We start from the raw sequence: 66756 nt of genomic DNA on the forward strand, positions 1-66756 counted from the left end.
CTGCAACTTCAAGATCCCTATGCCCACTGCTAGGTAGTGTCCCTCCTTCTCCAGCTCAGGGCCTCATTGTTTTGCTTTTGAACTTCATATGAATGAACCCCTCCGGCACGTGATTTTCATGGCTTCTACTAAACCATTAAGTCTGGACAATTTTACTGTGCTTTTGCACATAGCAGCTATGGTTTATTGCCATATCATATCACTATATACAAATATATACCACAATTGCTCTTTTGCTGGGATTAGGGAATTGGGTCACATGCCGTCCAGGCTGTCCTGGAGCTTGCTATATAGCCGAGGGTGAGACTGAACCTCTGAATTTCCTGTCTCCATTTCCCAAGTGCTAGGATTAACAGCTAAGTACCACCGCCCCTGGCTTACTCAGGATTGTGAATTGGACCCAGTGCTTCATGCCTGCTGGAGAACATTTCACCAACTAAGCCATACAACCCCGGCCACTCATTCTATTATTGACTGGCAGTGAGGTTTGGGCAACCTTGAATAGGGCTAGCTGTGAAGTGGGATGACCATTGATGCTCTATGTACCTGTACAGGAAGGGAGGGGCTGGGTCAGAAGGGAGATGCCTGTTTTTTTCTCAGAAAGAAACTGCCAAAAAACTCCCCACCATGTGCCAAGTACGCTTCTGCCAGCAGAGCATGACAAGCCCTGGTGTCTCAATCATGGCAAACACTTGGTCTTTTGAGCTAGTCTGAGACAGGGGAAGGAGTATGTGGATGGTGGAGCATCCCTTGTATCTCATTGGTGAAACTGCCTGCCACTCATGCCATTCTTGAACCAATCACAGGAAGGGATGCAGACAGACACTGCTATACGCTCTGAGGGGGTCCTGGGTCTTCCCCTGAACACACCAGAGATATTCACAGTGCGATTCCTCCTGCTGATGGCTCTGCTTGGAAGGCCCTTCTTGAGTTTTCCATTTGGGAAAACTGACCTTGAAGCTGCTCTCACGCTGGCAGCAAGCCGAGCTGGTGTCTCCTGTGGGATTCCAGTCTCCTGGGACTCAACCCAATGTGGTTTCTGTATCTTGGGAAAGTGACCATGGGTACAGCCTGCCATGATGGTCGCATCCACTGTTCCCACTCCTGCTTCCAACCAGGGGTGGAGAATCTCTGGGCATAATCTCGGCCCAGCGCAGGGAATAGCAAAAAAACACCCATTTTCATTAACTTTTTTTTTTTTTTTCTCGAGATAGGGTTTCTCTGTGTTGCCCTGGCTGTCCTGGAACTCACTATGTAGACCAGGCTGGCCTCGAACTCAGAAATCTGCCTGCCTCTGCCTCCCAAGTGCTGGGATTAAAGGTGTGCGCCACCACTGCCTGGCGAAAACACCCATTTTCTGGAGAGGCAAACTGAGGTGCGGGGGAGGAGGTTGGGGAGGGCAGACACAGCTCTAGCCCTCTCTGCAGCTCCTCAGCCAATGAGTTGATGATTTGAATGAGTCTGAGGTGGAGCCACTGGATTCACCAAGGGAACCAGGTCAGAGTGCGATTTTTGATGGTTGTGAGGGTAGAGACTGGGCTCTGCGGCCGCTGCTGCTACAGCTGCTAACCTTCAAATCACTCAAATGTCTAAGTCCCTGGCCCAGGGGGTGAACTGGCCTCAGCGTGGCCCTCGGGAGCCCACAGACCCTGCTTCGGCTGAGGTGGGACACAGAAAGGCACTTTAACAACCCGATTCCCACTTCCTACCCTGGAAGCCCAGCATCCACAAAGCCAGAGTTGCCGGAAGGTTTTATTAAGTTAGGGTGACTCATGGAACAGAAGAGAAGCGTCTTCATGGGTGGCGCTGGTGGTCCACACCCAGCGCCCCTCAGAGGAGTGGCTATGGGGCCAGCCACTGGCTCCTCCCCCTGCCCACTGGCTCCTCCCCCTGCCCAGAGGCCAGGGCAGGGAAGTGAGGGCTGCCTTTTCCCTCTGGTTGACTCACCCTGGCCCTGCTTGGGCTTTTGTGAGACACCCAGGTAGGAAGGAGGGCCAAGTAGGGGACGAGAGGGAGAGGAGCCAGTGCTTGAGGCACACGCCACCAAGAAATTGCCTTTTTAAAAAGTTTAAATGTTTTAGAAAAAAAAAGGCAAAAAAAAAAATCTATATAAAAATCTCTTCACATATAAAATCCTGAAGAAGGTGCAAGGTAAAGACCCTGTGCAAGGGATGAGCTCAGATCCGCAGTGTCTGTGCATGTGTGTGCATGTGCGTGTGTGTGCGTGTGTATGTGTGTGCATGTGTGTGTGTGTGTGTGTGTGTGTGTGTGTATGTGGTGTGAATACACATGTGACCCAGGGTGGGGAGAAAGCTTGGCTTCTGACTTCTGCCAGAGAAGGAGGGTCGCTGGTCCCCTGGGGCTGGAGGGTCCTCAGCTGATTGGAACCACAGGGACCTGGAAAGGAAGGGTGAGCATTGGCAAGGCCCGGCCTCAGGCTTGTGTGGGCCAGGTCGAAGTACACAGCAAGGCTGTCCATGACTGCTGGCCTCAAGGCTGGGCCAAAACCATTCTTCTGGGCTGTGCATGTGACCTGGAGTGGCCTGACTCATGTGGCTTAGTATTGAGCCACATGAGAAGGTAGACAGGCCGTGTTATATTGGATCATATCATATCATATCGAGCCCTCTGCAGGAAGGGCCTCTGTGCTCTATGCTGGCTGCAGCATGAAGCTTGGCGGCTGGGAGAAGACTGAAAGCAAGTTTGGACTGTTCCAGGGGCCACCACCAGCCTGTGGAGGGTCAGACTACTAGGGAAGTGGCCATGACAGTGGCTAAGATGCAGGCCTTGGCGGTTCTGATCCAGCCACGTGTCATCACCTGGGGACAAACATGCACAGGTTGACAGAACAGACTTGGACTGTCCTATGGCCATAACAACCCTTTGTAGCTAGCACAACGATGCCACTGACAGACAGAGAGAGAAATGAGCCAGGGCAAGGATGTGCTGGCTCAGCTATCAATGTGCCCTGCAGAGTCCTCACCCACCTCTACTCAGCCAAGCTGTTCCTCACAGCCTCCTTCTCCTGCAGGGCAGCCATGGCCAGGCGCAGGTGCTCCTTCAGCTGCTCGATCTCACGCTCCGACCGAGTCTTGATGTGGTTCAGCTCCACGTACACATCCTGGTACTTCCCCGTGAAGCGTTTGTCCTAGGGCCACAGAGGGACACTGAGGGCTGGAGCCCGCCACACCCACTCCCTGCCTGCCACACACCCACTTTGCCCCCTGCTTGTAGCCCAGAAGACCAGGTTCCCCCAGTGATGGGGATTTCATTGTCCTTCCTTGTCCCATTAGAGGAGTGGCAGCTCGGGCCTGAGGAGGTGAAGCCTTTGCCAGGGTCACAAGGAGTGGTAGGATGAGCGGGGGAGGGCATGGTCACAGGCTCCGGTCCTATATTGAGTTCTCTGCCCATCTTCCAAGCACAGTCAGGGCAGCGCTGGCTCACACTCTCAGAGCGCCACAAAGGCAGGAACAAGCCAATGGTGGCTAGACACCCTGTACAGAACTGGGTGGCTTTCCCAATTCCCAGCTACACTTGGAATCAACCCACTGCCAGGATGGGGTAGCGGTCTGTTCTGTTTTCAGGTATATCCATAGCACCTAGTAGGTGCTCAATAGTAACAAAGTCAAATGACCTTGAATGACTGAAAACAGGCAGGGCCTTGGGTGAGTCACACCCCTCTCTCTTCTCATGCTGTTACCTTGTCTGTACTGTGGCAGTGGGAGGCCTAAGGCGAGGCTATGCCAATGGCAGCTGGCTCAGGCCAGCACCCGGAGCACACCCGACCCTGTGCTGGCACAGCCTACCTTCTGCATCACCTGGAGCTCATCCCGGAGACACTGCACCTCCTTCTTCAGGTACTGGAGTTCATTCTCCTTCACTCGCAGTAGCACCTAGGGATGCGTGGGCTGGGCTAAGGCAGGACTGGAAGCCGAGGCTACCCAGATTCAGTTCCCCGAAGCCTGGGACCTCCCAGACTCAAGCCCCTGTGCACAAACACAACCTGCACGGAAAGTCCCCGCATGGCACAGCCTGCTCCCCCAGGCCACTACTTCTGCATTCCTCTTCTCTTGCCCCTCCTAGACAGTCAGGCACTAACATCAAGGGGGCTAGCACAGGCTGTATTGTGGCTCTACCGTGAACTGTAGCTCTACCACTGTGGTGGGCCTCCTCCCACTGAGCTCACTGAACTCTAAGGAGCAGTGCAGTTTGTGTGTGGCAGACATAAACTCAGGCTGGCAGGAAAGCCCTGAAACTTCAGACTAGCAATCTACTGCCTGGTTCCAGCCCCAGCTCCCACACAGATAGCTGTGTGACCTTTAAAAAGGCCGTGAACTTCTTTCTCAGTTTCTCCACTGGTTCAAAGCAGACAGGAACACAGGAACAGTGCTTGACTAATGGGCTTGATGGAAGATAAGGGAACAAAAGGCTTAGAGCCTCTGGGCACAGAAGCAAGGCATGTCGGTGTGGTTCTCAACCTGTGGGTCGTGACCCCTTTGGGGCGTTGGATGACCTTTCACAGGGTTGTCTAGGACCGTCCAGCATATCAGATATTTACATTATGATTCATAACAGTAGCAAAATTACAGTTATGAAGTAGCAACAAAAATAATTCTATGTTGGGGGTCACCACACCATGAAGAACTGTATTAGGAAGACTGAGACCCACTGCCTTCTATCTTTGCTAATGAATGAAACAAAAAGCTGGGTGGCCCTGGAATGACTCACATGTTCTACTTTCAACCCCCCTCCTCCCATAAGCAGGGCGATAGCAGCCCCTTAATTTTATCTATTTATTTATTCCTTGAGACAAAAGTTTCTCTATGGAGTCTGGCTATCCTGGAACTTAGTATACAGGTCAGACTATCCTGGAACTCAGAGATCTGCCTGCCTCTGCCTCTGGAGTCTGGGATTACAGCTGTGCACACCATGCCCAGCAATGCTAGCTGTTTTATATACATTTCATATTCGTTTTATATACATTACTATTCACAGAGGCAGACACTGAGCACGACACTCCACAAGCAGATGACAGAGCTGGATCAAAGGCTAGAAGGCTAAGCCTGGAAGACCTCAGGGTTTTGAGTGGCACCTTCAGGTGACAGCCAGCCTTCTAGAGAGCTGCCTCACAGGTCTTCAAGCCAGGGGTCACCTGGCATGAGGGAGGAGGGGGAGGGAGGACGTTTACCTCCAGCTCACAGGAGCTCCTCTCATTGCTGCGCCCGCAGCTGTTGCCTGTGCCCTGTGAGGCGATGAAGCTGCGCAAACGGTCGATCTCCTCGGACAGGTGGGAGTGCAGCTCCTGAGAGGATAGGCCGGTCAGGGTGACTGACACCAGGCCAGTCCCACCCACTCACTGCCTGCCGGGGCCCCGCCTACCTGGTTGTGGCGCAGCAGCTCCTGGCCCTCTTGCTGGCAGCGCCGCAGGGTGTGCTCGCGCTCTTCTGCCTGCCTTGTCAGGGCCCCGATCTCCAGGCACTTCTGCGAGTACCTCTCAGACAGCACCTGCAGCTCCTGCTTCAGCGCCTCCATGTCCAGCCTAGCCAGCCAGGGACAGGGCAGAGATAGCCATGGGGGCGCTCATGCCACGGCTTGGCCCAGAGTCCCATCACAACATTACTGGGTTTAGATACATGGTGGTTTTGAATCCAGCCTACAGTGGCTGTGGGTTGGTGACACTCTCTGGCCTGCCAGGGTATCCTGACAGGGTGAGCTTAGGGGCTACCTCTTACACCACCACAGCCCCAGCACCCAGAACTGTGTCAGGGCAGGGAGGCTCTTCTAGCGGTCAAGAGCAACACTGCCACCCAGCTCTGGGAGACACTAAAGGGGCACAGAGGCCAGGCCTTGGGCACTGTTGACTCATGTGATCTCTGCCAAGGCCCTCAGCAAAGCCCCAGGCACATCTATCAGGGTGAGTGGTGTCCCTGGCTCTGGAGCCACACCCACCCCAGACCCTGACACCATCTTACTGGTGTTGCTTCCGAAGGCTCTCTGGGCCCTGCTGGAGACTCCGGGTTTTGCTCAGCTCCCGGCTTAGCTCTTCTTGATATGCCTTCTTCATGGCTTCAATGGCTAGGAGCAGGACAGACAGGCAGAGGACAAGTTGTAAGAGGGTTCATCACAATCCCGCTTGAACTGGTGCAGATAGGGCAGAGGTGCACAAAGAACACAGTCAAAGCTGTGTCCTGAACCCAGTGGCTTTGTGAGAGCTGGTCAACCTCTCTGGGTCCCCTTTGAGGCAATCCTGTGTGGCGGACTCCCATGCGGAGATACGTCAGTATCTTCTCTTAGTGGCTTCTGGCTAGCCTCGCCCAGTGCCTCACACCATCTCTGCAGTGCCTGGAGGACTGTCCATCACAGCCTGTCTGCCCTGACTGGCCTGTGGTCCAGATGGCAAACTCTGCAGTCACTACAAACCCCAGTGATGCTGTGTGCGGGTGACTCAATGCCTCAGCCACAGGACCCTTCCTGGAGGTGCTAAACACAGCTTCTCCTCCTGACACAGAGAAGAAGGCCCAAACACTGGCTCCTGCTGGCGGTTTCCTACAGTGAGCTCCCAAGAACCCAGTATTTTTCCCATACTGCACAGGGCAGTCTAAGGATTGCAAAGACTTATTGTTAGCCTTAGATCTAGCCACGATTCCAAAATGTAACACTTCTGAACACTAGGTGGATCTTATCCCTCCTGGGTGGCAGACACTGACATGCAGGGACACAGGCTGCTGCTGGTCTGTTATTTAACACAGTGTCACTTCCATCAAGTTCAAGTTCACTGGAGAGACTTTGATGCTGGACCACTGGGCGAAGCCTGCATCCTGCCGGGGAGGAGCAGCTGCTCTAGGCTGCCTGCTGGGTGGGCCTGCCCTAAAATGTGAACACAGCCAAGGCTTGGCAGGACCACGGGGACTTGAGCCCAGGGAATACTTAGCCTGTATCAGCAGGATGCAAGCCCCGGGTCATACAACCCCATTCATGACCAGAGGGGCTGCCCAGGATGTTCCAGGCACACACAGCAGGTGTGCACCGGACAGAGGAGGAAGAGGAAGTAGTTTGTCTGTCTCAGGTGTTTCCTGTCTCTGGCTTGGGGAGAGTGAGGCAGTTCAGAACCCAGCTTTGCAATCAGAGTGTCTGCTCTGGGCTTAAAGCCCAGCTCTGCCATTCCCAACCTATGCTATCTGGGACAGCTCGCTAGTCTCTCTGAGGTCCAGCTTCCTCCCTCGCTGGATACTGTAAACACTCGGGTTGCCCCATATGTGCGGGGCACAGAGAGGCACACACACTACCAAGCTACAGCGAGGTTCACAACCGTCCCTTGAGCATCTCAGGGTCTGACCCTAGTACCTAGGCAGGTGACATTCTACCAGAACAGCGTGTGGCTGATGGGTGTCTCTCCCCTAGCATGGAGGTAACATGGTAACATTGTGGGTAGCCCTGCCCCCACAATGTCTACAGAACCAAAGGAAGAGCAGTCACAACCCATGGGAGGAAGGGCGGTCTCTTACTGCTTCACTTTCCCCTTGGCAAGCTGGACCACAGATTAGTTCTGGGGCTTCCAACCAATACTGGTTCCTTCCCCCACGTCCTTACTTAAGGAGTTTCCCAGTTCAAAAGTGGAGGCAGCAGGCGCTGCCCGTGGCTCATCCTTGGTCCTCACCTGAGGCCGTGGCGGCCGTCTCCTCAGCCAGCAGCCACTCCTTCTCCTGCTGCAGCCGCTGCAGCTCTCGCTCGTGGTGCCTCTGCAGCTGCTCCATCACCTGTTGGTGTGAGGACTCCATCTCCGCCAGGCTGCGCTCACAGGCTTCCTGTGGGCCAGAGGGTGGGAGGTCATGAGGCTGCACCCCCCTTGTAGGCTTGTCTGGAGCCGGGCTCATGACCACACTCTGAAATGCTGCACTAGGATTCCATACCTGCTCCCTCCTCCACCCACCTCTCCCCACTCACGGACTTCACCAGCCCCTCTTCAGCTTTACGCCCTGCAGTGACTCCCCATTTGCAGGACTAAGTCTGGCTCCCGCAGCCCCATGTCTGCCTGGCCTGGCACTGCCAAGCAACCTCACAGTTATGAAACCAGCTCTTGGGATGGTGAAAGAGCTCATCAGGTATAAGCCTGCAGTTCAATCCCCAGAGCATGCTCAAGAACGGAAGGAGAGCACCGACTCCTCAAAGCTGTCTTCCGAGGTCCATGTGCGTGCTCTGACATGCGTGTGCCCACCCACCCCCTGCATAACAGTTTAGAAACCAAGGCAATTCCTCTGCCTGCAGTGGGAACGCTCTCCTGGGTTGCTTTCTTTCCCCCACAGCCCATCTTAAATACCTTTCCTGTTCTGCCTCTGCCCTCCCTCCCCAGGTCCTGCTTCTTCAGGAACATAATAGCCTGGTGACACCATACACCTGACCCAGCCTAGGCCTGGGGTAGAGGCCAGGGTAAGTCACGTGGCAGGGGCTTAGTCAATGAGCTGGAACAGTTGACAGCACACAAATGGTTTTGTAGGTAAGATAGCAGTTCCACCCACGTCTACTGTGACAAATGTGTATGGGCAGCTTGATGTTGTCACTCTCATTTATTTATTATTGATTGATTGATTGATGGGTTTTTTTCGAGGTGGAGTTTCTCTGTCTAGCCCAGGTTGTCCAGGAAATCACAGATCCACCTGTCTCTGCCTCCTGAGTGGTGTGATTAAAAATGTGTGCCACTACCGCCAGGCCATCATAATCTTTTTGAGACAGTGTCTGGCTATATAGCCAATCTGGCCTTGAACTCTCAGCATTCCTGCCTCAGGCTCCTGAGTGCTTGGGATTTCAGGCATCGATGCCTTTTTGCAACTCTCGCCCTTGCTTGGGCAGGTTCACTCCTAGGAACATCTCACAGGATGGGGACAAGAGGGTTCCCACAGCAACGCTAAGGATACGAAAACTGAAGGTGACCTACATGATCACTCGGAGGCCCCTGATGCAGCGATGGGGTCTAAACCCGGAAAGCACAATAGGCAGCTGTTGGAGGACAGGGATGCCACGTGGACTGCTATGGAATAAAAGCTGACTCCTGACAATATTCACGGGGGCAAAACAGGCCGCTGCCTGCCCTAATCTAGGTATGCAGAAAGAAAGAAAACACTGGAAGGCTATTGTGGCCTGCAGAACAGCAGCCCTCCAAAGATATCCATATATGATCTGGGACCCAACAAAGGAACTAGGGCTTCCAACCAGCTGTCCCTAGAAGCAGAAGGCTGTCCTAGAGAGTCTGGAAGCCTGAGGGATGAGGAGGGCACAAGACAAGAATCTAGAAATTTGACCAAGATGGAAGGGCAGAGGATGAGAGCGAGTGAAAGGCCTTGAAAGGAAGGAAGGGACCATGAGCCAGGAAAGCAAGCATGGTGGAAAGACACAGATCCCACGGCCCCACCTGCAGCCTGCCAAGAAAGGGTTGTCCAGCCCCCTCCTCAGCCTGTACTGGCCTTGAGCAAGTGTGTCAACTAATCAGCTGTGGGTGGTGACTTGTCACCTTGGCCTGGACGCTGATCCAGACAAAGCAAGGGTGGGAGAGGAAGGCACAGGACTTGGGGCAAACGTCAGGGGCTTACTGCCTTTTACATTGACTTTAGGGGTGGGGTGCATGCATGCCACAGGCACATATGGAAGTCAAAGGTTCTCTCTTTACTAAGGGGGTTTCTGGGATGGAACTCAGGCCACCAAGCTTGGAGACAAGTAACTTTACCCACTGAGCCACCTCGGTGGCCCTCGTGGGCTCATTTCTCACTTTTTTTTTTTTTTTTGGTTTTTCGAGACAGGGTTTCTCTGTATAGCCCTGGCTGTCCTGGAACTCACTTTGTAGACCAGGCTGGCCTCGAACTCAGAAATCCGCCTGCCTCTGCCTCCCGAGTGCTGGGATTAAAGGCGTGCGCCACCACGCCCGGCTCTCATTTCTAACTTTTAATTTAGATACATTTTTGCAGTGGAACCCAGAGATTTGAGCATTCGAGATGAGTGCTCTACTTACTACTGAACTATAGCTCCAGCCCATCCCGTGATTTTGTTTGTGTTTTTTAAAGACAGAGATTTTAAAGGCCTTAGCCTCTAGCTAGGCTGGTCTTGGATTTAGGAGCCTGCTTCAGCTTCCCAAGGGCTGGTATTATACACCACCATGCCTATAATCCCAGGACTCAGGCAAAGGCAGGTAGATCTCTGTGAATTCAAGGCCAGCCTGGTCCACAGAGAGCTAGATGCTAGATCCAGGACAGCCAGAGCTACACACACCCAAAATCCCTGCCTCGAAAAAACCAAAAACAACAAAAAAGTAAATGTGGTTCTTATAGAATTTATTTATTTATTTTTTAATTTCTTGTTTGTTTTTCTAATCAAGGTCTCACACTGTGTATCTCTGGCTGCCCTATGTAGACCAGGCTGGCCTCGAACTCATAGAGGTCTGCCTGCCTCTGCCTCTGCCTCCCAAAAGCTGGGATTAAAGGCCAGCCATCATTAAAGTGCCATCAGGCTGGGCTGTTTCTTGTTTGATTAAAAAATGGTGTGGCTGCTGGGCAGTGGTGGCACATGCCTTTGATCCCAGCACTTGGGAGGCAGAGGCAGGTGGATTTCTGAGTTTGAAGCCAGCCTGGTCTACAAAGTGAGTTCCAAAAGAGAGCTACACAGAGAAACCCTGTCAAAAAACAAAAACAAAAACAACAAAAAAGGCCAGGTGAGGGCCAGTCAGGTGCCACCTGTGACCCACCTTCCTTAGTGACACTGGTGGCCACCTCTCTGTCATGACATCAAGACAGAGGAGGAAGCTCTGGTAGCCCACTGCCTCAGCTACACAGCCCTCCTCCTTTAGCTCCCTCAGGGCCACAATAGGCCCCGTGCCTAAGGCCCTGCTTCCTGCACAGCTGTTCTGCAGGTTGAGCCCTTCATGCCTGCGAGAGGGCCACCTCTCCAGGATCAGCTGAGTTCCCAACCACCTCCTCCAGGGCCCGAGGAGCATGTGACTTACAAGGTTCCTCTTCTCTCTAGTGCCTGCTGTCCCAGGTGTCATTGTTTCCCAAGCACTTCCCCCTCACCTCTTAGCACCCTAGTCCCACCTGCCCTGAGCCTGCACCAACTTCCTAAGATGGAGCGCTGGCAGCTTTTGAAGTGCCCTGTGGGGCAGAAGAGGACCAGGAAGCAAGGGCTCTGGGGCTGCCTAGAGTTCAAAGGTCACACCGAACTTCTGGGCCTCCATTTTCTTATGGTGGCTTTGGAGCTTACTGTAGTGCCTCTAAAAGTTCAGTTGAGTAAAACAAGCTTTTTCTTCAATGAACTCTCAAGCTGGTTCCAATAGAAACGCGAACACATACAGTAGCTCCGACCCCAGTGAACGGACCCTTCCAGAGAGGATCTCTGAGTTGCACTCAGTGACCCCAGGCCGGAGCCCACCCTGCATGGACAGGACCCAACAACACTGGGCCACTTCCACCCTCCCTTAGCCCAGGTAACCCCAGGATAGCCTCCTCACCTTTTGTTCCTTTGGCTCCCCTCCCCTCCCCACAACTCAACAGTAGCCAGCCCTGGCTAACGCGGTAGCCCAGCCCCAGAACCACCAGGGCTCCCCTGCCCTCCCGGGCCCCAGTTACCAGGGCCCAAAAATCTCCCTTCAGCCAATCTGTTCCCAGTCAGCCTTGTCCTAGCTCCCCAAGCTTGGGCCCTGTCCTCTTATCCACTGCACTCCAAGATCTCCTTGTGTGTCACTGGAGAACTTGCAACATCTGCGGGAGACTAACTCCAGCTTGTTCTTGGAGGTCCTACTTTTGGCACCAACTGGCCTTCTACCGTCTGCATAGCAGGATCCCCACCCACTGGCCACCAGGAGCTCAGAGTGTGGCCCTCAGGGGACTTTCCACCCCACCCCCACCCCGTCCCAGCATACTTTGCTCTTCTTGGCACTGGCATGCATGGTATAGTCTATGGGCAGCTGACTCTCCAATTACTCAGAACTGTGACTCTGATGTTAAGCAAAACTATGTTTTAAACATTAAATGCATCAGTGTGAATTATCAACTAGATAGACTATGGAGTCACCTAGGCAAGAAACCTCCGGCCACAGCTGTGAGAAATTACCTATGGCTAGCCTCGGGCCATGCCTGTGAGGACCTGTCTTCTGTAGTTTAACTGAGGGGGAGAGACCACCATACAGGAGAGACGTACCGTCATAGGCCCCCCACCCCCTGCTAGGTCCCATTCTTCACAGAGGGGTGAAGAGTCAGTGGACACATTCATCTCTATCTCCTGGCTATGGGTGCCTCAAGCTCCTGGTGCCAGCCAGGTCTTCCCCCTACCAAATAAACCCTCTCTCCCTTAAGGCACCTGTATCAGGATACTTTATCATGGCAATACAAAAGCAACAATGACAGAGACATCATGGCTGATGCTCAAAACTTGTCCGTCCCACCGCTACAAAGCCTTTCTATCGAGTGTGGCCCTGGGCTTGCTTATGGCTACTGCACCCGGACGGACAGACGGATGGATGGCAGAAACCCTACGCAGCAGTGCTGGTCCATCGCGCCGAGGAGGCTCACACCACGGAAACTGTTCCATGTCACACACTGGGACTCGGCTTATTATCTTCCATGCTGTCTGGAAGCGGCGAGCACACTAGCAATGCAGACGCCGCCTCTCACTGTGTCACGTGTGTTACACTGTGTCACGTCTAGAACTGCACTTGTGCAGAACAACAAAGAGGTGAACTACTCTGGCCAGAATGTTCTCCGTCTCCACAGAAAGCTGTCCTTCAGCCCAGCGAAGAATTTGCTTACAGCGTTGATCTTGAGAAGTTACTCATTAGTATAAAAATATCGGCCAATATGCATATGAGAACTGCCCGTGTTGGTTAATCAGCTGTGGCCACAAGAATATGGAGAACTCTTTAAGCAGTCTGAGAGGAGTCCATTTCTGTATGGAGTTCACAATGAGAAGGGCTGTATGCTTTATTTATACATTATATACTGAACAACCTTTTATAAGTTATAATAAATATAAGCACACACACAGTTTTCTTCTGGTGAGCTAGTTATCCAGTTGTGAGAATCAAAATCATTCCCAGACATAGACAGATGTCCCCAGGGGACAAAGTCATTTTCCAGGGGCAGACAAGGTTGCCCTAGAGGGAGAAAGTCACCCTCCCTTGTGGAGAACTGCTGTCTCAAGCAAACTCCTGAGGGTAAACTGGAGGCCCCCAAGTCCCCAGGACCTCCTTGAGAGGCAGGGAAAGCCTCTCCCTGGATTAGGAGAGGGACTCCCAGGACCACTGGGTCCCCCACTTCCCCACAGGGATGCAAGGAAGAGGTCCAAGTGCAGACTAGTCACACGGGGACTCACACACAGGCTCTGCAGTCAGCTGGACCCATTCTCAAATCCCACCTCTGACACCTGCAGGCTGGGGAACCTCGGGCGGGTCACATACCCTCTCAGAGCTCAGTGGCCTTGTCTGTAAAATGGGCACAGTGATCATGCCCACCAGCTGTGGGGAGATTAGACAACATGATGTGTAGCAAATGCCTGGCAATGAGTCTCACACACAGAGAGGGCTCCCCAAACATGGGTGCTCTCTGACAACACAGCAACCAGGAGCTTGTTCCCCGCCCACAGAGCAGTTCTTCAGCCTTACCTGCGAGATGTAGCCTGGGGGGATATGGCTGTCCTCCTGGAGTCTTGGTGCATTCTGAGGAGCTTCCCCTCGGAGACGCCAAGCCTCCAGCTGGGCACGGAGAGACTGGACCTAGGACACAAGAAGCCCAGATCACTGGGTGTCCTGAAATGGGGAAGGGGGCTGGGGGGAGGAGCCCACAGCTCCATACGCCACAAGCCCAGCTTCCCCAGGTTGTGTAGTAACAGCTCTGGTTTGGAGAAGGGCAGTAGTCCTGAGAGGGACCGACAAAGAACTTTGTGTCTGGATTCAGGATGGCTAGGTCAATGACCTAGGTGAGCTTTGGCCCAGAGAGAAAAGACCAGGTTGCGAAGAGTACACTGTAGTCACTGTATCTATCATCCTGTGAAGGGAATGGGGCGACATCCCTGTGCCTTACTTCCCACTGGTAAAAACTGCTAGTGGGACCTAGCAGATCAGATGACAAGGAGGGCAAAGAGGCACCTAACATGGCTCAGGATGTCACAGTACCACAGCCAATGGGTCTGTTCTTCACCGTTCCTCAGGTTTCTTCCCTGTGGTTAAGGGCAGAACAAAGCCATACAAAACAGAGGCAGTGCAAAGCGTCAGTCCCTGTGAGGAGCCTGAGGTGCCAGTTGGCAGGTCAAATAAGGGGTGAGCTCTTCATCACTCTAGGGCTGTAGGACCAATGTCAGGCCTTGCCCACTGATACAGACAGGAGCTGGGGAGAGAACCCTACCTCCTTCTCCAGGGCCTCATGGCTGTCACTTGTAGGTCCCCGAGAGCTCTTCATCACTCTAGGGCTGTAGGACCAATGTCAGGCCTTGCCCACTGATACAGACAGAAGCTGGGGAGAGAACCCTACCTCCTTCTCCAGGGCCTCATGGCTGTCACTTGTAGGTCCCCGACGCTCGTTGTGGGCTTGGTTGAGGAGGGCAGTGAGTGGCACTCGCTTGTTCTCCCGAAGGGGCAGCTTTTCCAATTCCTGCCACTTCTTCTCAATCTCCTCACTGAGCCTGCTCTGCTGGTCATCAGTCAGGGGGGCACCCAGGCCCCTGCGAGACCCATCGCCACTGGGCGTCTCTGGGGTCCTGCCGTCCGTGGACTCGAACCACTTGCGTCTTTCCTCAGAGCGTTGGGCCAAGTCCCGCTCCAGATCCTCCTGCTTGGTGGGGCGCTCGGGAGTGGAGCGGGACAGAGTGCGCATACGCTGTGGGGAGCTTGGCGTTAATGGAGAGAGCTCCACGTAGTCCAGTGACGGCCGTGGTCCGTCCGCCTTGCGAGGACCACCCCGGCCGATAACCTCAGAGCCTGTCCGCTGCTCCCCTATCTTCAGGGAGCTCTTCTGGGTGCCATAGCCGTGCAGCGTGTTTTCCTTATTGCAGTCGGAGAGCCTAGGACATCAGCAGAACTTCGTCAGTCGGGGGAATCTTTGTCCACTCAGCCTCATAGAAGCACTTGCAGAGGCGTTTACTCATAAGCCAGCAGCTGGACATGGACCCCAGCGAGCAAGCAGACCAGCCTAGAGGTTGAGAACTCATACCTCCTCATTATCACTCATTATCAGACTCCGGGAAGACCCTAGCAAGATCATGTGCCAGTGGATTTCCCTCTTGCAGTCCCAGTTACTGTATGAGGAACAAGGGACTGCAATGCCTCATGAGGCATGGATGTGGGGGTTCAGCGTGCAAAGCAAATGGGAGAGCCTTTGCAAATGCTGGTGTGTGTGTTATGAAAGCCTTAGAACAACGATAGCAACGACAAATGCACGAAGTGCTGAAGTGATGGCTCAGCAGTTAAGAGCACTGGCTACTCTTGCAGAAGATCTGGGTTTGGTACCCAGCACTGGCATGGCAGTTCACAACTAGGGGGATCTGACGCCCTCTTCTGACCTCCATGGGTACTGCATGTACATGGTGCACAGACATATACACAGGTAACACATACAGATACACCCAGGCAGGTAGACACACACACACACACACACACACCAAAACAAAAGAAACCTTAAAAATGCGTAAGGCGCCGGGCGTGGTGGCGCACGCCTTTAATCCCAGCACTCGGGAGGCAGAGGCAGGCGGATTTCTGAGTTAGAGGCCAGCCTGGTCTACAAAGTGAGTGCCAGGACAGCCAGGGCTACACAGAGAAACCCTGTCTCGAAAAACCAAAAAAAAAAAAAAAAAAAAAAAAATGCGTAAGGCCAGACCCTGGGTTTAGGGCACAGGGTAGGCACTGCTGACGAGGAGACACTGAAACCTGAGTGGACAGCGAGTAGTTGTTGAGATGTTGAGTGGCAGCAGCAGCTCAGCTGTGTTCACTGTCATTCAGCTCCAAACTACATTTCCCAGCATCCCCTGAAGCAATGTGATCACAGGACTGCTTTCTAGGGGCTGGGTAGAAGCAACTCCCTCTAAAGGGCCTTCTCTGCAGTTCAGCTGTGCCCTCTGACCTGATGACCAAGCTGCTGGGCTGCACATGAGACCTGCACTGCACACCTCTGGGCCATTCTTGCAGAGCACTTTAGTCTACAACTGGGCAGCAGCCTGACAGTGCAGGTCTGCAGAATTCACCAAGGGCCCTGGACACATGCCTTCGTGGGTGCAGACACAACAGCGAACACAACAAGTGAGGAATCTGAGACGCAGATGGAAAAGCCACCGGCCTCCGGCTGCATGACCAGGGTCTAGTCAGGCTTGGGGACTTATCCCTTTAACCGAGGCAGCTAGAGGCAGCCGTGGGCCGGGGCCAGGGCCGAGCTAGCAGACAGAAGAGCCTCTTAAGCCTCTTCTCTACAGCCCCAGGACCCCTTCCAGCTGTTAGAATGTAGGAGGACGGAATGAGACAGCGGGTCAAACCCTCAGCTCTCATCTCTGGATGACCAAGGACATGTGCCGCTCTTTCTGCAATGTGTCACTAGATTAACTGAGCCCCAGAAAGTACAGCCACAGGGCCCCTCAGGTGAGTGCACAGAACCCCACTCAGGGACACAACATCCTCATCCCCCCCCCCCCACAAGGGTCCCAGCCTAGCCCGACACATACTTGGTGACATCTGGGGCTGAAGTTGGCCGCACAGTTTTCCTGAGAGCCTCAATCCAGTTCCGCCGGATGCCCGAGGTCATGGCCGACAGGGTATAAACAGCGTCCTTGGTCTGCAGGGACATCCTATGTGTAGCTCGCCACACGGCCAGCCCTGTGTTCCCTCCCCATCCCAGGAAGGGGTATAGGGTTGAGTGGGTGTGGAAAGTGCCTCACTCCAGAACTCTCTAGGTCTGTTAAGTATGGGCATCAGAACTGCTGACTGGCAGAGGGCAGTCTGAGACTAAATGAGTGAGTGAGTCAGGCCGCCACCTGCCCAGGGCCTCGAGTTACACCCCCTGCCTCCCGGGTCTACCCGCAGTCTCACATGGATCTGGAAGCCATAGTTGCGCTGGACCGCATACTCTGTGACGTCAGTGCAGGACCGCAGGTCGATCTCACCATCCAGCTCATCTGCCTAGAGCAACAAGATCCACCGTGGGTCCCCACTCCATGAACCCCAGCCACAGCCACGGCTCTCAGCCCTTCCCCGGGCCTGCCCACCCAGGCACCTCACCTCCTCAGCCGTGGAGTCTCTGTAATATTTGAGGCTTGAATCCGTCAGCACAAACCAATGCTTTTTCCACTGTGGAAGAGGAGACGGTGAGGGAAAGGTTTAGGGAAGGAAGGAGCCTGTGTGTGCTTGTCCACCCTTTACCCCCATTCTTACAGCTGAGGGATGTGAAGGGCAGATCTGAAGCCAAGCAGACAGAAGCTGGGAAATGGATTGTTCCCTCCTCGGTAACCAGGCCTTCTGTGGCCCCAGTGCACAGCTTTTCTCTGGCTGGCTGGCTGTTCTTTGAGACAGGGTTGCATGTAGCTCAGGCTGGCTTTCATCTTGTGATAGAGCCAGGATGATCAGGTTGTGGGTGGGTACATGTGTGATAGTATGTGTGTGTGTGTGTGTGTAAGCATGTGGGTATGTGGGTAAGCATGTGGGTGGGTACATGTATGGCATGTTCGAGTGTGTGTCAGAGGACAACTCCGTGGAGACCGTTCTCTTCCCTTCACCTTTACCCTTCTTAGATTCCTGGAATCAACTCAGGCCACCAAGCTCGCCTCGGCAAGCGCTTTAGCGGCTAACCTGTCTTTCTGCCTTGACCCTGAACTTCTTCTGATCATCCAGCCTTCAACCTCCTGGGCACTAGAATTACAGGCATGCGCCATCATGCCTGGATTATACGATGCTGGGCATCAAGGCCAGCGTCTTGCCTGGTAGGCAACCATTCTATCAACTGAAGTATTCGCAGCCCATTCAGGACCGCTCAAAACATCAGAGCTCAGCATAGCACGTGCCTTTTTCCAGTGCAGATGAGGGAAGGTACAGGCTCTGTGAAGTTAAATGCCTACAGGGGCAGTGACTAAGTGGGGCCAGACCTCTGCAAGTCTTTCTCTGCGTGCTGGCCTGACACAGGGTCAAGGACAAAGGCTTCTCAGACAGAAGGACTAGAAAGAGGCCTGGGGCAGGCAATTGAGTGCTGCTTCCCCATCTGTGCTGCGGGCTGGTTACACACATGTTCCGGTGTGAGAATGCATTGGTTAACTCTCACATCTGTGATTCCGCAATTTGAGTCCCTGCAGTACCTCTTTTAGGCTGGGAAGCCACATGGGAAAGGGACAGGCAGCCGAGCAGCTCATGTGTGTCTCAGACGACTGCTGGCCACTTTCCTGGGATCCCAGTTGCCATCAGCCCACTGCTGGATCAGTGTGTCCTGGTGCAGCCCTCCTGGGGCTCCCCCAACACCACAACCCTGTCTAGGCTATTTCCTATTTTTATCCCTTAGGGACATGATACGGTTTCTAGCATTTGAGGGTGATGCTTTCTACTTCTTCCCAGGGGTCTCCCCTGAGAAACAGGGTTTAAGCACCAAATGCCCAGAGTGTGAGTGTTGCCTTGTCACGTGTCCCTCAGCAGGGGTCACCACCTCCCCAGCCTTCACTGTTCTGACTGTACACTGGGAATGGCAAGAAGTCTAGATTTTGGGTCAGGCTAGAGGTTATCTGTCGTCCCGCCCCGCTCCCCTTTCCCCGCCCGAGACAGGGTTTCTCTGTGTAGCCCTGGCTGTTCTGGAACTCACTTTGTAGACCAGGCTGGCCTCGAACTCAGAAATCCGCCTACCTCTGTCTCCCAAGTGCTGGGATTAAAGGCGTGCGCCACCACTGCCTGGCATACTTAAAACAATCTTGCTCTTGGAGTGGACTAAGGTACCACTTGGAAACTCAACTGTCTCTGTGAAGTGAGGTGGGTTCTATGGAGAATGGTTTCTTGGTTGTCTAGGTCAGCTCTGTCCCTAATTGCAACAGAAGATGAATGAAGCTCTGAGGGCCCCAAGTTCTAGGCTTGGGCTGCCCAGGGTATCACTCAGCCTGGAAAAGAGCTCACTCTTGTGGCTCCGACTCCCATCTGTGCATGAGGGGCTGGGGCTGGCTGCCCTCCCAAGGCCCTTCCAGTTTGGACATTCCAAAACCCAGTGAAAGAGCATGAGTAATGGCCAGTTCTGGGTGGGGCCCATAATCCCTCTGCCCTCCAGGGACTTGGGAGGCCAGAAAGGGGTCACTGGCAGGGTGCCAGGCCTTGTGTGAGCCTGGCGAGCAGCCACTAGGGGATGGCAAGCAGGCAGCGGGGACAGAAGGCTGCGGGGAATTAAAGCGCGTGGGCAGGAAACACAATGCGATTCCCCTTGGCTCTGAGCCCTGCCCAGCATGCGGGCCGCATGCAGATCCGAGCCATGGGCACATGCAGGCAGAGTAGGCGGAAAGCCAGTTTAGCTCCCAGCCTCCGGCTTTGCCTGGCCGCTGAAAGAGCAGAGCTGGCGAACGGTACCACCTCAGCTATTTCCAAGGCCAGCCACAGTAGACTGGAAAGATGGAGGGGTGATGAGCTAAGCTTAGAGGCTTCCGGCTCCTCACGCAGTCACCTCTGTGAGTGACTCTGTTCTCCATCATACCCATGTCACAGAGCTGCTGACTGAGGCTGTGGTTCAACCGACAGGTCTGGTGTGTGTTCTGTGCCCTTCTCTGTACTGTCTGGAAGTTGGTACAACTCAGGTACAACTCGGGAAGCCTTCACCCCAGACCCTCAGACTCCTGTCAAGCATTGTCATGAGGAAGGAGAGCCAAGATACTCCTGGCGGGAGCTAAAGATGGGATCTGGAGCCTGCATGGCAGGGAGGTTCCACCCTGTGCCTTACATGTTAAGACTCATGAGGAAGCCTAGAGCCAGCAACCTGTCCCTCCTAAGCATCCACTAAGCCTCTCCCTCGGCCAGAAATTCAACTCCATGAGGGTTTTCACTGGCCCTCCCATCAGACCCCTTTGCCCACCCCAAGAGCCTCTCCACAGAAGCCCTGCATCAGCCCAGCCAATCCCTCCCCTCCAGCCTCCTACCTCTCCAGGCTCAGCCAAGATTGACATCCATCCCTTCTTGAAATTGAGCAGATCGGGCTGCAGGAAGATGAGAAGGCAAATGGTCAGACTAAGTGAGAAAGCCGACGGGGCTGCTAGAGGGGAATGCGACAGCCATCCTGTCGTAGTCCTGGTGACACTGAGGTCCTGGGAGACCAACGGAGAGGGCAAAGGACCCAGAGAACTTAACTCTCCTCACCGACCTCCAAACCAAGCAGCCTCCCAGCCACTGAGACAGCCTTGGACCTTTCCCCAGCATCTCTCCCTCCCCCCCACCCCCAGATGTCCAAGCTCCCCGGCCCTACCCAAGATGGGGAGAGGGAGAGACAAAAGGAACTTTTCCTATAAAGAGAGCCCCAGGGAATCCAGAGAGTAGCCTCAAGAAATAGCCTAGTCCTCTTCGGTAAGATCTAGGTGGGCCATGCAGAATACAACCCAGTGCTCTGTCCAGGCCACCACTCCTACCCTTCCCTCATTTCCTAGAGACCCTGAAAGGTTGAGCCAGGCCCAGGCTGAGGGCAGATATTCTAGGGCCTCTTCCCCTTACGTCTCCTTAGACAGGCCATAGCATCTCAATCCTGGCAAGCCCTACCTGGCAGGTCCTACCCAGAGATGCATAGCCCTGAAGTCTGGGAGGCCCCAGCTGCAGCATGTTCCACAGGGAGGCTGTGAGCTAGATCGCTCTGCCCGGGCCTACATGTAGGTGATCATCCTGGCATTTTCCCGACCGGCTCATCTGGTGGACCAATCATCCACCAGACCCTCTCTGACCACTGGGGCCCCTCTCCTATCTAGGTCTCTTATCCTTTAGTAGCCTCAGCTCCTGCTTTAGTAGCCTCAGCTCCTGCTCGCTGGCAGGGAGAACAGGGCAGGCCAAACAGGCTGGTGGGGAGGAGGTGGCCACCTGTTGCCATGGCTCTGAGCCCACCTATCAGAGTGTGCATCGAGTGAGCCTCACCAGGCCAAGGTGTCTGGTTGCATGAAGAGAGTCAGTGGGACAGTGTAGCAGGGTGCCAGTGGCAGCTGGGAACCAGAGCCACCTGACCCAGCCACCTCTGTGGGCCTGCACTCCTTTAGAGAACCCCAATTTCCTCAGGCAGAGTCAGTGTGCTGAAAACATACCCCAGCCAGTAGCCTAAACACCTAGAGCCATCCACAGCCATAGTTGGGGCTCTCTCATCATGTATACCTGTCTGAGGGAGAAGGTGGGCTGTGCTCCAAGCCCGGAAACCCTGAGGCTGTGACCGTCCTGTTTGCTTTCTCTTCTGTCAGACCGTCTCCCATCTGTGACAAGGCGACCCAGGATGATCCCTGGCTAAGACTGAAGGCTGTAACCACCCATATCTGGCTCCATTTCCCTTCATCTCGGACCTCCCACAAACACAGCCTCAGGACCTGGAAGAGAGGCCTAACCACAACAGGTCTCAGGAGAGGCTGTGTAGGAAGATTTTTTTAAACCTCCTTTATAAACATTCCTGTGCTTTGGGGCAGATCCCCTGACCCCAACACTGACTCCAAACAGCCAAAAGCTGGTACCATGGGGCTAATCCGAAGGAGAAGGCCACCAGGCACAGTGACAGACAGGGACGTAGAATGCTGCATACCAACTGTATACAATAGCAACAACCATCTCCCTTCGTGACATGTGTGGCCCTCTCCAGCTTCTGGGTCATATGTGGCAGATGACCATGGGTTCTGCCCCATCCTCAGTCTTCCAGAGGGACAGAATGTACCACAGTCAGGGCAGCCAGGTGACTCAAGACCAGTAACAACGAAGGCATGTCAGGTCTGGTGTGACCTAGCTAGCAACTTGAGGGAGAGAAGACCAGCAGAGTGAGTGTTCCATCCTTCTGGGAGGGGAACCTAGAGGCAGGGTTAAAATATCTCACAAGAACCAGGGAGGTGGTTCGGCCAGCGAAGCATACTCCACATAAGCACGTGGACCCGAGCTAGGACCCCCCCCCCCAGCACCCATAACAAAAGCTGGATTCGATGGGACGTGCCTATGATCCTAGTGCGGAAAAGCAGACTCAGGAGCCCTTCAGCTTGCTGTTGGCCAAGCTAAACTGGAAAGCTAAAGATGCACAGAGAGATCCTGTCTTTAAAAATACAGTGAAGAGAGAGACATAGCCAAAGCCAACCTCTAGCTTCCTCCAGAAGTGTGCATCCACAGACAGACAGACAGACAGACAGACAGACAGACAGAAACACAAACACACACTCGCATGCACTCACGCACAATTGGAAAAACACGGATGAGCTGCATCCGGAGGGCCACCACCTCCACAGCTCCTCAGGCTCAGAGGCCCATTCTCCATCAGCAAGCCCAGGATGAGGAACACCCTCCTCCCCAACCAGTACCACAGGTCATGCCTGCCTGTCACCTCAGCCCTAGCTGCAGCCCCTTCTACGCCCGGACAGCCAAGGGGACCCTTTCTGTGGGGTCATCAAAATCTCTCCTGCAAGTCTGCCTTTCACCACACTGTGCTCACAGATCCCCAACACACAAGGATACCTCCCTCCGAGTCCTTTACATCTGCCATGTCCTTAACATGAAATACCAAGCATCCTCCTCTGCTGACCAAGCCAAGTCCCTGCTCATGTGTCCAGACCTGCTTAACTGCATCTCTGAGGCTTCTTCTCAGAACTTACCCATTGGACCCTCTGCCTTGCCTGCTGCCCCCAGCCGAGGACCCCTGCTGCCTTAAACACTTTCACTTTTTTTTTCTTCCAGGTTGGCCGACGCCTTACAAGACAGAGGGTTAGAGTCCCCAGCAGTCCTAAAGGCACCAGGTACTTAGGAGACAGACAGTAGACAAGCAGAACAAGGATATAATTTGATGCCCAGCAGTGGCTGCAGAACGAGGCTCCTTAACAGTTTGGCCAGGCTCAGGAGAAAGAGGCTCTGGATTCTAGGTCAACCGGGATCCACTGGCTCCCCGAAGGCCTTCTTACCCAGCCCAGCCCTGCGCCACTTGCTCTGTACAGAACACTACTCAGCTAGGAGCTATGTGTAAATGCGTGCACGTGTGTGTGTGTGTGTGTGTGTGTGTGTGTGTGTGTGTGAGAGAGAGAGAGAGAGAGAGAGAGAGAGACGGACAGCAGACATGAACAGAGTGTGAAGGCTGAAACAGGTCCAAGTCTGAATGGTACCCAGGAGAGCCCAGTGGGCACTGCGAAGGGTGACCACAAGCCTCCTCCCTGCTTCAAGCCATTCAGGAGTACCCACAGCTCAAGGTCTGGTCCTTCCCCAGACACTACTCTAAGCTTTCAGCATCCCTGAATTGCCCACTAGCCTTGATCTACATACACACCCCTTCCTCCACAACCCACCACCATCTGACCAAGTCCTGTGAGCAGAGGATAACTCCCCCAGGAAGCTCTCCTCCCACCAGCAGGGATGTGCTATCCCGCCTCCTGGCCACCCCTTACTCAGGATACAGGCACACATGAGGTGCTTAGCAGTCTCACCCTTGCTTAGTGTGTGCTTCCTGGGAGTGGCAACTGTGTGCATTTCTTATCTCTCCTTAGAAAGCAAACGGAGACTGACTGAGACATAAATTTTGGCCTAGCCAAGGCTATACTTCATTCCTACACTCAGTTTCCCCAACCGTCCAATGGGGGTGGTCCATCAACTTTAAATCCGGTACTATGAAAACACCCAGTTTAGCATCTGGTCGGTGCCCACTGAGCCAGGCAACCACCTCCCCCCAACACCAGGACACTGCCTCAACTCCTCCCCCAACATCCCAACATCCCTCTGTTCCCTAACAGGGAAGGGGAGGCTGCTGACGCCAGGAAAGGCCAGTAGGGAGGTGGCAGGATGTGCGGAGGCCGAGGAAGCCCAGGCAACAGAGCCAGGTCATCATCATCACACACACACACACACACACACACACACACACACACACACAGAGGAGCAGGGGCCCTACAGACCACACCCCCAGGCAACAGAGCCAGGTCATCTCACACACACACACACACACACACACACACACACACACACACACACACACCACGGCAGGGGCCCCACAGACCACGCCCCCAGCAGCACAGCCCACCCCTCAGTAGGCCTACCCTCAGTAGAAAGCAGACTTGCGCATGTGCATACACACCCTGTTCATCCTCCTCCCAACCCCAGGAGGGCCACCAGACTCCCAGAGCCTGTCTGGGGCACTAGCCAGAAATCAAAACTGCCCCACCCCTCCGTTCCAGAACTTCATGGCCAGGTGGTCAGACCGACCTGGAAACGAGGCTGTTTCTTCTTTTACATTCAGGACACCTCGCTAGCGCCCCTCCCCAAGTCTCAATTCACTTGGCTGTGAAATGGGGAGAGTAGTGCTCTCAACTGTGAGATTCTACAAGACGATCAGAGCACAGCCACTGATTGACATGTCTTGGTAGAGCCGACCTCTAAGAGAAACTGAAACCTCTGACCCCGCCCAAGGCCCCAGCTTAGCGCTGGGAAGACTCAGTTTCAGCTGCCCTAGAGCGGTCTCCCGGCTATGGGGTGGGCGGGGCCGGATCCCCCCAACCTCTGTCCAGAACCCACATGGGCTGGACAGCCATCCCAGTCCAGGTCAGGTCAGCGCGACCGGTCCAAGGCCGGGAACACCTCTTCCCAGGCCCAAGCCAAGCAGCTTGAGAGAACTCGGGCTTCCACCAGGAGATCTGGTGGGCAGGGGAAAGTGTCGCCCTAGTCTGTCAGTGACTAGTGTCCTCCACGGCACGGGCTCCGCGGGGGGAGGAGGGCAGGGCACCAAGAGGGCAAGTCTGGACCGAGCTGCCCGGGCACTCGGCTTCCAGCCTCGCCGGGTCCCAGCCGGGTCCACTCACCGTCATGGCGGCACCCGGGGACGCTGCACGGGACACTCGGGCCGGGCTCCGCGGCGCACCCAGCCCACCGCCCCTCTCGGCCGCCGGACGCCGTAGCTCCAGCCCTTCCCTTCCCCGGAGCTGCCCCGGCCCCTTCCATCCGCCCATAAAACTTTTTTTTTTTTTTTTCAAACTTCCTGGGAGGACCCGGGCGGACCAATGGACAGCTTAGAAGCCGGGGCAAACAGCGGCGGGGGTGGCGGGAGGACCAATGGGAGCGAGGGCCGGGTCGGGGGCGGGGCCTGTACGACGGGGCGGGCGGATGGGGCGGCGGGCAGGGCGGGTCGGGCTCTCCGGCCGGCGGTTCGCAGGAAGGAAGGGCCGGCGTGCAGGTGACTCCGCCGGAGACCGCGTAGGGGCGGGGCAGTCCGGTCGCACGGCCGAATCGGAGAGCCTGAGTTCTCCCCCCGCCAGAGTGACGGTTGCATCTGACCAAGTCGACAATGTTGCAAGGCGAACGCAGTTCCGCACTGTACTAAAGACTCAGCGAGCCCCACTAGTTACCCGTGGAGTTGGCATTCGTACTCAGGGAGCCCATTTGTTTCTATTTTACCCATGAGAACGCAGTGGTTCAAACATTGGATTTACTTACTTGGCTGCCGAGGTCTCCCGGACTGGGAGGATTGGGGAGGATGGGAGAAGGGAGGGGAGAGAATTCTAGCAAGTAAACTGTGCGCCACATGAGTTCTGGAATGGTACATAGACACATAAAACTTTCTGGAAGTTTCCCAGGGGGAACTTTTTGCTAAGAAGTGCTGGGTTCCTGGATGTGGGTGTACACCTGTTGCTCCGGTTCCCAGTTCCCTTATCAATGTGTTGTATTTTCTTTGTGGAAGCTTAACTGTGGTCCTGCAGCTAAGGAGGGACGTTGGTGGAATTAGTTGCTGAATGCCCTGGAAGCTTGGGTGGCAGTAGCCATTCAACCCTGTTAGTTTAAGCAAGGAACTTGAATATGCTGTGACTGAATCTCACACAGGATGGATTACCCATGAATGTTAACTAAGTCAAGTAATTCAAACAACTTCTCTGTCTCTAGTTAGCTTAGGTGTGGACCAGTAAATCTGAGAATCACTTGCAGTTTCAGATACTGTGCCGTCTTGATTGAGAGAGGCACTGCTCTTGCTGGCCATGCTGGTATAGGCTGAGGAGAAGGCGGAGACAGGAGGATCAAGAGTTCCAATCCATCATGAGCAACAGATGTAATTCTAGGCTAGCCTGGGCTACATAGCAATATTCTGTCAAACAAAGAAATATGGCGGTGCACACCTGTAATCCCGGCCATTGGGAGACAGAGGCAGGAGGATCACTAAAAATAGTGACTTGAAGGGTAGACTGAGTTTCATATCAAGACCCTGCCTCAAAACTAAAGAAATAAATGTATATTGGATATTGTAATTACTATGGTACTCTGAATCTTGACCCATTTCACAGATGAGGATTCAGAGGCCCAGCGAGCTGAGTTCTTTTCATGGTATCTCTGTTGAAGTCTCCTCATCACAGCCCACAGATGCATATATTACGTTCATTTACTCTAGACACTGGCCATTTGGTACCTGTATGCTTCCCATCCTTGCCTGCATTCCTCAGAGGTTGTCAGCCCTTAGCAAGTGAGTGAGAAGAGGAAACCTCCTACAACCAGGGGCCTTGGCTCAGAAAGCACCAGGCCCCCTGCCCTGACTCCTGTCCATGGAGGTTTACCTTCTGGTATCCTACACCCAGGGACTGCAGTTATCGTGATGAGCTCAATACATTGGATTTAGCCCAGTCAGAATGCTTTGTAACCTGCCTTGGACTGTGCTAATTTTTTGTTTTGTTTTGTTTTGTTTTGTTTTGTTTTGTTTGTTTGTTTGTTTCTTTCTTTCTTTCGAGACAGGATTTCTCTGTATAACAATGGCTGTCCTGGAACTCACTTTGTACACCAGACTGGCCTCAAACTCAGAAATTGAGTACCTCTGTCTCCCAAGTGCGGGATTAAAGGCATGCGCCACCATCGCCCGGCTTACTGTGCTAATTTTTATACGTGCCTCTTCCATATGAAGGCCACAATGCTGGACTTCTAGAATACCCTGTAAAGGCAGACCTTTGAACTCTAGACTACTGTGTATGGAACACTTCCCTTCCTGCCTTCTGTATATGCACACACACACACACACACACACACACACACACACGGTGTGGGGAAAGAGAGGGAGAGGAAGAGAGTTTTCTCTTTCCTGCTACCCCGTAAAAAGATGAAAGATGGCTGGAAAATTCTCTTCACCCTTCGAGCCTCAGTCTAAACATGTTCCAGCCAAACTTAGAAACTCACTGAACAGTGCTCCCACTCTTCATCTAGTGATCCCTTCATTCAAGTGCCTTGCCCAGGGACATAGTTACATGATACAGCCTCACACACACAAAGCTCTGGGTTCTATCCCCAACATTGGGGAAAAACATCCTTGCCCTGTACTCTCTGCATCTGATCCTTCATGCTCCCTGCATCTTTGCCCAGTGCTCCTCATACCTGCATCTGACCCTTCATTCCGTGCTCCCTGCATCCTTGCCCAGTGCTCCTCATGCCTGCATCTGACCCTTCATTCCGTGTTCCCTACATCCTTGCCCAGTGCTTCTCATGTTCATCCCCTTGCCTGAGCATATGGCTCCAGAGAAAGAGATGATGGCCCAAGGGCACACAGCCAGGTATGGGCAGGGATAGAATTCCAGGCAGCTTTCTGGCCCCTCAGCAATCCTCCAGGAGGCCCCAGGTCTCTGGTACTTATAATTCTAGCCCCCAGATAAAAACATCATTGCCCCCAGACTCACTCAGCCTCAGCCGCCACAGTCTGGTAGGGAACATGCTGGGTGACTAAGCCAGAGGGCTATGGGAAGTCAGCACCACAAGGGTGGATTTGTAACCATTTGAAGCTCAGATTGCCTAGAGCAAGCCAGAGCATCTCGGATACATCCACGTGTGATGTGGAACAAGAGACTTCACACATCAGTGTGTGGACAGCGTGAATCTAATTGTCCTTGAGATGACGACCAAACAGAGTCAGGCACACCGTGCATGGGACGTGGGGCTGGGGGCATAGAAGGCACACAATAATTACTGGGTGGCATACAGACTACACACAGCAGTCCCACACTTACCTCACACCTCTCTCCACCAAGGCCTTCCCCGCCGCTCCTCCCAGCCCTGCCGGGTGTTGGTGACCTGTGTTGGTGACCATTAGCTATTTTGATAAGGCAAATCCTGCCCATGCATGGCTTGAAGGACCACTATACCTAGTTAGCCATGTTTGCTTGGCTGCCATGGGTTCCTCTGCCCACAGAGAACAACAGGGCAGAATCCTTGATGGAGATGGGAAACCTCGGGGACAGCACCACCCCCTACATCCCTCCACAGCCGCTGGGCATCCTGGGCTTCTTCCCCTTAATCCTAGGCAGCTCCATGAACCACCCAGGCTAACAGGTGTGACAGATGTGACATTCAGTGCTCTGACATCCTCTGTAATGCTCTCACTGGGGACTGTGCAAAACCAGCCTGGTGATATCCGAAGAACCATCAGCTCATTTCTCCATCAGCTCATTTCTCTGAGCCCCAGTGCCCACTTTGTAAAATTTGGTGTCCGACTCCAAGGGCCCTGCAGCATCACAGTGGCCCAGCACCAAGAAAGTCTAGGAATCAGCCAGTCACTGACACAACTTACCCACCCCCCAAAAAAGCCAGCCCTTGGTTGCTTCTTGCCTGCTGTGAAGGGGCAGGAGAGGACACGTCATAGCTATCTCCTTCGCTTGCCCTGGAGGAAGCCCCAACCAGAGGCCCCAGTGTTTACAGGCCTCTCTAGGCAGGAGATGGGTTACGTAAGGCCAGATGTTTGTGAAACTGGCCCAGGCCCAAGTCTGAGACACACTCTGTAATCTCAGAGCCCCTGGAGGCCCTCCTCCTTCTCCCCTCCCCCCACCTGGCTCACTGGCCCAGGCTAGTAGTTGCTGATTGCATATTACCCAAACACCCTTCATCCTAAAAGCTTGCAGGTTCTGTGCCCTGCACCAAGGCAGGAAAGACCATCTCCCAGAGCCTGCCAGCACGTTTGCAGCAGGCTCTCCTTCTGTGAGATTCCCTCACTCCTCCCTTTTATCCCCCCTTCTCTCTTAGCCCCAGCTTCCCCACCCTTCCCTTCTCTATCCACCCTCACCCCTCCAACCCCTCAGGAGCCAGCCTACCCTTTGCCACCTGAGGACCCCCAGAGACAGCAGGTATGGATTGAACAGCGCAGGCTGGTCCCCGGGCATCCGCCATGAAGTCACCAGTCGGCCCTTGAGTGGGCTCCCAGCCTTGCCCTCTGCCGGCCTCTTGTCTGCCTGTCAAACAGGGTCCAGTGTTGGCTGTAGGTCCCTTTGGTGGGATGGGGCATCCCTGGCCACAGCCTCCCCTGACCATTATGCTACTGCCAAGGCCTGGGGCTCCCACCTCCCTCCCTCATCACAGCTGCAAAGGAAAAAAATGTTACCTTGCTTGTACTACATGGTGTTTGGCCAACAGGGGCTCTAGGACTCCACACCCCCTTGGGCTCTGTATCCAAAAACCTAAGGTCAAACCGCAGACTGCCAAGGAGCGGGGTCACAGACATTTAGCTCCTGTGGCGTGTGCCAGTCTGGTTCTAACATTAAAAACTGAGGAATCTGAGCCAGGTGTGGTCATGTACACCTGTAATCTCAGCACTTCGGAGGTGGAGGCAGGAGGATCAGGAATTCATGACCGGCCTCAGCAACATAGCAAGTTTGAGGTCTACCTGGGCTATGTGAAACCCAAATTAAAATCACATTTAAAGAAACATTAAATATGTATTTCTGATTTCTCTCGAAATGTCTAAAAGACATGGAGGTCTAAAAGACCCTCCTCTCAGCAGCTACCATCTAGTGACAAGGGGTCGCACATGTGACCCCAGCTCCTGCTCTCATCAGGAGCCTCTTAATCTGCCTGGTCTTTGGGGCATGGCCTTGAAAGGAATGGATCACCAACTTAATACAGATGCCTATGGCAGAGCCTTAGTTTGTCCATCATGACGTCACCTCTCTTGGGGCAACAGAGCCACCAGCAAAGCACACAGACTGGCCCAAAGCCACACCGCAGGTTACAGGTTGAGGAGAGGAGGCAGAACTTCCCTGTCCTCTGACTGGAACCCATAAGTCTCCAGAGTGGCATTTGAAGTATCAAAGCACAGGTACCAGGGAGCTTTGGGAAAAGGAGTGTTCCCTCTGACCACGCTCCTGTCACAGCCCACAGCCCTGACCGCCACATGGCACCACCATGCTGCCTCTCCTCAACTAGCACCAGCACACGGAGAAGATGCTCATTACGTGTTATGAGTAAGAACGGGTGAATGAATGAATGAATGAATGAAGTAGTTAACACTTCTGTCCAGTAGAGGTGGCCTGGGGTGGGGGTGGAGGCTTTCCTCATTGCTAATTTCCTCTTAGCTCACAAAGCCCAAGCTCCAGGAAGCATGAAGAAATCACCCCAAAGGAGGAAGAGTGAAGCTGTTTGCGCCCCTTCCCATTTCACAGAAGAAAAGACTGGCCACCAAGCAGATGCAGGCACATAGACTCATCAGAGCCAGGAAGCAGGAAGACAATGGTGGAGGGGGGGAGGTGAATAGAGGGAGCCCTGAAGCAGAGTCCCGGGTTTTAGGTGGCTGTTCCCTTGTCTGTACAGATGGGTTGGACAGCATATGCCTGTCCCCAGCTCTGATCAGTGGCGGGCCAGACTCAGCTACTGGTCACCTCTGCCTTTTCAGGAGGCAGCAGGGGAACATGGGAGATGGAAAAAGCATAGCCACATAGTCCTCCCTCACACTCTCCCCCTGCTGACTGCCTCTGCCTCTGCCTCTGCCTCTGCCTCTGCCTCTGCCTCTGCCTCTGCCTCTGCCTCTGCCTCTGCCTCTGCCTCTGCCTCTGCCTCTCCCCCTGCTGACTGCCTCTGCCTCTGCCTCTGCCTCTGCCTCTGCCTCTGCCTCTGCCTCTGCCTCTGCCTCTGCCTCTGCCTCTGCCTCTGCCTCTCTGCCTCTGCCTCTGCCTCTGCCTCTGCCTCTGCCTCTGCCTCTGCCTCTGCCTCTGCCTCTGCCTCTGCCTCTGCCTCTGCCTCTGCCTCCCCCCTTCAGAGATTTCTGGTGAGAACAGTCTGTTTGCAGGTATGAGGAGGAGCAGGGCACAGCTATGCTTCTACAGCCAGGCCCAGGACACCTCCATGGTCACCCCCTGCATAGAGCTCTGGCCCCCAGGGCCCTGCAGAGCTTCAGGGTCCTCCAGGATGCTGCAGCAACTCCTTTAACTTACTCTTCTACTCCAGATCCCAGCTCTAGGAAGCATGGCCGAACCCTCTAGACCCAAAAGAACATTGCTCTCAGGAACTATTGGGACCAAGCTGTCATTTGCTTAGGGAAGGACAGTGTGCCAGTAAGTCAGACGCAGAGCCCTTGGCTTCTGACCCCAGGACCGTCCCCACCCAGGTCCCCACTTGATGGTGGCTCAGCTGACCATCTCCTCCAAATCTCCACTTCTCCAGACCTCATAGCAGAGCCAGTCTGGGTCATGATGGCCTAGAGCTCTTTGGAGGAGCTCAGCCCACCACCTCAAACCTGATCTTCTTTCCTTTCCCCGCCCCTTGTGCCCAAGCCTAGGACCCAACTACCGAGTCAGCCTGCTTCTGGTCAGCCCGTGAGTCTTCGCCTCGGCTTGGTTCTGATGCCTCAGGTTCCTCTGGCTGGAACTGGAGATAAGAAAGGACACAGCTGGGGCTGGAGAGATGGCTCAGCAGTTAAGAGCACTGTCTGGTCTTCTAGAGGACCCAGGTTCAAATCCCATTGCCCACAATGGCAGCTCGAAACTGTCTGTGACTCCAAGATCTGACACCCTCACATAGACGTACATGTAGGCAAAACACTAATGCACATAAAAATTTAAGAGGAAACACATGAGGCATGCGCATGCGCACACACACACACAATTAAGAAAGAAGGAAAGGAAAGAAGGAAGAAAGGAAGAAAAGAAAAGGAAAGGAAAGGAAAGGAAAGGAAAGGAAAGGAAAGGAAAGGAAAGGAAAAAAAGAAAAACCACAGCTTAGCCTCAGTTGTCCCCATGATTCACACCCATCCATCTACCTTCTAAATTTTCCAGCTATTTTCTGTACATCCAACATTACTAGACCCCCAGGGTCCATCCATCCATCCCGCATGTGTCCCACATTACTCTTTTGTCACCCACTGCCCATCACTGTCCGTCAGCCATTCTACATGCACCTTTCATTTGGTCGCCACCCAGCCAGCCATCTACCATCACGTAGCCTCCCCCATCCACTCCCCCATCTACCCATCCTTCCAGCAGTCACTCATCACTGCTTAGACATGTATCCATCCAAGCCATACCTATCCATCATACTCCACTTAATGTTTACCCAACCAGCCATATGCTCACCCATCACTGAACAACCACCACGGCCCATCCCCCACCCGCCCATCTGACCATCATCCATTCGGTCATCCTTCACTTGTCCATCCATCACCTAGCTACTCTCCCATCCACTTGCTCTCTGTGTGCCACGAAGCATCCACGGATTCACTGATCTACCAGCCACGTTCTCTCCATCAGGCCTTGGTCTGAGAGCCAGAGGCACAGAGATAAAGTATTCACGGCCCTTGACCCCATAGAGCTTGTGCTTGCTTGTCTTATGGTGCTGGAAATTGAATCCAGGGCTTTGACATGCTGCGTCAGTGCCCTACCACTGAGTGGCATCTCTGACCTGTGCCCGTGATTCAGAGGGAAACACATATCCGATGTGACGGATGATGGAAGCATAACTGTGAAGACCAGAAGGGGAATGTCGCCAGCCCCAAGGTGGGGTCAGCACTGGAGGACAGAACACTAGATCTAAGACTTAGACAGTGAACAGACAATTGGCAGGCGACAAGGGAAGACGGAAGCAGCAGCAGCAGCAGAGATGGGAATGGCATGTGCAAAAACATGATGCGCAGAGTCCTCTAGCCAGTCTAGCACATTGAGCACAAAGGGGAGGAAGGCAGAGAAAGGGATCTTGGATGACACGGGGCAAATCTTCATTAAAGAAGGAGCTGGGGAGTTCTCTGCTTTGTCATCCATGAGACTCCTTCATGCTGAATTGACACATGTATGACATATGTATAGCACATGTATGACACATGTATGGTACATGTATGATACATGTGTTCCTACAGAACTTCAGCCAGGGTGCAGACACCCCCAACACACACACACACACACACACACACCCCAGTGCGCTCTGGGCTTGGAGGCATCACCAGGTCCAGTGCTGGATCCACCCTGACTACTATCCCTACCCACTGAGCACTCCAGTCTCTTCTCCCTGTGTGAGCTTCTGAAAAGGCTAAGGGCTCTCCACCCCCACCCCCACCCTGCTCACCATCCCTTAGTCTCCCAAGGATCCTGAGCCTCAAGTTAGAGGCACCCCAATCTTTCTGACCTCCCGCCTCTCCGGTGAGAAGTCAGACTGAAGCAAGCCAGAGACCACTGGGAGGCATCTTTGAATCCCCACCCTCACCTCCCACCCCTGGCCCCTGAGCATCCTGCAACCGGCTTGCCCCCCCCAGCCTGATGGCAACGTGAAGCCGTGCCATCTGACCCTGCACCCCTGGTGTCTCTGTACTGAATTAGACAGTCGACAGGATGGGGTGGGAGAGGGGCTGATGGTGTAGTGAGCAGGGCCTTTGGAGTGGGATACTTTAGTAAGACTCCTGCAGGTATGACCCCTGGGGAATTCTAATGAGTATAGACCTCAGTTTCATCATCTGTAAACTGGGGACAGTGGTAGGTGCTTCTTCTCTGTGCATGGTATATGTGACCTAGCACACTGCTTGTGAGCTGGTGACAGAACTACCAGGTGCCTTGCTGTCCTATGGCAGGGGGCAGCAGGAGGGGGCGGGCGGGCACAGTTTGAAACAATGGCCTTTGCTGGATACCCTTCAGATACAGGGCAGACTTACCTCCAGGTCCCGTGGGCTGTGGCTCTCTAGGTGATCTATCTGCTCCAGAGCAGCCAGAGGTGACGTTTCTGGTCCGCTTGTCACTTTGGTGGTTGGCCACTGGGTGGAGGTACAGGCAGGGCTGGGTAGCTGTGCTGGGCTCTCAGACTGTTGATCAGGCCTGTGTCCATTGGCTAGGGTGGCCTTGGCCTGTCCTTCAGGCTGGGTCTGCGGCTCTGTCTTCAGGGTATCCTCTGTGCCTGAGGAACCTAGCTCTGGTCCTGAAGCTTTGGCTGGGTCATGCCAGTGCCTAGCCGGGTCCTTTTGGGGCAGTCGAGCCTGCAGGAGCTCCAGGAGGCCTTCCCAGTCCAGCCTTGGGAGCCGGGTCCAGGCCCCATCCTCAGGTGCTCGGAGAAGGCCTAGCAGGTCCCTCCAATCTAGGTCGGGTGGCCTCTCAGCACTACGCTTATGTGGGGATGTTCCCTCGGCCCTCCAGCCCACAGCAGTGCTGGCCTCAGGCTGCAGGGCACACAAACACTCTGCTGGGCCTACCCAGGAGTTCTCTGAGGAAGGCGTAGGTTGGTGGGGTCTGGACAGCTCCTGAAGTCTACCTTGGCCCCTTGGGGGAGCCCCCTGTATCCCATTACTGGGAGGCTCGTCCCAGGCCTCTGAATGTCCCCACCGTTCCCTGTGCTCCTGGGGAGGACCCCTCCATATCCCCTCCAGGCTGGGACCCTCAAGTTCTGGCCAACCCCCCAGGCTTGGGCCCTCTTCCTGGCTGCCCCAGCTCTTCTCTGGGTGTCTGTTAGGATTTTGAGGTCCTGACAGCCTCTCCTGGCTCTGCCACCCTCCCAGAGATTGTCTCGGGCCAGTGTGGCCACTCTCCAGATGCCTCTCTATCTGAGCCTTCCTCTCAGGGGGCCTGGCTGGTGTCCTGGCAGGTGGTGAGGTCCTCTGGAGCTGCCGGTCTCCCTCAGGCCGCTTGTCAGGACTCTTAGGATGTGGCGGTCCTGTTCGGCTCTGCCGGGTTGGCTCTGCCTGCTTGGCAGAGGGCTTGGTCACCTGCGGATGAGGTGAAGGGATGAGTGAGGCTCCTGACTGCACCGGGTAGTCGCTGTCTGTCTTAGCCAAGCCCCAGAAGTGAGGTTGTGTCTTCCTAGAAGCCTGGCTCAAAGCGGGTGGGAAGCCATGGCTCACTCTGTGGCGTGCAGCTTGTCCCTCTCACCCACTTTTCTCTGCTCCAGAAAGAGATCTGCAGAGAGCTGCTCACTTTCCGAACTCCCCTCCCTAAGCTATCAGGTGCCCGAATTTCCACCAAGGGTAACTGTGCCATTGGGGTGTGCCTTGCCCTCTAAGTTTCATTTGAGATCCAATCTTGAGGCTGGATGAGGGAGCCCCGAGAGCTTGCTGGGTGCACCTGTGACTCTCAGAGATAGCAAGTGTCTCCAAGGGGACAGCTCTGAGGGGCCGGCTTCAAAGGATTTGTATGGAGTCCTTCACATCTTGTCAAGAGCCCACGGAAGAGAGTGGAGTTCAATCCCATGCTGGGGCCCTGCCCTTCTCAGAGAGGACCTCCCCACCCAGGACATGTGCCCGGAACCGAGGGTATTGGGAGAGGCAGTGACCACTCATCAGGGCTGGTGGCTAGCAGTGCTCACCTGCCTGCTGGGGGCAGGGCTGGACTGTCTTCGAAGTTGGCTCTGACCTTGGCTGGGCCGCTGTGACCGTCCCTCATCCCGAGTCTGGAAGGCCCCCGGTGCCTCCGATTTCCTGTGAGGAAACGTAGCTGTTCCAGAGGGCCTTGGGGACTCCACTCCAACACCCCGCATTCCCAACCAATCCTGATAAAAAGACTCGTTGAAAGCCCAAAGTGAGGATGACCCTCTCAGGGTCTCAGTTTCCCCTTCTGGGAAATGGGGACATGTAATCTGACTCATAAATCCATGAAGAAGACACAGGAGTGAGGGCGGGGAGGAGCCCATGGCTCTCACCCACCTCATTCAGCCACGAGCCACCCAGTAGCCAGCCACCCCCAACAAAGGTTAGACTAGACCTTGTGGGAAGTCAGATTTATTGAGCATCTAGTATGGACCAGGCACTGAGCAAAAATAATCACAATGTTTAAAAATAATATTTATTGAGCACTTCCTACATTCTAGATGCCAGGTGCTTGTGTGCCAAGAAGCCCCACTTAACTTAGTACAAGTACTTTGAGAGGACAAGAGGGGTGAATGTTGGGTACCCCGTTTTCCATTCTTTCTGCCCTTCCCCCATCCAGATGCAAATGGAGGATTCCTCAAGCCAGTTGCATTCTGTGCTTCTCTTAGAGCTAAACCGAACTCTGTCCCCCAGTTTTGAGAATGCTGGCCCCTTCATAACCACAGGCGAAACAGCTCCTGGCTGGATGACTAGGAAGAAACGTTTCTCTCCGACACAAGAATCCCAGAAAGGTCACTAGCAAATGTCACCATGAGATGACCTTCAGCCTGTGCCAAAATCCTCGGTTCCAGATACTTGTGTGGGTTAACAATGAGTGGCCACGGTTAGATTCCACATGGCACCACCACTGTAAAGCTAACAGACTCGGGACAGACAGTCTGGTCCCTCTCCTAATAAGGGAGTTATCACAAAGGACTCTGGGGGAAACTTGCTCAAAGGCCTCCATGAACATGTCCCTTCTGTGGGGTCTGACTACTGGACTGCATCTAAACTGGTAATGGAAAAAAGGCGTGTGCGAGATCCTAGGGTCCATCCCAGTAAAGTCAGTGGAGCCATGACAGGCGGCTGAGCAAAACCACAAGGGACACCAGGAAGAAAAGAAGCTTTCAGTGGGTCCAGAGTGAGTCCCAAAAGGAGATGAGCAGGGGGCTGTGACGGGGACTGCGGGGACTGTCTCTCCCATGTCTACACAGCTGAAGAGCCATGCAGAACACTGCAGAGGTTTGCAGAAGGAATGGGGACCATGGGCGGTGATGACACCTGAGCCCCCGGTGCTCAGGAGGTAGGGCAGGGAGACCAAGTATTCAAGTTTGTCACTGACTCCGAAGGAAGTTGGAGGCCAGCTGGGCAATGTAAGACCCCGTCTCAAACCAACCAGAAATGTGGCTTCAGGTTTTGCTATTGTCCTGTGGCTTTTGCCGATATCACTAGAACTAGTTCTGGTGGCTGATAGAATCCTTAGGGGTCCTGAGGTCCCTGGACTCTAAGTTTGAGAGCTCTCTGATGGGGCTCCATTTTTAATCAATTTTGAGGACTTTGAGCAAGTTTCCCCCAGAACTGACGTCTAGGGGCTTCAAAGTCTCGAACATGATGGGGACCTCATAAGAAGGTGCAAATGTTTGGCCTCTTGCCAACATTCATTTTCCATACAAACTCCAGCTTGCTCAATGGTCATTCCTTCCAATATGTCTTCCCTTATCCCTTATGATGCTTTGAAAGACAGGAGGATTGAAAGCCCTAGAAGACACACACACACACACACACACACACACACACACACACACACACACCATGGAAACCCAGCTCTTCTGCTACAGGACCTGCCCAGGGCAACCTGTTCCCAGGGGTTAATGTGGCTGACCAAGGAAATAAGTTTCTTCTGGATATTCATATGGGCCTATGGACCTCCAAATGGTACAGGGCAGGGCACCTGTAATCCCAGCACTGGGAGGCAGAGCAGAGGCAACTATGAGTTCCAGGCTAAGCTGGTCTACATAGCATATTCCAGACAAAGTAAGGCTATATATTGTTTGTTTGTTTGTTTGTTTGTTTGTTTGTTTTTAAAATAACCAAAGACATCAAGTGGGTCTAGGTGACCCAAGGAAGACTGTTTTAAAATTCAAGCATCTAGTGGGGTTGGGGGGAGAAGGCTAAAACCTCAAGCCAAATGCCTAATGATATGACTCTTCCAGGAAAATGTTCCAGGCTCAGAACAAAGTTTGGGCAAAGTAGACGCTCAATAAATACATGCCCGAGGAGTACATGGAAGAGAATCAAAATCAACCCTGCACACACATCCCGACCGCTGCCTCATAACTTCTGCCTCTCACACAAAGGCATGTTGTCCACGGAGGGCAAGTGGTACTCCACCCGGAAATGTACTAGATAGAGTAAATACCCTAGAGGTACACGGCTGAGATGGGAAGACAATATACCAGGATGGGAAGGAGAATAAAGGACAGAAGTAACTGTGAGTCAGCGGCAGTTCTTCACACCTGAAATACAAGCACTCAGGAACCTGAGGCAGGAGGATGGAGAGTCCAAGGCCAGCCTGGGCTACACAGCAAAGCCCTATCTCAAAACGAAGTAACTCTGAGAGAGAATACCTAATAAATGTGTAAACACATCTGTGGTTTCTATCTCAGAGCCAACATGGTAGTGAAGTCATGTACACCCAACACTTGGCTACACCGTGAGTTCAGCGACAACCTGGGCTGCAAAGGGACCCTTTTTCTCCAACCCACTCCTTCTCCAAAATTGGTTTTCCTTTTTTAAAGACCAAAGAAAATAAACACATGAGTGCCAGAGTCAACAAAGCTTCACTTTTGAATAGGAAATGGATCCAATTTAAGGGGACAGGCATTCGAAGAAGAGATAAAACTTCTCGTCCAAATTCTGATCTTACAGAAATGTTGCCTGAGGGCCAGCAAAGCAAAGGATCTTAGGGTGCCAGAGCTGGGCAGTGGTGGCGCTCGCCTTAATCCCAGTACTCGGGAGGCAGAGGCAGGTGAGTTTCTGAGTTCGAGGCCAGCCTGGTCTATAGAGTGAGTTCCAGGACAGCCAGGGCTATACAGAGAAACCCTGTCTCAACAAAAGAGAGTTCTGGAAATATTCTAACATTACTGTGGGGGGTGGTCCCACTCAGTCATATACAAAAACCCACTAGATAATACTCACAATGTTTCCAGATTTCTAGGCATGCCCTACCTTATTTCTCTTGTCTCTAATTAGTAGAACTGCATCTCTTAAAAACAAACAAACAAACAAACAAACAAACAACCTCAGGGGCTGGTTCTGCTGAAGAGAGAAATCCCAGCCAGCCAAGCAGGAGGACGAGGACGGGAGGGGTCCCAACAGTAGCATGCCTCTGGTGCCTTAGGACATTCACAGACTCTGTGGCCCTGTCCCTGGAAGGTAATGCCTAACCTTTGAAAGTCTGCAATTCTGGAATCCCCTCCGGGATGAGTATCTCCTTGGCGGGTGTACATTTTGGGATCCATCCCCAGCACCCAGAGGAATAAAACCCAAGGCGTTTAAACACTCAGAGCCAGCCGGGCGTGGTGGCGCACGCCTTTAATCCCAGCACTAGGGAGGCAGAGGCAGGCGGATTTCTGAGTTCGAGGCCAGCCTGGTCTACAAAGTGAGTTCCAGGACAGCCAGGGCTACACAGAGAAACCCTGTCTTGAAAAACCAAAAAAAAAAAAAAACCAAACACTCAGAGCCGTGGATTGAGCACAGGGTCTGTGCATGCTACCGACACTCCACCACTGAGCTACATCCCCAGCCCCGGACCATACATGGAAAACAACATGTCTGTCTTCTCACAAGGCACAGAGAACCAGTCACAGGTACTTTCTTTTTCTCCCTCATGCAGAGAGAAACACTAAACCCCACCACCACTTCCCCACCATCAGACCCTTCCGGAGTTTCCCCTCAATAAAAATCAATGTGCTAGTCTCTCCTCATTTGACAGATGAGGAAACTGAGACTTAAGGGAAGTTAAATTGCTTTAATCAGGTATCACAGGATATAGGGTAGCTTTAGACCGTCAGGCTCCTCTGTGTTTGACTACCTGGCTACCCATAGTATTACTTCAACCTTAAGAAGGAAAAAAATACCCTAATATATAGATAGAGAGAGTGACTTGCCCAAGACTGTACAGCCAGTGGGCAGCAGGGCTTGAACTCTTGCTTCTGGAACTTTCCAACTGTTCTCCTCCCCAGCCCACCTGGCTGCCCCTGCCCTGGCTCACCTGCGCTCTTGCCCGAAGAGGCGCTCCACCTCTGCTCTGCCAGGGCTGCGGGTACGGCCCTCGTTGCTGCCCTGTGCCTGGGGCTCTGGCCCCCTCTGAGCCAGCCTCCTGGGTGGGGGCAGGTCAGCCAGCACGGTGTACTCCTCCCTCTCCAAGTTGTGTCTGGTCTCCCCTGGGGGTGCTGAGCCCCGGGAGCCCGAGCTACCTGGTGGAGGTGAGGGTGCCAGGAGACCTATGTCACTAGGTGGGTGGCGGGGAGGAGAGGAGGCTCTGGGTGCATCCCGATGGCCGATGCAAACTTGGGGGGGCAGCAGTGGGCAGCCATGCAGGGAGTCAATGGAAGGAGCAAGACTCTCCATACTGGTCCCAGGAGGATCCTGGAAGAAGAGGGAAGGCTCGGGGGCCTGGCGTGGCGGGGAGGAGAAGGAGGGAGCGTCTCTGTGCCCAATACATACAGGAGTGGGAATGTGGGGCGGCTCATGCATAGAGTCTGTGGAAGGGACAAGGCTCTCTGTGCTGGCCCTGGGGAGATCTTGGAAGAAGGAGGGCTCTGGGAACTGGCGTGGTGGGGAAGAGGCCCGCGGAGCGTCGCGGTACCCGATGCACACTGGTGGGGGAAACTGAGGGGGATCGTGCTGAGGGGACTCATTATCAGCATCTGATGTGTCTGGGAGGAAGGGGAAGGGATCGAACTGGGTGTGACGAGGTGGCGAAGTGGCCCGGGGGGCATCACGGTGCCCAATACACACTGCAGGTGGCATGTAGGGGGGTTCGTGGTGGGGCGATTCGCTCTCAGACGAGCGGGGATCTGGGAAAAAGGGGAAAGGGTCGTACTGAAAATAACGAGGTGGGGAAGAGGCGCGAGGTGCGTCCCGGTGCCCGATGCACACAGTGCAGGGTGACTGAGAGGACTCCAAAGAGGTCTGGGGAGCCCCTCGTGGTGCTGCGTGAAGAGGCGATGAAGTCCTAGAGGCACTGGAATGGCCAGGGTTGTGAGAGGAGGAGGAGGAGGAGGTGGCCAGGGATGGCGAATACTGCTGGGGAGGGTCATTGTGAGCTAGCCTGGTCGGAGCTGAGGTCTGAGGCTTGTCCCCTTGGGTTGGCCGGAGAGAAATGGATGCCCAAGGCACCTGGTTTTGTTTGGTGCGCGATGGAGATGAGGTTCGGGGACTGTCACTCTGTGTTGGCCGAAGGGGAAAGGAAGCCCAAGGGATATCTTTGTTGGTACGGTGGGGAGAAGGGTTCCTGGAATTACTCCCCTGAGTGGCACGGCGGGGCGAGGGTGGTCCTGGATTGTCCTTTTGGGTGCAGCCTTGAGAGAAGGTCCTTGGGTTGTCTCGTTGGGTGCAGGCGCTTCGCAGATGCTCCCATTTGCTGCAGGAAGCTGTAGTCTTATCTGCTTGGGTAGAAGGGGTCCTGGGGGTATTCTGTGATGTGCAGGAGGTCCTGGGGTTGTCCCGCTGGACACAGGGAGTCCTGGGGTTGTCTCGCTGGGCAGTTCTATTGGGAGAGGAGGCCCTGGGATTGTCCCGCTGGGCACAGGGAGTCCTGGGGTTGTTCCTTTGGGCACAGGGAGTCCTGGGATTGTCCCTCTGGGCACAGGGAGTCCTGGGGTTGTCCCGCTGAGTAGTTCTGTTGGGAGAGGAGGCCCTGGGATTGTCCCTCTGGACACAGGGAGTTCTAGAGCTGTCCCGCTGGCTGGTTCTGTTGAGAGAGGAGTCTTGGGCACATGGAGATGGTGTAACATGGGTGCCATCTTCTGGTGCAGAGGTCTTTAGGGTCTCTGGAGTGGCTCTGAGGGGAGAGGAAAGGGGAGTATTCTTCCGCTGGGTGGACATGACTCTGGAGGTGTCCCGCTGGGATGCTTTGGAAGGAGAGGAGGTTCTAGGGGTGCCCCGCTGTGTGTCCCTTTGGGTGTTTCGGGGCAGAGAGGAGGTTTGGGGAGCTTCTTGTGCAGGAGCAGCCTGGAAAACATCCCTTTGGGCAGAAGAAGCCTGGGTGGTGCTCCGAGGTCCGCTCGGTGGTGTCCCGGAGGAAGCCTGGGTTTGCCCTGAGCGCTGTCGCTCCAGAGAGAAGTAGCCGCTTTCTGATCGCAGCTTTGCCCAGTGCTGGCCAGCGTTCTGTCCACCACTGCCAGAATCTGGAGAGAGATGAAGACGTTTAAGGTGAGGAGAGTAACCCAGGCAGGACAGAAAGCTAGTGCAGCCCCCAACCTATTTCTAATAGGCTTCAGTGTCTGTTCCAAAGAGACTGAGACTAGCATAGGTACCCCTATACTGCCAGGCCATGGATACGCAATGAACCCTCTTTCATGAGTGCCAAGGCATAGTACCTGTACCTATGCCTACACCAAAGGACTCACTCTCCCTACCCTCCTGTCCCAGACATTTATCCCAGAGGCTGGAAATGCTCAAGGCTCGTTCAGCTGCTGGTGAAATGGGCACTTGCGTGTCTGCAAGAGATGCAGAATGCCAGGTCTCGCACAGAGCAGGTTACAGCCTGTGACAGTTGATATTGTCAACAAGACATACTCACCCAGGGGACAAACCTCTGAGCATGTCTGTGAGGGTGCTTCTAGTTTGGGTTAACTGAAGAAGAAAGGATCGGATGAAATATGGGGAGTATTATATCCCCCCCCCCAGTGACTAATTAGGAGAGAGCAGGGGAGGGCTGGTGAGATGGCTCAGCAGGTGAATGTGCCTGTCTGCAGCTAAGGCTCAGGATCTAAGTTTGATTCCCAGGACCCACATGGTGGAGAGGTTGTCTTCTGACCTCCACACAAGCACCTTGGCACATGTATGCATGCATGTGTGTAAATTCACACATCCACGTACAAATAAATAAATGAACTTTTAAAAAGAGAGGACACAGGGTCGGTGGGGGGGGGCGAGCGCGGTGTGGCTCTGAATATCTAGGTCAGCGTTTCTCTACTTGGGGGTTACATCCTGGGTGGGTAGAACCCCCCTTTCACAGGGGCTCCCTAGCACCATCAGAAATCACTGATATTTATATTCCATTCATGAACAGTAGCAAAATCACAGTTATGAAGTAGCAGCGAAAATGGTGGTAGGGTTGGGGTCACCACCACGCAATGAGGAACTGCATTAAAGGGTCGCAGCATCAAGGAGGATGAGGACCACTGGCGTAGGTGCTTCCTGACCACAGATCCATTGTGCCCAGTTGTCACACTACTGCCACCGTGCCACTGTGCCTGGCTGACGTGTGTCCTTTACTCTTCCTTCCTTAAATTTCTTCTGGCAGATATAAAATAACTAACACATTAGGCGGCGTAACCTCCAGGATGTCACAGGGGTGCTGTTCTGAAGGATGAATGAACTGCCCTCGACCGTGACTTGGGGTCAACCACTACCCTTCTCAATCCCTTAGCCACCAGCTCTGTGTCCTGTTCCTCCCTGCGAAGTAGTCACCGTGGCTGCCTTCATGAGGACACTTCTCTTTTTACACACCCCCATCCCCTCCAACCTGCTACACTGGTAGCCGGTGTCCCCGAAGTCACTCTCTGCACTTGAGTGACCCTGGGCACCACATGATGTCATCTAAATCCACCCGCTTCTGTCATCTCCGGTCCCCACTCATGGTCACTGTCATTTGTTAGGACAATCTCAGGAGGATGCTGGCATGAGTGCTCTGTGTCAAGTGTCATCAATTCCCTCCCACCCCACCCCCGACAAACTAAGGTGACTTGGGCTGCCCTGCTCACAACCCTTGAGGGACAGGCAGGTAAGGAGAGGCCAGGAAGGTGACATAGGAGGAAGGACCAGAGACCAGGTGACTAAATGCAGTCAGAGATCCTGCATTATGTCCAGGATTAGTAAAAGGATATTGGTCTGGCGAGATGGCTCACAGGGAGCAGTGACTGCTCTCCCAGAGGTCCTGAGTTCAAGTCCCAGCAACCACAGGGTGGCTCCCAACCATCTGTAATGGGTTTCTGATTCAGTCTGAAGACAGCGACAGGGTACTCGTGTACATAAAATAAAATAAATGAATAAAAAGAAAAAGGATATTGGGTTGGTGGGGACTGTAATCTCAGTACTTGAGAGATGGATGATGCAGGAGGATTGCTGTAAAGTTGTGGCCACCTAGGGGTCTAGAAGTTGATGCTGGCCAGGGATACCTTAACCAGATCTTGTAACGAACAAACAAGCCCAAAGGGATCGTAGAAGGGAAACTGGTGGATCTGGTTAATATGTAGTTTATAGTGCTGGGTTAATGGTCTTAGTTTTCTTTCTGGGTCTGGGTCTGGAGCTGGGCCTGGGGCTTAGGGTCTCACACTGCCAGGCAAGTGTTGTGCTGAGAGACAAACCCCAGCCCCCACCAATGTGAACTGCTTAACTCCACCCTCTGCACATGTTCTGTGCTGTGCGTGAAGCTAACATCAGCGGCACCTGGACAAAGGGTCCAGTAGCCACTATAGCTACCATCCCAGCCAATCTACGATTATTTCTAAATGAAAAGAAGGGAAATACTGTCCTGTTCCATCCCGGGGCTCCCTGCTGGATTTGGAGTAAGACTCTGACTGTGCAGGAATAGTCTCCTTCCCCTCTCCACGCCTTGCCCACTCTCTGAGGCTCAGCACCCACGCTTTGAGGTCCTCCAACACCACACAGGAGCCTCACAACCCCAGGGCTGTTTCTCTTGCTGATGTGTGTCGGAAGCAGCCTTCCATCTTTGCCTAACTATTGCCTTCTGGTACTTAGATTCCCTGCCCAGGGGCTGCCTCCCGTGCCCTTCTTCATGACTGTTTCCTTGAGGACCTGGCAGCTCTGTGTGGAAGGGCCTTGCAGTCCCACGATGCCTCTGGGACTTGCAGAGGTGTGCAGCACACAGTAGGGATGCAGCACACAGTAAGTATACAGTATACAAAATGCTCCCACCCCTGGTTCTGGTTCGGCCTCTCCTCCCTTTGTGCCACATACTGGATGATCTGCCTCCTGTCACCCCACCCATTAAGATCCTCTAGGAGCCTGGTTCTCATAGAATGAGGCCTCCACACAGGGCAGGTACACAGTTGTGCTTGGGCAATTTGTGTCCTGCACCCCCCCTCACCCTCCCCAGTGAGCTGTGCCAGCTGGGATGTGCCTAGTTAGCCCCTGACTGCAATGTAGCAAGTGGCCACCAGGTGGACAGTGGCCACAGATTCTGGCTAAGTAGGTCACCGAGAGGATACCACCCACTTTCAAGAGCCACAAAACAAAGCCTGACTGGGTGGGGCCCCCGTCGGTAATCCCAGCATGGAGGAGGTGGAGACAGGAGGATCAGGAATTCTGGGCCAGCCTCAGCTACATATAGTCCAAAGCTCGCTTGCACCAGGTCACAGGCATGCACCCCCACACACCAAGGTCCTGTGTGTGATCCTGTCCCCAGAAGTCATATCAGGGAGGACAGTTTGTCTGACACTGAGTGGCCTCTTGGTTGCTGCAGTATCCCTGGCCTCAGGGAATCCTTCCTTGTAGGTCAAGTGTGGTCTGAGGGGACATTGTGAGTACCCTGAAACATCCTGGTTGCTGAGCAACCTCTCACCCTGGAATTCAGCATCAGCATCAGCTCTGGACTGAACCAGATGTTACTAGGTGGCTGCCACGAATTTACCTGTCTTCTAATCCTCCTGTCTCACTGCATTCTGATTGCATGCTGCCCAAACCATGCTTAGAGAAGAGACTACCAACTGCTTGGCAAGGCTGAGGAGGCCCTGGATTAGCCCACCCCTACTGTGCCCCCCTACCCACATTTAAACTGCAGCTGCCAATGGGTCACAGAGTTCTGCCTCCCGGCCCTGCTCTCCTTGGTCTAAACAGCCAAGGTACACAGCTGTCCTGTGCTAGCCCTGTACCCATGTCTTCCCTTATTCCTGTGTATTCTCTTGCTCTGTTCTGGGTCTCTACAGCTGGCTCCTGTCAGTTTGCTTTGCTGAATGGTGAGCGTTCTAGGGCAAGCGTCCATGCTAACTCCCCATGAGACCCCAGAGCATCAAGACCCCAACTTTACTCGTATATATTAATGAGACTTCTGCAGGGACCAGGAAAAGCCAGGACTGCCATCAGGGAAGGGGGTAGGAGGTAGCAGGCATCCTAGCCCCGACTCCTGACCATACTGAAGAAAGATACCAGGGACAGAATATGGTGCCCACCACACTGGGCTCACATCCCAGCAAGATGCTGGCCAACCTTGCCAACCTCTGTAGACTTGGCACAACAGAGGTCCCCATTCCCCTCTCTCAGAACAGCATCCCAACTGCCTCTGGGGACTCTTCATCCTCCTAGCTCAGGCCATGAGGTTTGTACAGGAGGCTAGACCTGGTCATTGAAATGACACACAATGGTCCCTGTGCAAGCTCTTCCCGAGACTTTAACTGTAGTCACGAGAAAAGACACGCCCTTTTTCTGGGGGACACAGATTGGTCCATCTGGTGGACATCATGCTATCATTTGGAGAAGGGTTTAGCAAAGAACAGAGCCACTTCAGCAGTATTGTCTGAACACTTGGGCCTGGCTGTACCTGAAGTCCCACCTGATCATTCTATTTATGGCAGGTATTCCATTTGTGTTCAGCCTGCTTCAGACTCTGAGAACTTAGAGGCTCCAATCTTTCAGCGAGATCAGTATGGCACACCATAAAGGAATGTCTATTATTAAGAGTCAAGCCCTTGGCTGGGCGGTAATGGTGGCACACACCTTTAACCCCAGCACTCAGGAGGCAGAGGCAGGTAGGATCTCTGAGAGTTCGAGGCCAGCCTGGTCTACAGAGCAAGTTCCAGGACAGACAGGACTACACAGAGAAATCTTGTCTCACAAAAGAAACAAACAAACAAAAGATTTGAGCCCTCAAGGCTGGAGAGATGGTTCAGCTGTTAAGAGCACTGGTTGCTCTCCAGAGGACCTGAGTTCAATTCCAGCAACCACTTGTCAGTACATGAAGCCTAAACACCAATGCACATAAAATAAAAATAAATCAATTAAAAAAATGTGGTCCCTCCAAGGAAGACGGGGGCCCTTGGCCATCACCACTTCATGGTAATAGACCAGGAAGGACTCACTCTCCTTCCTCTGGCCTGCTGTGTCTCCTCGGGCTGGGGACCTGATGGCCTTTTGAGCACTGTCAGCTCTCAGTCCCTCCTGAGGCCTCCTTGGGATCATGTCTGTGAGTCTGTTCCTGTTCGGGACCACCCCTGGTCTCTCAGCAGTGTCCCAATCCTGCTAAAGAGAAAAGAGTTTGTTGGCGAGGAAAAGAGGGCCCCTGGGTCTATTCTCCCAGCACAAAGGGCAGAATAACAGGATTCTAAGGGCACCTGCTGCCTATGTGAGGCTCTCAGCCACAGTGGATCATCGGTCAGACTTGAGGAGACACAGCCATTAAAGCCAAAAGCTGGGCCAAAGTCACACTTTGGCCAGCCTGGTCTACAGAGCAAGGATGTGAGAAATCAGTTCACATCCCAGGCCCACTGCTTCCCAGCTGTGTGGTCTCAGGCAAAGTGCTTCCAGTCTCTGGGCCTCAGATCCAAACAGGGCCACAGCAGTCTCTAGCTTAGAGGGTGCTGGAGAACCTTTCTTGGGCTCAGGTCCACTGAGACCTTTGCGTGGCCACCTGCCACGTGTGTAAACAGGCTAGGCTGTTGCTTTTCTGCTGTTTCCCTTTTGGTGGGGTGGCGATGTCTCATGGGACAAGTCTGAGTGTGCAGGCAAAGGGTCAACCTCTAGGCTCCTGTCTCCTGCCAGCCCCTGCCAGCTCTGAAGCCCAGTCCCTTCCCTCCACCTTTGGAAGTGGACACTAAGACTGGTTATGGACTCAGAAGCACGTGGCCAGGGCAGAGCTGGAGCCAGTCTCATGCTTGCCCTGGACACCACGCCTACTTCTCAGTCCTGAGGCCTGAGCCAGCTGGTGACTCAACCAAAGTCGCTATGCACTGAGCCCCACGCCCACCTCCTCCCGGAGCCAGCCCAGCAGCCCTGCCCTCCCAGCAGGGAAAGCAATGGCTAAGCTTAGCCTAGCATTTCTGCTGTGAAAAGCTCAGCCTTCCTCTGGAAGTTTAGAGCTCCTCCTGTCACCAGGGCTGAGGACACCAGATGATTCTGTTCTTGTCCCCAGATGCCTGCCCTCGGCTCACCACAGAAGAGGAATTGCTGGTATCATGAGGGGTATTGCTGTCTTGGCTGGAGCTGGTGTTGGAGTTGGGGTCCTCGTCTTCGTCTTCGTCTTTGTTGTCGTCAGTGCAGCTACTACAGGCCAGGCCCTCCAGATAGGGTATCCCCTCGGAGTCCTGGTTCTTTGAGGCAGCTGCAGGGCCCTCTGCAGGGAGAGCTGTTGTTGGGGACCAGACCCTGGAAGAGGAGAGAGATCAATGACTTTCTCCTCAAAAGGTAACAGAGTCAAGGACTGAGCCCCGCCCACCCCGGTACTACATGTGGGTGTGTTCACACCGAGCCAGGGTGGGAACTGTTCTGCACCTGCTGAACAGAAGAAGGTCAGTGCTGAGGGTGTCTGGACTGGGCTGTATATCGGCCACCTCCTAGACCCATCATTGCACTCTTCCATGGGACTGGGCAGCCGTGGGCACACCAAGCTTAGCTCCCAGGTGAAGGCAGTTAAGCAGCGTGAGGCGAAGCAAGCTCCGTGGGCAGGCGCTGTGGAAATAAGTGCGCCTTACAAAGTCCTGTGACCCTGGCTGAAGAGGCTTGCGGCTCACAGTATTCCCAAAGTGACCCACACTCAGGCCTATAAACAAGTAAGGGGGCCTGGAGAGGTGGCTCCGCTGTTGAAGGCTAAGCCCCCAATCCAAAATATAAAACAGCAGGAGCGAGAACACGGTAAAGGGAAGAAGGAAGCATTCTAAACACATTCATGTGTGACCCTCACGCCTAAACCACATGACACGGGGGTTGCAAATCAAATGCTCTGACAGGTCCCGCATCAAAGATTCTACTAATGAATGTGTTCCCAGATTTCCTAAAATACATCGACCGCCAGAGCCACCCTTTTCTCTTAAAATAATGCCCACCTGAGGCGAAGGCTTGCTCTCACACATGAGGATTTGGTACGGTCTCTCTTCTTTTTAAGTTTTATATCCGATGTATGGGAAATCAACCCCGCCTGTCATTGAGCTAAAGTCTCAGCCCCTCTTATTTTACAAACAGGAAAAGTAAGGCATAAAGAGATGCAATTGCAGACCAAAGGTCCTGCAGCCCATCACAGCAGATGTGAAGGCAGGATCCAGCTCTCTGGACCCTCGAGCCATGGCCTCTCAAAGTCTCATGGCCCCAGTAGGAAACCTGGGGCTAGTTTAGGCTTGGAATGAAAGAAATCTCAAAGCTGGGGACCCAGTCAAGCAGGGGTGATAAGAGGTGCCCTTGCTAAGAGGACCATTCAGCCTTTTGGGAGGCAAAAAGGGACAGAGTCTAGCTATGTAACCCAAGCTAGCCGTGAGCTTCAAATCATCTCACCTCTGAGTGCTGGCATTATGTGCATCTACCACTGCACCCGGCACCTTCAATCATTTAAAGCCATACACAAGGACCAGGAGAAGTACATAGCTATCCCCTACCCCGTGGAATTATGGGATGGGCAGAACCACCAAGAAAGACAGCCAGGGCTAGGGTCAGAGACCCAAGTAAAACAGGGACAGATCAGTGTGAGCTTTCCAGGGACCCCAGGAATCATGCCTAAAGTCCTCTGTGCTCAGACTTTGGGGCTGACCACGTCGTGAACCATGCCAGCTCCTGTAGATGGACACTGTCGTCATGAAGAGATGCATGGTGGGGGATAGGTGGGCATTCTCCCCCCCCCACACCCACCCCACCTGGAAGCCCATTCCTGAAGCCTGGGGCTCTACCCACCTCTGAGGCTCCTGCCCAAGGCCGAGACCAAGGCTGTTCACAGACTGGCCGACACAGGTGGTGGTGCGGAGTGGGTCCTGCAGGGCCGGTGGGCAGCGAGGCAGGTCGCAGTAGGGTGCCTCAGCACTGGAAGGGCTGTGAGGCTCCTGGGCCGAGTTGGAGAGAGGAGACAGCTCAGCCCCACGTGGGACTCCCCCTCCCCCTCGCCCAGACAGCCCCTCCCAGCTCAGACTGGTGGATGTCTCCAGAAGTCACCTCCTGGGATCTCCCTGCTCAAGGAGACCTACCATCCCATCAGCTGGAGGTGCCCTGGGGACCCAGGTCAGAGCAAGTGGGCAAGCAAGCAAGTGGAGTACATATACATACATGTACACATACATACATGCACAGGTCTAGGAACAGGTACATCTGTTTATAAATACCTGTTGTTTGGGGCACCCATGCATACATCATCATTGAGTGATATGTGCCCAATTACATGTCAGCAGATCTGTCAGCTGCACTAATGCATGTATGTATGCAAGATCATGTAAACACATATCTATGTGTGCATTCCTGAGAACTGAAACTTAAAGGCCCCAGAACACTCTTGCATCCAGAAGACAAGAGGGAAAGAGGGGGATTGGCCTGAGGAAGTCTGAAGGTGGAGGGGCTAGGGAGATCTAGAAGAAATGAAGGGCTCTCTTCCTCTACAGGAGAGGCAAAGTCAAAAACAGGGTCACAGCCCTTGGCACTGCTAACAGCAGGACCACGCCTGGAAAGACTGGTACTGGTCTCAGCCAAGAGGGATGGCTGCTCCCCACCAAGAAGGCCCCCCTATTTTTTCCACCTCCCAGAACGACAGGGCCCTCCTCTGGTGGTGGGAGACAAGGCCATGGCACCTTGTGCCCCGCCTCCTCTCAGGTTACCTGGGCAGCGGGCTCCGGCGGTGGCAGCTGGCGGCTGTCAGCACCCTCTTTCCCGGGGGGCTCCAACTCAGGCCCCCACACTGCCACCCTCCCAGGCCCCGACTCTGGGCCGCGGTGGCTGCAGTGTTCCAGGCAGCAGAAACCTTAGAGGGGCCAGCCTCGGGAGCAGGGCCCCTCATTACTGTTTCATAAGCCGGGGCCCAGCCAAGAACAATGCGGGACATGAAACCGAAGGAACCCGATCCGGTCGGCTCACCTGAGAGCAGGCCTGGTGGGAGTCTCCCTGGGGACCCTGGAGCCTGGCGACTGGGACAGAGGCTGTAGCCCAGGCAGTGCCCTGGGTGGGCAGCAGTGCTCTAGAATTCAAGAAAGTCACCATGAGCAAGGCCAGCCTGCACTAAGGAAGGGCTAGGGTCGGCAGCTATATCCAGGCTAAAGAACAACCCTCCTCCAGCATTCAGTTTCACACCTGCCCCACAGCCAGAATCTGATCAGAGCCAGGCAACAGGAGGTGTCAGATCTACAGCCCGGCCTGGCGCCTTGGCCACCCAAGGGACAGCGCAGCATGAAGGAGAGAGCAGACTTGTTCCTAACTTGTGCACTTCCCAAGGCTCCACCCGGCATGAACCTGGGGGTGGGGGGTTGTGGGGGCTGACATGGCACCTGGGTCTTGCTTTCATCCTTAGTCTCCACCCCTCCCCCATTCACAAGAACATGTCCAGTTGTCTGTCAGTCCGCAGCTCTGATTTCCTGCCTCGTCAGTGCCACCGTCTCTGGCTATAGACAGACCCAGGTCCCATCCCATCTGGGTGATCTCACTTGGTGGCATCCCCTCTCTGGGCCTTCTTCTCTATGGGAAGGAGGCAGAGGTGTGATCAAGACCTTGGAGAGGTGACTTGTCCTCAATTACTTCATCTATAAAGTTGTCCTGATAACCACAGCCACTCCCTAGGGGACATGAGGAGAATTACATGATGTGACACTTGTCTATCACAAGTACAAATTCTGATGGAGAGCATTAAGTAAAATCTTACAAATGTTAAATTGTTAGAATAAGCCGGGCAGTGGTGGCAAACGCCTTTAATCCCAGCACTTGGGAGGCAGAGGCAGGCAGATTTCTGAGTTCGAGGCCAGCCTGGTCTACAAAGTGAGTTCCAGGACAGCCAGGGCTATACAGAGAAACCCTGTCTCAAAAAAACAAAAACAAAAACCAACCAACCAAACAAACAAACAAAAAGCCATCAATAAATTAACCAGACGTGGTGATGCACACCTGCAACAGAAGCACTAAGACAGGAGGGTCATGAGTTCAAGGCCAGCCTGGGCTACATAGAAAGACCCTGTCGGGCTGGTGAGATGGCTCAGTGCGTAAGAGCACCCGACTGCTCTTCCGAAGGTCCAGAGTTCAAATCCCAGCAACCACATGGTGGCTCACAACCATCCACAACGAGATCTGACGCCCTCTTCTGGAGTGTCTGAAGACAGCTACAGTGTACTTATATATAATAAATAAATCTTAAAAAAAAAAAAAAAAAAAAAAAGAAAGACCCTGTCTAAAGGGGGGAATCAGCAAGGAATGACAACAAATAAGTCATGAAGGTCTGTGTGGCCCTAGCATAAAGCAAGGCTCTCTCATGTAACCTATCCCCCCTCCCCAAACCGGGCCATGGTCTGCTCAGTATCATGTGACTTTCCTGGGGCTCCACTTTGGGTCGTAGGGGACATCTTGTGACCAGAGCCATTTCTATTTTTTTTTTAAGATTTATTAATTAATTATGTATACAGAATTCTGCATGTACGCTTGCAGACCAGAAGAGGGCACCATGTCTCTCTAGATGGTTATGAGCCACCATGTTGCCGGGATTTGAACTCAGGACCTCTAGAAGAGCAGACAATGCTCTTAACCTTTGAGCCATCTCTCCAGCCCCCCATTTCTACATATTCTAGAGCAGCTGAAGCCATGAACAGGAAGGCTTAAGCCGTCTCCTGTGGCAGGTGGGGGGGACCTAATTGGGGTCATGTTAACCCACTCAGCCAGTATTGCTTACATATATATATAGATATATAGATATACGTGTATATATATGTGTATATATTATATATATATATACACACATATATGTATATGTATATAAAACTTAGTGTTCATTGATTCACTGATAAGTTTTGCCCCGCACATATGTCTGTGTGAGGGTGTCAGATCCCCTGGAACTGGAGTTCCAGACAGGTTTGAGCTGCCACGTGGTGCTGGGAATTGAACCTGGGTCTTCTGAATGAGCAGCCAATGCTCTTGAGCACTGAGCCACCTCTCCAGACTCCACCAGTGATGCTTTTTTTTTTTTTTTTTTTTTTTTTTTGGTTTTTTTGAGACAGGGTTTCTCTGAGTAGCCCTAGCTGTCCTGGCACTCACTCTGTAGACCAGGCTGGCCTCGAACTCAGAAATCCACCTGCCTCTGCCTCCCAAGTGCTAGGATTAAAGGCGTGTGCCACCACCGCCCGGCCAGTGATGCTTTTAAATATAGACTTTGTGTGCTCCGTGTGTCCAAAACTTCTGGATTGAAGATAGGGGCAAATGGGGCCGAGAGTCCAGAGTCCTTTGGGGCAAGGTGGGGTACTGGCCACATTTGGTTCCTTGGAGACATGCTATGGAATGGGGTCCAGGGAGGCAGCCAGAAAGTCCCAGAAGAGGTGACTTGATAGGGTTAGAAAAAAAACCTGACTCATTTTATGCAATGTTGAGGATGAAGTCAGGGGCATGTGAAGACCAGAGCGTGACATTGTTTTTCCTCTATTGTTTTCAACCTTTAAAATTTTTTTGTTTTGTTTTTTTTGAGTCAGGGTTTCGCTATGTAACAGCTCTGGCTGTCCTAGAGCTCGTTCTGTAGACCAAGCCAGCCTTGAACTCACAGAGATCTGCCTGCCTCTGCCTCCCGAGTGCTGGGATTAAAGATATGCACCACTACAGCCTGGCAATTAAAAGAAAAAAAAAAAGGGCTGGTGAGATGGCTCAGTGGGTAAGAGCACCCGACTTCTCTTCCGAAGGTCCAGAGTTCAAATCCCAGCAACCACATGGTGGCTCACAACCATCCATAACGAGATCTGGTGCCCTCTTCTGGAGTGTCTGAAGACAGCTACAGTGTACTTACATATAATAAATAAATAAATCTTAAAAAAAAAAAAAAAGCAGACTCTATAGGCCTGGTTGACCTGAAACTCACTATGTAGCCCAGGCTGGCTCTGAATGCAAAGATATATACTTGAGATATACCTGCCTCTGCCTCCCGAGTTCTGACATTTTAAAAGTGTGTACCTCCATGCACAGCTCTACCTTTTAAAAATTATTTATAATTTTTTCATGTAGAGGAGAAGCCTGTGGCTGACTCCTAAGCTATGTACTTGTTTGGGGCGCAGTGAGCATGACCACCCATAGGACACACTGGTCCAGAGCTGCAGCTCAATGGTTGGACCATAGCAGGAGACACAGGCTTGGGATCTGATTCCACAAACAAGCCTACATCCACAGAGCGGTGTGGAGTGAGAAAAGGGCCTGGATAGAGGCTGGAGTCAGCTTGCCTTTGGGATGGAATCTAGAGCATCATGTTTTAGGCCAAGTGCTCTTCACTGGTTCACCGCTTTAACACCAGTGGCACCAACTGGCCCCCGGTTAGCCTTTTAAAATACTTTCTAGTTTATATATATATATGGATGTGTGCATCTGGGTGTACATATGTATATCACCTGTGTGCAGGGTCCCATGGAGGCCAGAAGAGGGCACTAGAGTCCTTAGAACTGGAGTTCCAGGCAGTTATAAGCTGCCTGACATGGGGCTGGGAACTAAGCCAAATCTGTAAAAGCAGCAAGTGTTACTAACCACTGACCCACTGACCCATTGACCCACTGACCCACTGACTTACCTACCCACCTCTCAGCCCCAGCTTCTTTTTTTAAAACATTCTCGTGTGTGTGTGTGTGTGTGTGTGTGTGTGTGTGTAAGTCAGAGGATAACTTGCAAGAGTCAGATCTCACCTTTTACCACATGGGTCCCAGGGATTGAAGTCAGGTCGTCAAACCTGGCACCACCGCCCTCACTGAATTATTTTGCAAGCTCCCAGTCAGTTTCTAATTTCAAGTAACAGGAGGCAGAGGTGGCCCCTAAGACAGAGATGAGCAGCCAGAGGGCTGGGGGCACACACCAACCTGTGGCCCTCCTCCCCTAGGAGGCTGAGATTCTTCATTGCTTAAAGGGACCCTGGGGGGGGCAGGTCGCATTCTATTTGTTTCAGTGGTGGACCTCAGCTTTAAAACTGCTCAGTTCCGAAGTCCCAGGAAGGTCACTGAGGAAGTCCTGGGACCCAACTCCAAGAAGGACAAATCACTCTGCATGGGACGTGAGAGTAAACCTGGACTCTGGGGGTCTGGACAGTCCTGTGTCCCCCTCTCAAGGCCAGCATCCTCTCTGGACCAAATGCATACTTGTAGCATCTCCCCATTTCCCTCTCCCCTTGCATTCCACACTTTGCCCAGCAACCACAGCAACACTGAAAATGAAACCCGGATCACTTTAGTCGTTCGCTCTCTTGTGTAAAATCCTCAGTATGGCCCCTGATCCCTGAGGTGGAACCTAAGGTCCTCAGCGTGTCCACAAAGCCAAAGCTCACGGAGCCAGGGAGAGCCAGGCCCCACCCAGTTCTCCTTCCAGTATCTAGGTAGCTCTCCCCTTCAGTAGCCAGTCTCCAGCCTCCCGATGTCCCTCATCCATTCTGCCTCAAAATCCTTTGCGCGTTCCGTACTATCCCCTTCTCTTCTCTTCTCCCGAACTTCACAAGCTGCCGAAGGTCCTCTGAGCCTCAGCCCTGTGGCCTGACAATTTCATAGCCCAGATCACAACCATGATAAAACAGCTACTTCCAGCGACCCTTTCTTCCTCTCCATGTCTTTGACTAGGCCACCAGCCAGCCCCCTGGAGCCAGTAATGTCACAGGGTCACTTAACATAGCAGAGCTAGGACATTCGTTCGATATAATACTGGCTCAGTTCAAGCAACCATTCATTCCAAATGACTACATGAGTTGGCCAGAATCTTTGTTGGGGAATTGTGAGCCTGAGGTGAGGCTACACCTCAGATCTGACTGAATCCATAACTCTCTGATGCAGGCCTGCCATCTCCCCTTCAGCCGGGAGAAGTTCATTTTCGTAGAGGGCTCTGTTCGAGGAGATAGAACTCCCCAAGCATAGTTTCTGGGCAGGAAGCAAACATCCTACAAGGGCTCCGAACACCTTGGGCTAAGCCATGCCCTGCACCCAGAGCAAAAAGACTGCCACAGCTCTGACAGCAGAACTTAGGTGGCCCCAGATCATGTTGTAAGGAACTAACTAGTCAGCAGAGGTTACAGTACAGGCCTGCCTGCTCCACACAAATGGAGAACCTTACAATGGCAAGCTGGCTGCCAGGCTAAGAGGACTCTCAGGCTCTGCTGGGAATGACAGGTACACAGGAGGTCGAGGCTGAAGGGGCCTTGGAGGTCGCAGGTTCTGTGCTTTCCAAGGTGTGTGCCTGGGCACTCTGGGCTTGTGTGTAACTGCAGCTTGGCATCTGCCCACATGGACGGCAGAGTGAGGGAATGACTCCTTTTTCACACCACATCTGAGGAGACAAGTCGCTGGTGAGCTTCAGGCATTGGTAATGCCTCTCCTACCTGCCAAGGATAGCTCTCACACAGAGGTGGGAATTTAAGGGCCAAGCCTTGGACAGACAACAGTCTAATGACGGTCTCTTTCAGTCACTTTTGTACTTTGCTTTGCTTTGGGTTTTGAGAGAGGGTCTCACTCTGTAGCTCAGGCTTGCCTAGAGTTCACTAGGCAGCCCGTGTTGGTCATACTATGCAAATCCTCCGACATCGGCTTCCAATTGCTGGGATTATAGGCATGCATCCTCACACCTGGCCTTTCTTCATTTATTTTTTAATCTCCCCTCCTCTGGAAGCTTTATTGCATTATTGCATTTATTGCATTATAATTGAGAAACCGTAATCATACGGAAAGCTCGTGACTTTAATCCTAGCGCTTGGGAAGCAGAGGCATAGGACTCTTTGTGAGTTTGGGGCTAGCCTGATCTACACAGTAAGTTCCAGGCCAACCAGGGCTACAAAGTGTAACCCTGTCACAAAACTAGACAAAAGATCAGCTAAGCAAGGAATAGATTAGATGAGCCTATAGTTCAAAAAGATCATAAAAGCATGGGCTGGTAAGATGGCTCACTGAGCAACCACACTTGTCTCTAAGTCTCATGATCTGAGTTTGATCCCCGGGACGCACAGGGTGGAAGAAGAAAACTGACTTCCACTAATTGTCCTCTGATCTCTACGAGTGATCACGGCGCTTACACTCACATAAGTAAATAAATATAATTTAAATTTTTCTTTAAATAAGCCAGGCATGTCAGGCAGTGGTGGCACACGCCTTTAATCCCAACACTTGGGAGGCAGAGGCAGGTGGATTTCTGCGTTTGAGGCCAGCCTGGTCTGCAGAGTGAACTCCAGGGCAGTTGGAGCTGTACAGAGAAACCCTGTCTCAAAATCAAAACAAAACAGCCAGGCATGACCGTGTGCACCTTTAATCCCAGTATTTGAGAAGCAGAGACAGCTGGATCTTTGTGTTCAGGGCCAGTCTGGTTTATATAGCAAGGTCCAAGACAGCCAGCTAGGGCTACATAAGGAAAAAGGCAGAGTCAGGCAGATCTCTGTGACTTCAAGGCCAGCCTAGTCTACATAATGAATTCCAGGACAACCAAAGAATAAAAATAAATAAATACAAATAATCTCCTTGGAAAGTGGACAACGTGTAACAATATTAACATAGCCCAAGCACACTCGGCTCAACAGGAAGAACCTCCGGCAACTGCATGATCACAGATCAGCCCGACACTGACTGCATTCCAAACCACCCATCACAAGACAAAGCCAGCCTACCTGGTGTCTTGCTCCATGGACATCCCCAGGGTGACAGCAGCTCAGACAGTGGTTCTTGGCAGATACACTGGCTTCAGACTGTACACTTGGGACATTCATAGCCACTTCCTCCATAGCAGGGAAGCCACAGTGGTTGGTTCTCTAGGTGGGGCCTGGGAAAGATTGGGACAGAAACCTGATAACTGGTGGGCCACTGTGTAGACCCTAGCCCTCATGTGTCCAAGCCAGACAAAGCTGTCTACCCATTTTTCTTTTCATGTATTCACTCAACAAACAGTAACATCTGCTAAGTGCTCAAACATACTGCATGTGCTTTAAAAAAAAAAGAATTATTAATTTATTTTATGTGTATGAGTACCAGGTAGCTGTCTTCAGACGCACCAGAAGAGGGCATCAGATCTCATTACAGATGGTTGTGAGCCACCACATGGTGGCTGAGTATTGAAGAGCAGTCAGTGCCCTAGATGTGAATTATTTATTTATTTATTTATTTATTTATTTATTTATTTAGGTTTTTCGAGACAGGGTTTCTCTGTGTAGCCCTGGCTGTCCTGGAACTCACTCTGTAGACTAGGTTGGCCTCGAACTGAGAAATCCACCTGCCTCTGCCTCCCAAGTGCTGGGATTAAAGACGTGTGCCACCACTACCCGGCTAAAGATTTATATATATATATATATATATATATATATATATATATATATATATATACATATATATATATTTACTTATTTATTTATTTATTTATTATGTGGTTGTTGAGAATTGTATTTTGGACCTCTGGTCACTCTGGTCAGCCCTCTCGCTCACTCTCTGCTCGCTCTGGCTCAAAGATTTATTTATTATTATACATAAGTACACTGTAGCTGTCTTCAGATGCACCAGAAGAGAGCGTCAGATCTCATTATGGGTGGTTGTGAGCTGGGATTTGAACATGTAGTTGCTGGGATTTGAACTCAGGACCTTCGGAAGAGCAGCCAGTGCTCTTACCTGCTGAGTCATCTCACCAGCTCCCTACACATGACTTTTAATGTATAGTGTTGAACAATGTTCCAAGGTCCCTGAATGTATAATTTTCCTTGTGCTGTTCATAAAATCCAAATTTTTACCAAGGGAAGAAAGAAAGAAAGAAAGAAAGAAAGAGAGAGAGAGAGAGAGAGAGAGAGGGAGGGAGGGAGGGAGGGAGAGAGAGAGAGAGAGAGAGAGAGAGAGAGAGAGAGAGAGAGAGAGAGAGAGAGGTTTGAAAAAGTTGGGTGTGGTAGAACCCACCCAGCTTTAGGCCAGCCTGGTCTACAAATCCAGTTGAAGGACATCTAGGACTGTTACACAGAGAAACTCTGTCTCAAAAAACAAAACCAAACAACAACCCCAAAAACCAAGTTCCTCAAATTCCTAGCCATAGGTAGCTCCCTGCTCCCAGCAGGAGGCAGGAGGATCTTGTGAGGGTGCAAGTTTGGGATCAGAGTGGGCCACATACCAGGTCTCCATCTCTTGAAAAGGAAAACATAACCAAAGAGCTGCCAACAAGCATGAGGACTTGCATCCGAAAGCCCAGGACCCAAGCACAATTTTCCAAGATGAGGGGGATGAGGACCGAGGAATCCCTGGTGCTCACTGGGCCAGCCAGTCTAGCTAAATCAGCCCGCTCCAGACTCAGTGAGAACCTAATCTCCAAAAGTAGTGTGGCCTGTGCCCAACCTCTTTCCTCCATGTGCACACACACACACACACACACACCAAATAAAGAAGACAACTTCCCCACTCCCCCAGTTCTGTTTCCTCTGTTGATCCATCCCAGGGTACACCATGTAAGGCCGGGTCATCCCCAAGTGTCTAGCTTTATAAACTTATACCTTCTCTCTCTCTTTTTTTTTTTTTTTTTTTTTTTGGTTTTTCGAGACAGGGTTTCTCTGTGTAGCCCTGGCTGTCCTGGCACTCACTTTGTAGACCAGGCTGGCCTCGAACTCAGAAATCTGCCTGCCTCTGCCTCCCGAGTGCTGGGATTAAAGGCGTGCGCCACCACGCCCGGCATACCTCCTCTCTTATTCTGCTCAGGTTAACACCAGTTTTAGAGGAGGCCATCAAGGCTCGGAGAGGTTCCCCAACAGAGGTGGCACTGGTCCAGCTGGAGGCTCAGGTCTGTCTCCTACAGCTCAAGAGGTGACCATGAGGGGCTGGATCACACTGCCAAGTCACCTGGGTCCCTTGGCAAACACAGAGGGATGCAAAGGGCTGGCTAGGTATTTCCAGACTTGAGGACAAAGTGTTACACAAAAGTGAACACCATCTAAGGTCACAAAACACCTCTGTGACTGAGTTTAGCCAAAAGAGAACCACTGGGGTTTTTTTGTTTTGTTTTGTTTTATTTTGTTTTGTTTTGTTTCCCTGTTCTAAAGATCAGACCCAAGTCGAGGCAGGCATTAGAAATTTGCTGTACCATTGAGCTACACCCCCAGCCTAGCCTACCTGTCCAGTCCTCTCAGTTCTGGAGGCTACAATGTCCACACCCTAAGAATGACTCTGGGAGAGAAGATTCATCCCCTCCCACTCATCCACAGGCAGGGAGGGGCATTAGCAGGAGATATCCAGCATGCCCTAGAGCTCAAGTACCTCATAGCACCATTGGGTCACCTCATGCCTGACCTACTTGATGATGATAGAACTGGGGGTTGGGGGAGGGTCAAGCCTTTGTTGGCAATTTCAGCTGAGCTGAGGAATTTAGGGTTCTCCCCTGGGGCTCTAGGTCGGTCCCTTGGAGAGTGGAAGCCCCACGGGAGGATCCACGGAGCTTGGGTTCCCCCTAGGGCGACCACTTATCTGCTCTGCTTAGTCCCCGTTTTGTATAATGGATGGATGGATGGGTGGGTGGATGGATGGATGGATGGATGCACCGCACAAACCTGGGCTGTTCTTTTCTGGTCCAGCCACCGAGAAGAGCATCCTCTTGGATAGAGAACGTAGCTCCTTTTCCAGGGAAGCTAAACGGGGGCTCTTCATGTGCCCCTTATGACTCCAGTTTCATTCACGATCCCCAGCCAACTGGCAGAAATCTTCCCTAAAATGAACATTAGATAAGAATTTAACTACAAAAAGCCGTCGTGCATTTGCACGCCCCACCCGGAGAATGGACCCTGAGTCCCCTTTTCCCAAAGCCGGTCGGCCAGCTACTCGGGGTCTCTCAGCTTCCCTCCTCTGGCCTCCCCTTTCCAGCCAGCTTAGTTCCGCTAGCCGCGGGGTTCTGACCTGGACTCGGGTTTCCACTCTCCGGGCGGTGGAGGTGCTGGTGCGAGAGTCACAGCCTCTATTTTAACAATGAATCAAAACGCGGCCCAGGACGTGCGTGTTAGACCACGCCCCTCACTCACTCCAATAGGCTCGCCCTAAGAGCTTCATTTGCATGGTCAGTGTGCGACTGGACACACCGAGGACTAGGGGCGGGGCAGAGGCGGGGCAGAGGCGGGCGGTGCCCAGGCGCCTTGCCGCGCGGGATGCACAGCACGTTTCGCCCGGGCTACCAGCGTCTTGGTCCAGTCATGTCCCCATGGGGCCTGAGGACTGGACTTAAGGGCTTGTCTCTTTTCCTGTTGGCTCTCTCTAGCTAAGGTCCCCAAAAAGATACTAATGCGTGTGTGGAAAGTACAAAATGTGGCTAACCGGGCATGGGGACACAGCACTGAAGCAGGATGATGGATCGCCCACAGTTCCAAGCAAACCCAGAGGGCTGGTGATGTACACCTCTAACCCCAGAAATTGGGAGACGGGGTTAGTGGGGATCTAGAAGTGAGGGGAAGACAATCAGAAGGTTAAGGCCAGAGACAGTTGGAACCCTTCCTAGTCTACATGAGACCCTGTCAAACAAAAGCAAAACCACCAAAAACCGAAATCAACCAACCAAATAAATTGTTCAGGCAGAACAGTTCCAGACAGCTAGTAAACACTAGTGGAACACAGTACCAAACTCATACCGCTCCAAGTTACTGCAGTCAGGGTCTCAGTAGCACAGAGCATCCCTGCCCAGGGATATCTTCTACACCTACATTTGAACATCGACCTGGGCTCAGCCACAAAACCAGCAGCCCCAGCCCAACTTTTCAAGTTAGGCTCTGTTGTACACTGGTTAAACCCCAGCTCCTATGCCAAGCTTTTACGTATAGCAACAAGGATCAGAGATGCTAACAGACTTGCCACACAGCTAATAAAGGGTCACAGAGCTAATAAAGGGCAAAAACCAAACTAAAATCTCAGAATGTCTGACTCTGCAGGCTACTGTGGAGTACCCCTCATTCACACATTCTCTCATTCACCTGGATCTGGTGATGTGGCCAGAAAAAAAAACGTGAATAAAATGTAGTTGCTTCCAATGTGAGGGCATCCTGACCCCGAGTGGAGCTGGCTGATAAACACAATGGGCTTCCTCCCTGGTCTGGCTAGCTCTAAGTAAGAAAGGGGCTAGTGAGACCTGGGTTCCGTGTCAGCGTCTAGCACTTCTTGGCTGGGTGCTCTTGAGTCAATTACTTGGCCTTTCTGAGCCTGGAGTGGAATGGGTGTTTCCACTGGGTTGGAACTGACAGGGACCCAACCCTCTGCCCCTACCAGGCTAATCCACGGAGAGCCAACTGAGGCTGGCACTCCTGACAGTGTGGTTCGTTAAAAATGTATGGAGCCCTTTGTCAGTCATGTTTGCCAAGGGTTCATGGGAGAACAAGAGACCTGTGCACTGCTTTTGTGTGTTTGTGTGGTGGAGGAAAACAGACCCAGGGCAAGAGAAAGAAACAAGACGTGGCTGAGTTCGCCGGTGCTTAGCTAAGAGAAAAGAGGGCAGAGCAGAGAGTGACAGGCATAGGGTAGACGGCGTGTTTCCAAGAGGTTGTCAGTGATCTTAAGAAAGTTGCTCTTACCATATTTGTTCCTCCCATGCCATCTAGGGGGACAGGAACCACACAGCCCTCCTCATCACCATCCTATCAGAAGGATGTCACACTCTAGTGAGATGCCCAGAGTCCCCTAACTTCCACTCTGGATCCATGAGGGTGTCTGTCTGGGAACTGTGTCCCAGAGCCCTGTGAACTGTTGAGTGGACTCAGTTGAGGGTACTGTGGTGGCAGCCAGGCCAGTCATCACTGTCACTATTCCTCCTCCTGTCTCCTGCTCCAGCTTGGACTTGCCCACATCCTGTCTTTTAAATTGTATTGTTTTATCGGTGTGACATATGAAGGGCACACTTGTGTTGCTAAATATTCCTCTTTAGAAGGAGGTAGAAACAGTGTCTACCCATCCTTCCAAAGACAAGCCAAGGTACTATCTCACCTCGGGGGAACCAGTGATTTTATTGGGCTTCTTTACGGAACATAAGTGAAGGGGTTACTTACAGAAATGTCAGTGCTCCTTCACAAAGGCTACACTGCGAAGTGTCTACCCAGCAGGGATTATGGCTTCCCCAGAGCTGCATGGATGGAGCCCACCCCCCTTCCTCAGCCCTTCTCCCACCTATAGCCTCTATCCTGTCCCCCTACGAGACTGAAGCCACATGCTATTAGAGCAGAAGCGCATACAGTTTGTTGGGAGGAGTGGCTACTCAGGCAAGGAGGGTTCCATGGTGATTCTCTGTCTCCTCCTAGGAGGGAAAGTAAAGAGTCAACAGGCCCAGTTGTTGTGGTAATCTCTTCTCTTCTCTTCTCTTCTCTTCTCTTCTCTTCTCTTCTCTTCTCTTCTCTTCTCTTCTTTTCTTTTTTCTTTTTCCTTTCTTTTTTCTTTTTTTTTGTTGTTGTTTTTTGAGACAGGGTTTCTCTGTATAGCCTCGGCTGTCCTGGAACTCACTCTGTAGACCAGGCTGGCCTCAAACTCAGAAATCCACCTGCCTCTGCCTCCCAAGTGCTGGGATTAAAGGGTAATCTTTTATAAACAGGTCTAGAAGAACTCCTATGAGCTCGAAAGATGAGATCAGTTAGCAGCACTTGCTGCTCTTGCTGAGGACCTGGGTTTGGTTCCCAGCACCCATGTGGTAGCTCACGACCATCTTTAACTTTCTTTCCAAGGATCGAGCGCCCTCTTCTGACCTCCATTGGCACCAAACATATGTGGTGCATTTACATACATGCCAGGCATGGTGGTGCATGCCTTTAATCTCAGCACTTGAGAGGCAGAGGCAGGTGGATCTCTGTGAGTTTGAGGCTACCCTGGTCTATATAGTGAGTTCCAGGATAGCCAAGGCTACACAGAAAAAACTCTCTCAAAAAACCACCACCACCAATAATAATAATATAATAATAATAATAATAATAATAGGAGGAGGAGGAGGAGGAGAAGGAGAAGGAGAAGGAGAAGGAGAAGGAGAAGGAGAAGGAGAAGGAGAAGGAGAAGGAGAAGGAGAAGGAGAAGGAGAAGGAGAAGGAGAAGAAGAAGAAGAAGAAGAAGAAGAAGAAGAAGAAGAAGAAGAAGAAGAAGAAGAAGAAGAAGAAGAAGAAGAAGTTTTTACTTAAAGCCAGGTGTGGTAGCGCTCACCTATAATCTCAGCACTTGGGAGGCAGAGGCAGGAGAATTTCTGAGTTTGAGGCCAGCCTGATCTACAGAGTGAGTTCCAGGACTGCCAGGGCTACACAGAGAAACCCTGTCTCAAACAAACAAACAAACAAACAAGCAAACAAACAAACAAACAAACAAAAGACATCCTCAGTTTGGTTCAGAGGATAGTCCTGTACAACCATTGGTTCTTTCCTTCCATGGTTCTGTGGGTTCTGGGGATCAAACTCAGGTCCTCAGACTTAAGTGATGTGATAGTCGGTTTTAATTATCAACTTTTCACAATCTGAAATCATGTATAAAGTCTCAATGATGGATGCCTAGATCAGGAGGGTTTGCGGGCATAACTGTGGGGGGTTTGCCTTGATTGATGTTGAGCTGGAAAAACTCACCCACTGTGGGCAGTACCATCCCTTAGGCAGAGGGTCCTGAACTGCAGACATCGAGGGAGGATGGAGAAATGAGTACAGAGAAGCATGAATATATTTATTCTCTCTGCTCTTGACTGGCTGTGATGTGACTAGCTGCTTCAAGTCCCTGCCTTGACTTCCCTGCTATGAGGGACTAAACTCAACTCTTTCTCCCATAAATTGCCTTTTCTCAGGGTATTCCATCACAGCAACAGAAATGAAACTAAGACAAACACCCACCGGCAGTCACTTCACTAGGCCTCTGCTCCACACACTTGCTCAGGTCGTCGCTACCCTGGTTGAGATCCCCTCAGAGATCTGCAGAGTGCCAGGACTCTCTGTTCTACTCCAGAACCAGTGTCTTCACCCAGCCTTTTCTCCCACAGGCTATGGAGGGTTCAGAGCCTGGGTGGGCAAGGCAGAGGGCAGACCAGGACCCATGAGGTTTTATGGGAGTCATCAGAGTTGGCTGTGGACAGGGATGTCCCGTGTGGTCGGGCTTGTCTTCATCTTCTTTGCTTCCACAGGAAAACATACAGTTAAAATCAGTAAACACTGGTTTTGGTGTTCAAGGGGGACACAGTCATAGTGGCATAGTGGCAGAGTCAGCCCCTAACTGTGGTGGCAGAAGTTTGTAAAATCTGAGGAACACAAGCAGTGCCATGAAGTCAGGTTGGTTTTTGCCGCTCTTAGCCCAAGGCCTCTCCTGTACCATCTCTGAAGTGGTGAGCCCAGCAAACCTTCATTGCCTTGTGATGGCTTGAATCCTACTCCCTCCTGACAGCCCTTTCTGCCACCCAAACCCAAAGCACGTGCTCTCAGTGGAGAGTCTGGGAAGGACTTACAATCTTCATGGGTTGTCTTTTGCCTCAGGAACCCCTGTGAGGCTGAGGTCCTGTGCCTTGTTGGCCTTTGTCTCTTTGGGTGCGGACAGCCAGCTTAGTGGACTTAATTTTTGATGTTAGAGTTACTATCTCTCCTCGGTTCCCTTCTTAGAGTCCCTGCCACATACTCATTGTACTTGATCTGTCTTGCTCTCCACTTGGTCTGTGGTGTCCTGTGCTTGGCAAGTGCCCTTTTAATGCTTTCAGAGTGAAGGGCTACAGGAGGCCCTCCCTCCTCTCCCTGGATTTCAGATTTCCTGATCTGCCTGCAGACACCCTCACCGCCACCAGGGGGCCTCTCTAAAAATAAAGGCCTGACCCTGGCCTCATTCAGTCGGGCCAGAGCTTCCTCCTCTCCTCTGACTCACCATCCCTTGCTCTCCATCCGCTCCTGTCACCCAGCTCAGGAAGAGCCTCTCCACACGGGTCAAAGGCTATCTTTGATCAGAAGCCTTCTCAGGTGCTCTTGTCCTGCTCTGGAGTTCCTCAGCTGTCTGCAGCACCCACCAGGACACTGTCCATTGCTGTCCCCGCCCAGGTCCTGCCAGGAGCCTTTTAACCCTCTGTTGTCGGATGCTCTCCCCACAGCTTTTCCTGGGGAACAGTCTGCTAGCTATATCCTTCTTCTCCCCGTTAGCGATCAATCCTTAGTTCTGCTCTGTGAACCTGCCTTCCTAGAACAGGCCTGGGTTGGCAGTGAGTGCCTTCCCCCCCATTTTGGGGGGGGGGGAGGGGTTCGAGAGAGGGTTTCTCTGTGTGGCCCTGGCTGTCCTGGAACTCACTCTGTAGACCAGGCTGGTCTTGAACTCAGAAATCCGCCTGCCTCTGCCTCCCAAGTGCTGCGATTAAAGGCGTTGCCAACTCGCCCAGCATGGCCTTTGCCTTCTTTTTGGCCAACAGAACACCACAAGGGTCAAGGTTTCTAAGAAAGATTATTATGTCCTTTCACATTCCCTCCTCTTCTCTGCTAGCTGAAATACAAGTATGATGGCTACAGCTCAAGCAGCTATCTTGCGATGTGAGGCCAAGTTGCCAAAAAGGAAGACATAGAAGCCCGCCACCCCAGGCTTCTGGCCTTCCCAGCTCCAGGCTGGTAACCTTGTCAGCCCTAGAGTCCTCACTACACAAACTAGTTGTGATGTTTTGCTGTTGTGTGGACCTGAACCTGCCACCCAGCCCAAGCTGGCCTAGAACTTGGGGTCTCCTCTCTCAGCCCTTTGAGCTGCTGGCACTAGCGACATGTGTGAACACAGCCTAGCAA

The 66756-nt window shown here is 52.8% G+C and overlaps 1 protein-coding gene across 3 annotated transcripts; it reads right to left on the bottom strand.

Annotated features, from left to right (window-relative positions):
- Window positions 1-1734: 1734 nt before the first annotated feature.
- Triobp (TRIO and F-actin binding protein) lies at window positions 1735-57707 on the bottom strand. 3 transcript variants are annotated; one of them, XM_021183785.3, is made up of 23 exons: window positions 57685-57707; window positions 50973-51072; window positions 49809-49954; window positions 48083-48296; window positions 47015-47171; window positions 39961-42100; window positions 35648-35759; window positions 34011-35051; window positions 31667-31744; window positions 29200-29337; window positions 20101-20157; window positions 17231-17299; window positions 17042-17131; window positions 16678-16787; window positions 14502-15030; window positions 13637-13747; window positions 7658-7805; window positions 5973-6075; window positions 5380-5539; window positions 5189-5302; window positions 3807-3893; window positions 2988-3148; window positions 1735-2397 (listed from the first exon to the last, which is right to left on the bottom strand). In XM_021183785.3, the coding sequence occupies exons 1-22, from the start codon at window positions 57705-57707 to the stop codon at window positions 2990-2992; spliced, it is 5886 nt and encodes a 1961-aa protein (XP_021039444.1). In that variant the 3' UTR covers window positions 1735-2397; window positions 2988-2989. The 3 variants fall into 3 exon arrangements, with proteins under 3 accessions (XP_021039444.1, XP_021039445.1, XP_029325885.1); XM_021183786.1 differs by lacking the exons at window positions 29200-29337; window positions 31667-31744; window positions 34011-35051; ... (5 more) ...; window positions 50973-51072; window positions 57685-57707 and adding an exon at window positions 24955-25101; XM_029470025.2 differs by lacking the exons at window positions 1735-2397; window positions 2988-3148; window positions 3807-3893; ... (12 more) ...; window positions 50973-51072; window positions 57685-57707 and adding exons at window positions 12712-13489; window positions 24955-25101.
- Between the last annotated feature and the right edge of the window lie 9049 nt (window positions 57708-66756).

The sequence above is a fragment of the Mus caroli genome, unplaced genomic scaffold (genome assembly GCF_978045245.1).
Source record: "Mus caroli unplaced genomic scaffold, Mus_caroli_1 scaffold_16, whole genome shotgun sequence".
In the NCBI taxonomy this organism is placed as follows: domain Eukaryota; kingdom Metazoa; phylum Chordata; class Mammalia; order Rodentia; family Muridae; genus Mus; species Mus caroli.

Coding starts and splice junctions, on each gene's coding strand:
- Triobp (XM_021183785.3), bottom strand. CDS start 57,707: ATGTCCATGGAGCAAGACACCAG. Junction 31,745..34,010: donor ACAGCCCACGGGACCTGGAG/GTAAGTCTGCCC, acceptor TCTTATCTCCAG/TTCCAGCCAGAGGAACCTGA. Junction 29,338..31,666: donor ACCAGAAGCAGGCTGACTCG/GTAGTTGGGTCC, acceptor CCTGTTTGACAG/GCAGACAAGAGGCCGGCAGA.